Genomic DNA, 72,089 nt, shown 5'->3' on the forward strand with positions numbered 1-72,089 from the left:
AAAGGAAGACAAGAAAGGAAAAATATAAATTTTTATCTTAGCTTTGGTGATGTTAATAAAGTAATTATGAATAAGAAATCATTGCTAACCATGAATTTTAAAGATACTTATTTAAAGATGTCTTTACTGCATAGAAGTTTATCTGCATTGTTGAGAGCTTTACTTAGTGGTAATTTGAAAATTTGGGAAATATTGTTTGCTAACTTTAAAAAGTGTAATATTTATCATAATGAGTATGTATTTCTAGATTTTGTTGTAATAGTGTATGACCCAGGAGATTAAAAAAAATATGAATACAACTTTGATTTGATTAAAAAAATACTTGTGAGATTAATTATCTCTTTGTTCTTTGAGAACACCTAAAACACCATTAGAGAATTGGTTGTTTTAGCTTGACTTATCAATAGATTTTCCATCCCCTATTGTGGCGTCTACAATATACCAAGGTTTCTAACCACAGGTTGGTTAGGGGTTGAGGTCCATTCCATTAGAACTTGAACTTAATTAAGATCCAGGCTAATATAATACGGGTTTAGGAGCAGGTCTTCCTAGGTTCGTATCAAGCAATCCCACCTTTGATTCAAGATAAAAACCGAAACTTGGGGAAGCAAGTTCAAATAGGCTAAAACGGGGAGTCAAAATCGAATCTGTCCAAGCACCTAAGATTGAAGGTAAAACTGATCCTAAACCTTCTAGAACTCATGAAATTGTGTGTTTTAAGTGCCAGGGATGAGGACACATTGCTAGTCAATGCCTGAGTAGGAGGATCATGGTGTTGAAAAGTAATGGAGACTTGGAATCCGAAATTGAAGAAAATGAGGCTGAAACTGAATTTGATGTTGAAGAAGTTGGAGATGAAGAACATGAGGAATTTGAAACCCTCAAGACTTCAAGGGATGAATTAAGTTTGGTGGTAAGAAGGGTACTACATGTGTACAAAGATGAGGTTCAAATTCAAAGAGAGAACATCTTCCACACTCGATGTGAAATTCAAAGTGACATATATAGTATGATAGTTGATAGTGGAAGTTGTGCTAATATATTTAGTAATTTGGTAGTTGATATATTAGGATTAGCAACCATTAAACATTCAGAAACCATATAGATTACAGTGGCTTAATGATAGTGGTGAGATGAAAGTAAACAAACAAGCCAAAGTAAAATTCAGCATTGATAAATATGCGGATGTTGTTTTGTGTGATGTTGTTCCCATGCATGCTGGTCATATTTTATTGGGAAGGCCATGTCAATTTGATAAGAATTCCATTGTTTTTAAATTTAAGGGTAAAAAAGGTTAAGTTGAAGCCGTGAACTCCAAAGGAGATATTTAGAGACCAATTACAAATGTAACAAAGGAGGGACGCCAAACGTGATGCGAACCGGCCCGAGTTCACACCACCGAAAACTCGCTGGGGTACTGATCCGATACAGATGAACACTCGACCGATCACTAGGGCTCAAGCTAAGAAGTTTAAGGACAACCTTGCTCCAGAAAGTAATTCATTACCAAAAGGGCTTGTCCATACCTGAAGATAAAAGACCTGTTTTAAGTATTCAAGTGGTGGAGGCTGATACATCGGACATTTTATATTGGACACCCATGTATCAAACATCTGATCTCAGACTTCAAATATCAGAGCCTTGCCTCAGACATCTGATTTCGGACGAGTCTTGCCTCGTGCTGTGAACCCGCCCGAGCTTACACCACCGACAACTCACTGGGGTACTGATCCAATACAGATGAAGACTGGACCGATCACTAGGGCTCAAGCTAAGAGGTTTAAGGATAACCTTGCTGCCTTTATCCAGAGAGTAATTCATTCTCAAAAGGGCTTGTCCATACCTGAAGATAAAAGACCTGTTTTAAGTATCCAAGTGGTGGAGGCTAATACTTCGGATACTCATATATCGGACATTTTATATCGGACACCCTTGTCTTGGACATCGGAGCCTTACCTCAGACATCGAAGCCTTGCCTTGGACATCTGATCTTGGACTTCGGACATCGGATGTAATGATGTGATTCCGCCCGAGCCCGCTCAACCGATAACCCGCTGGGGTGCTGACTCGACACGGATGAAGACTAGGCTAATCACAAGAGCTCAAATTAAGAGATTTAAGGGCAACCTGGGAGTATTTATACAGGGGGTAATCAATATCAATAGAGCTTGTCCATACTTGAAGATACAAAGCCTATTCTAAGCATCCAAGTGGTGGAAGCCGATACGGACCCGGGTGATGGTTTTGGTACATTTTTGGAGTCCGGGAAGCATGAAATGGTTCCAATGCTTTATGGGTTCAATACATATGCCTAAGAGGTCATGGAATCAAGTTAAATCAGCCTCAAATGCAATCAAAAAGGGCTTGCAAGGACAACATCAACAATTTGGCCGAATTTGCTGTATTGCTTGCTGGCTTTACTGTATTTTACTGTATTAGCCTTTTCTTATTTTTCCAAGCATGGACAACGTGTGGGACTTCATATTCAGCTTATTTGTCATCCTAAAAAGCATCTAGAAGCTGATTTGGAGCTCAAAGAGGTCAAAGATTAATCAAAGTCAACTTGATCAAAAGGCTAGCATTTTTAGTTTCCTAATTTGTTTTTACTTTTTGTTTTAGGAAACTACCATTACTTTTTAGTTTTTATTTATTTATTTTCTGGACAAATAACTTTAGGAAGGTTTTTATTTTATTCTTTCCATTGTAAATTAATTAATTCCTAATTTAATATAAAGGAATTAATTAATCAAACTTAGATTAGGAAAGGAAGTATAGTTTCGGCCAACTAGGTTTCTTTATGTGTGGTGGCCGGTTTTTCTTTATTTTTAGGGTTTTATTTCGTGGCTTTGTAGCCTATTTAAAGGCTTATTTTTCAATATGAATACAACTTTGATTTGATTAAGAAAATACTTGTGAGATTAATTATCTCTTTGTTCTTTGAGAACACCTAAAACACCATTAGAGAATTGGTTGTTTTAGCTTGACTTATCAATAGGTTTTCCATCCCCTATTGTGGCGTCTACATTATACCAAGGTTTCTAACCACAGGTTGGTTAGGGGTTGAGGTCCATTCCATTAGAACTTAAACTTAATTAAGATCCGGGCTAATATAATACGGGTTTAGGAGCAGGTCGTCTTAGGTTCGTATCATTTGGTATCAGAGCTAAATTTTGTTCAGGTTTGATCTATCTTTATTTGCTTTATTTGTTTTTGTGTTATTCTACAATTTTAGCATTAGGTTAAGGTTGCATCTATCCCATACATGTTCAGCATCCCTTTATAAAAAAAAAAAAAAAGAAACAAAAACTCATTCCTAGTTGAATTAGGTTTCCTTGTTTTACTATAACTTTGTTTCCTTGTTTGTTGGTTGATTTTTCATATTTGTTCTTGGTAATTTTTGTTTTTGTGGATTTTTTTTCTTTGCTGTTTTAGTCTTAAATATTTGCATTCATACATTTAAGCAAAAAAAAAAAAAAAAAAAAAAAGAACAGAAGGTGACTTGCGGCAACAACTTTAAAAGAAAAAAAAACAAAAAAAAAACTGCACTTTTGTTCTTGTCACGGGTTTGGTGATTATTAGGAGTTGGAATTGCAAGTTTGTTGTTTCTTCTTGTTACTGCAGTTGTGTTGATATTCAGTGAGTATTTTTTTTAACAAAAAAAAAAAAAAAAAGAAAGAAGAAACCCGAATTAAAAAAAAAAAAAAAATTCGGTTGGGTTAAATTTGGTGTTGAAGTTTGTTGCTGGGAATTTCTTGTAGCTGCTGATTTGTTGGTCATATTTTCAATATTTGGAGTTGTTGGAGATTATTATTGTTGCAGAGAAAAAAAAATTGGATAAAAATTGCTAAAGGAATTGATACATAAAAGCTTGGATTACTAAGAACACAACCAACAATCAATCAATATTTTTGTTCTACTTGATTCTTGCTGAATTTGACTTTCCTTTGCTACAATTTTATTCTTGGACTCATAATCTACTACCATCTGGTGCAGTTTTCAAAAATTCCAACATTTTCCCACTATTTTGTGTTTTCTTGTCTAGAAAGCCGAAAAGTTAGGATTTGTTGGATTCTTTCGGTATTGCCTACTTTTTGCTACTGTTTTGTTGATAAGTTTAATTAAAACATACTAGTGATCTAATTGCTGTTTTGTGGGTGTTTTAATTGGAACTTTGAGATAATTCATTGAGTGGAAAAAGGCAAGAGTTTTGAGCTTAAAAGAGGGTAAAAGTCGAAACAAGTGTGCAAACACGAGTGTTGAGTCCTTATTTGAGTGAAACACGTAAGGGAGTGAAATTGGTAAGGTCCTATTTTATTTTTATTGCATTATTATACTAACATGACAGAATCAAGAATGATGAGAGGAGATCCATCTTTGAGGATCAATGAGGAGGAGTCCGTAGCATTCCATGGCAATGCCCGAGCTACCGGGAGTGGAGACCAAATGGACATGAGAGCTGTTTTGGAGTCAATACAGCGGGTTAGTGCTCAAGTTGAGCAAGTGAATCAAAGGATGGGAAGGCTAGAAGTTTCCCAAGGAATTCCGAACACAAGAAATAGGCAAGAATTCCATGGAGGACGAGGCCGAGGACGTGGAGGTCGCGAGAGACCGAGAGAGGAATTTGATGAGGAGCCATTTGGTGGAGACTTTGAGGAAGGTATGGATGAAACTTTTGCTGTCCAAGATAGAGCTGGTCGTGGAAGATATAGGAGGGAATAAACAGATGACAATCTTAGCAATTTCATGATCAACATCCCACCATTCATGGGAAAAAGTGACCCCGAAGCATATTTGGAGTGGGAAGAAAAAATGGAGATGATATTTGACCACCATAATTATTCGGAGGCTAAGAAGGTGAAATTGGCAGCAATGGAGTTTGGCCATTATGCACTCCAATGGTGGACCAATGAGCAAAACACCCGAAGGAGAGTTGGTGATGACTTGATTACTACATGGCGACAAATGAAAGGAGCCATGCGGAAGTGATTTGTACCATCACACTATCATAGGTTGCTGCATCAAAGACTTCAATCTTTATCTCAAGGACATGGATCCGTGGAGGATTATTACAAGGAGATGGAGATGCTTATGATGAGATTGAACTTGAATGAAGATAGGAAAGCAACCATGGCAAGGTTTCTTGGTGGTTTGAATCGTGAAATAGCCAATCAACTAGAATTGCAACAATATGTGGAATTGGAGGAGATGTTGCATGTGGCTATTAAATTAGAGCATCAATTCAAGAGGAGGGGTGTAAGATCATGGTTTGGAGGTGTTTCCAACAGTGGAAGGTCCAATTCAAGTGGCTGGAGGAACAATCCCATCTATGAAAGCAAGCCAAAGCCGAAAGTCAAAGAAGAAAGTTCAAACTAGCCAAGGAAGGAGACTAGAATCAAATCTGTCCAAGCACCAAAGAATGAGGTAAACTTAGATCCTAAACCTTTTAGAACTCATGATGTTGTGTGTTTTAAGTGCTAGGGAGGAGGACACATTGCTAGCCAATGCCCGAATAGAAGAATCATGGTGTTAAAGGGCAATGACGAGCTAGAATCGGAAAGTGAAGAAAGTGAGGATGAAGCCAAGCAAGAGGAGGAGGACTTGGAGGATGAACCCGAAACCTTGCAAGCATCCAATGCTGAATTAAACTTGCTTTCTAGGAGAGTACTTGCTGCATACAAAGATGAGGATGAAATTCAAAGAGAGAACATCTTCTACACCCGATGTGAAATTCAAGGTAAGATTTGTAGTATGATTATTGATAGTGGAAGTTGTACAAATGTAATTAGTAACATTGTAGTTGATAAATTAGGCTTAATTACTATTAAACATCCAGAACCATATAGATTACAATGGCTTAATGATGGTGGTGAAATAAAAGTAAATAAACAAGCCAAAGTAAAATTTAATATAGGTAGATATAAGGATGTAGTTTTATGTGATATTGTACCCATGATTGCTGGACATATACTATTAGGTAGGCCATGGCAATTTGATAAAGATGCTGCTCATTTTGGTCGAGAAAATAGTATTGTTTTCAGGTTTAAAGGGAAGAAGGTCAAGCTGGAACCATTATCTCCTAAAGAGGTTTACAAAGACCAATTACAAATGCAACAAAGGCGAGAAGCCGAAAAGCTTAAGGAAAAAGCAAGTATGGCACCAACGGCTTCACCATCCTTTCAAGAAGGTAAGAATGAGGTTGCTGATCAAGGTAAGGTTTCTAAGACTCATATTGAGTGGAAAGATCAAGGAAAAACCGAAATAGAGGGGAAAGAAAGTGGCAAACCCAAGAGCTTGGAGAAGGAAGGGAAATCCGAAGGTTTGCGCCAATCCGAGAGAGAAAAAGAAAAAGAAAGAAAAGAAAGGTCAAGTAGCAACTTTTATTTGAGTTTAGGGGATATTAATAAGGTTATTGAGTGTAAGAAACCTTTGCTGGTCATGATTTATAAAGAAAATATTTTAATGATCAAACTAACTTTGAAGAACTTGAATTGCCAAGTTCAATGATTTCTCTTTTGAAGGAATTTGGAGATGTCTTCCCAAATGAAATTCCAAGTGGACTACCATCCAATCAATAGGGAAAAGGTGAGCTTGCTGTCCAAGGTAAGTCTTCTCATACTCAAGTTGTGTCAGGACCCGTTCAGAATTCCTTCCCCTGAACCCTAGACAAGCCCTGATCCCAGGGAAATACCACCGAACCTTCCAACGGAAAATCTGGCAGCACCTCCCCTAAGGGTAGGACTAACCAAAAGTTTACCTGCACTGAAAACACACTTCTAAAAACATCCCCTTATTCCTCCCGCAAACTACAAATTGGTTCCACAAATTACAGCACTCCAAATAACAACAGCAGCAACCTAGTGCATAAATGAAACAACTACACGTCCAATACAGTATGCAGAGCATTATACAACAAATGTGGAATTTATAAAATGACAGATAAAGAAGCAATACAGGCAGAGAGGAAAAAGGGAAGAAAAACTTCTTGAACCTTCGGCAACGAACTGAGACGTTGGGCTCATCCCGGACAATCAACGTCTCCAACCTGGACCTAGGGGAACGGAATTTAAGAGTGTGAGATGCTAATCATCTCAGTGAGTGACCCTATCTACTGTACACATTTAATATTAATAATGTAAAAATAAAGGAATTTAATTAACCAGTACCGAACAATTAAATAAATAAATAAATAAACAATTGAAGTAATACTTTCTCTCAAAACCCTCACTATTCACTCCGTTGGAAATGTTCCCCTTTTAAAACATTTTCACAAAACCCGATATTCGTACTTCCCGAAAACCAATGAACCAAATAATTTAATAAACAACAAATAAATAAATAAATAAATAAATAAATACCCCAAATATAAATAAACTGCAATAAATTATAATAAATAATTTTGTACCATTTGGGGTTTGAAACTTTATTTGAAAATTACACCTGATAATTACACCTGACGCACCACACCATATACCGGTGATGTCCTCCGATACCCAGCGTCCTGAGCACCCACTGGCGGGGAGGTTAAAGAGAGAAACCTGCAACGGCACTTCGGCGTCCCGACAGTACCGCTGCTAAAACCATCTACCGGCTAAGGGAGGGGCGGCTGTGGCCAATATCAAACTTGCCTGCCCAGTCCAATGGCAACCACGGGAGAAATAATACCGCTCGCTAAACCACATAATAACCGCGCGCTACCACGTGTCCATACACCATACACCAGAACACCAATACTGTATGAGTGCATCTCAAAATAAACATTATTAACCAACCATACCGTTTTCCAAAATTTACCGTGGGAAATACATTAAATTCTCACACTTACCATCCCACACATTTTTATTAAATAAACCGGTACGAAACATATATAACACATAAACCACAATAAAACCATAACCAAATTGTACCACATGAGCATAATTTAAATACCAATTAAACATAATTAATTGCCCAAAAATGATATAAAATCCAGACACAATCAATTACTGAAAATACTTGCTCATGTGTAATAAATACCGTTTAATCACAATAAAATAATAATCGGGAATTTCTTAATGACCCCAAAATTTCATTTAGCACCAATGGGTAATTATATATAAAATAATATTTTTTCCCGATTATATTTAAAGTACACCACTTGAGCATAAATTCAGATACCAATTTAATACCACATAAATACAATTAATTACCCCAAAAACATTTTTTAAAGGTGGGTCACTCACCTGGAGCACGCAATTAACCTACGATCCACCATGGGATCAATTCCACGACTCACCGGTGTTCCTAGAACAAAATTCAAAGACAGTCAAATAAATTAATATTTTATTCAGGTAAATAATACCCGGTACCGGGGGGGTCAAAACACAAACGTTAACCAAAATAGGCGAATGATATACCGAATCGAACCTCGTGGGACGAGGATCACAAATTCGGTCTCCATCGACCCCAATTCCGCCGGAGGTGGCCGGAATTTGATCGGGAAGCTTCGGCCAGTTTTCAACTTGAGGGATCTTTCAAACGGTGGGGATTTTGGGCAATCTAACCCCGGAAATGGACTTAGAGTGGTCGAAAATAGTGGGATAGAGGTATGGGACGGGTTGGGTTGGTCTGAAACGGCGAGAATCGCCGGAAAAATTTCACCTCGCCGCCGCTACTTCGCCGGGCCGATCTGGGCGCGTCCGGCTGCGGCTGGCCGGGAGATTTGGTGGCTGAGGTCGCGAGGTGGTGGGCTTGGCGGAAAAGTTAAACACGGGAGAGAGAGAGACGGCCGGTGGGAGAAAAAAAAACTGTGCGTGTTCTGTGTTTTGATGCTCAGGGAAAAAGAAGGAAAGGAAGGGGAAAAGGAAAGGGAAGGGTGTTTTCCCACGTGGGGAAAAAAAGAAAAAGAAAAAAAAAAGAAAAGAAAATAAAATAAAATGTATAAAAATAATTAAATAATAATATTATTATTTAAAATAATAATAAAAATAATTTGATTTTACACATGGTTGACATGTGACTTCTCAACATGGTGACACATGGTCACCTTCATTAAGTCACACGTGGCACATCGTTACGCGTTTAAAAATAATAAAAAAATAATATTAAAATAATATTAAAATAATACGGTGTTTGAAAAACTCTACAGGTCCATAACTTTCAAACCACATGTCCAAATCGGACGTGCCGCTAGTCTACGGACTCGTATCGACGAGCACTTCACAACCATGCATGAGTCAAAGCTCAACCTTGCATGAATAAAAAGTCAACTCCGGCACCCCTTGGACAGTTTGGACCTCAACTTGTTTTGCTCGTAACTTTCAAACCGTAGCTCCGTTTTCAACGTGCTACCAGTCTACGAACTCGTGCCAACGTGTACTTCGTAACGGTACCTCAGTCAACCTAAAATTCCAACCGGGTCAAAAAGTCAACTTTTGACCCATTCGGTCAATGGTCAACGGTCAACGTACGAAAATTCCGACATGGTTCGGGACGGGGTGTTACAGGTTGTGTGGAAAAATTTTAATAAAACCAAGAGTGAGAAATTTGGTGCAAAAGCCGAGAGTGATGAAAGTGAGATGGCCGTGAGTGAGAAAGGAAAAGGAAGACAAGAAAGGAAAAATATAAATTTTTATCTTAGCTTTGGTGATGTTAATAAAGTAATTATGAATAAGAAATCATTGCTAACCATGAATTTTAAAGATACTTATTTAAAGATGTCTTTATTGCATAGAAGTTTATCTGCATTGTTGAGAGCTTTACTTAACGGTAATTTGAAAATTTGGGAAATGTTGTTTGCTAACTTTAAAAATTGTAATTTTTACCATAATGAGCATGTATTTCTAGATTTTGTTGTAATAGTGTTTGATCCAGGAGAATTGGTTTGGTTGCACTTACGAAAGGAAAGGTTTCCTAAACAAAGAAAGTCAAAGCTCATGCCGCCTATGGATGGACTTTTTCAAGTTTTGGAGCCAAATAAGAAGAATGCCTACAAGCTTGATTTACCGGGTGAGTGTAACATGAGTGTTGCATTTAATGTTGCTGATTTAACTCCTTTTTCTGCAGGTGATGATCTTGATTTGAGGACAAATCCTTTTCAAGAGGAGGGGAATGATGTGATTCCGCCCGAGCCCGCTCAACCGATAACCCGTTGGGGTGCTGACTCGACACGGATGAAGACTAGGCCAATCTCAAGAGCTCAAATTAAGAGATTTAAGGGCAACCTGGGAGTATTTATGCAGGGGGTAATCAATCTCAATAGAGCTTGTCCATACTTGAAGATACAAAGCCTATTCTAAGCATCCAAGTGGTGGAAGCCGATACGGACCCGGGTGACGGTTTTGGTACATTTTTGGAGTCCGGGAAGCATGAAATGGTTCCAATGCTTTATGGGTTCAATACATATGCCTAAGAGGTAATGGAATCAAGTTAAAGCAGCCTCAAATGCAATCCAAAAGGGCTTGTATGGACAGCATCAACAATTTGGCCGAATTTGCTGTATTTCTTGCTGGCTTTACTGTATTTTACTGTATTAGCCTTTTCTTATTTTTCCAAGCATGGGAAACATGTGGGACTTCATATTCAGCTTATTTTTCATCCTAAAAAGCATCTAGAAGCTGATTTGGAGCTCAAAGAGGTCAAAAATTAATCAAAGTCAACTTGATCAAAAGGCTAGCATTTTTAGTTTCCTAATTTGTTTTTACTTTTTGTTTTAGGAAACTACCATTACTTTTTAGTTTTTATTTATTTATTTTCTGGACAAATAACTTTAGGAAGGTTTTTATTTTATTCTTTCCATTGTAAATTAATTAATTCCTAATTTAATATAAAGGAATTAATTAATCAAACTTAGATTAGGAAAGGAAGTATAGTTTCGGCCAACTAGGTTTCTTTATGTGTGGTGGCCGGTTTTTCTTTATTTTTAGGGTTTTATTTCGTGGCTTTGTAGCCTATTTAAAGGCTTATTTTTCAATATGAATACAACTTTGATTTGATTAAGAAAATACTTGTGAGATTAATTATCTCTTTGTTCTTTGAGAACACTTAAAACACCATTAGAGAATTGGTTGTTTTAGCTTGACTTATCAATAGGTTTTCCATCCCCTATTGTGGCGTCTACATTATACCAAGGTTTCTAACCACAGGTTGGTTAGGGGTTGAGGTCCATTCCATTAGAACTTGAACTTAATTAAGATCCGGGCTAATATAATACGGGTTTAGGAGCAGGTCATCATAGGTTCGTATCATGTAACTTAGCTCGGACAGACATCAGTTAGCTCGGCCAGACACAACTTAGCTCGGATAGACATCAGTTAGCTCGACGAGACACAAGTTGGCTCGGACAGACATGAGTTAGTTCGGATAGACACAAGTTGGCTTGGACCGACATGAGTTAGTTCGGATAGACATAAGTTAGCTCGGACATCAGGCAGACATAAGTTAGACACAAGTTGCGATTGACTTTTATTTCTTTTTGGGTTTTTGTTTATTTATTATCTGGACAAATAACTTTAGGAAAGTTTTTATTTTATTGTAAATTAATTAATTCCTAATTTAATATAAAGGAATTAATTAATCAAACTTAGATTAGGAAAGGAAGTAAAGTTACGGCCAACTTGGCTTCTTTATGTGTGTGTGGCCGGTTTTTCCTAGGGTTTTTTTTAGGGTTTATTTTGTTTCTTTCAAAGCCTATTTAAAGGCTTATTTTTCAATAAGAATTCAACTTTGATTTGATTGAGAAAATACTTATGAGATTAATTATCTCTTCGTTCTTTGAGAACACCTAAAACACCATTAGAGAATTGGTTGTTTTAGCTTGACTTATCAATAGGTTTTCCATCCCCTATTGTGGCGTCTACATTATACAAAGGTTTCTAACCATAGGTTGGTTAGGGGTTGAGGTCAATTCCATTATAACTTGAACTTAATTAAGATCTGGGCTAATATAATACGGGTTTAGGAGCAGGTCGTTCTAGGTTTGTATCATTTGGTATCAGAGAAAAATTTTGTTCAGGTTTGATCTATCTTTTTTTACTTTATTTGTTTTTGTGTTATTCTGCAATTTTAGCATTAGGTTAAGGTTGCATCCATCCCATACACGTTCTGCATCTTTAAAAAAAAAAGAAAAAAGAAAAAGACAAAAACTCATTCCTAGTTGAATTAGATTTCCTTGTTTTACCATATCTTTGTTTCCTAGTTTGTTGGTTGTCTTTCATTATTGTTCTTGTTAATTTTGGTTTTTTTTTTGTTGATTTTTCTTTTCTGTTTTAGTCTTCAATATTAGCATTCATATATTCAATAAAAAAAAGAAAAGAAAAGAAAAGAAATTCGAACAGATTTAAAAAAAAAAAAACTGCATATTTGTGTTTATTTGGAGGTCACGGGTTTGGTGTTTGTTTTGGAGTTGGAATTGCAATTTTGGTAATTATTCTTGCTACTGAAGTTGTTTATGTTCTGTGAGTGAAAAAAAAAAGAGAGGTAAAGCCGAATATAAAAAAAATTATATATTTCGGTTTGTTGGAGTTTGATTTGTTGCTAGAAATTTCTTGTAACTACTGCTGGTTCTTTTGATTATTTATTCAATATCTGAGTTTCTGGAGAGTTATTTTTGCTTCTAGATATTTGAGTTTGAGTGCTAAATTATTTGGATTAAAATTAGCTAAAGGATTTGATACAAAAACTTGAATTACAAAGAAGAACAACCAACAACTATTCTATATTTTTGTTCTCTTTGATTCTTGTTCGTATTTGAATTTCTTTTTCTGGAATTTTATTCTTGAACTCATAATCTACTACCATCTGGTGCAGTTTTTAAAAATTCCAACATTTTCCCATTATTTTATGTGTCCTCTCGTCTAGAAAGCCGGAAAATTAGGATTTGTTAGATTCTTTCGGTATTGCCTACCTTTGCTTGCTGTTTGTTGATAAGTTTAATTAAAGCATACTAGTGATCTAATTGCTGTTTGTGGGTGTTTTAATGAGAACTTTGAGATAATTCATTGAGTGGAAAAAGGCAAGAGTGTGTGAGCTTAAAAGAGGGTAAAAAGCCGAAACAAGTGTACAAACACGAGTGTCGAGTCCTCATTTGAGTGAAACACGTAATGTCAGGACCCGTCCAGAATTCCTCCTCCGGAACCCTAGACAGCCCTGATCCCAGGAAAATACCACCGAACCTTCCAACGGAAAATCCGGCAGCACCTCCCCTAAGGGATTTACTTACCACAAATTTACCTGCACTGAAAACACACTTCAAAAATATCCCCTTATTCCTCCCACAAACTACAAATTGGTTCCACAAATTCCAGCACTTCAAAACAAAAATACAGTAATCCAGTGCAAAATAAATACAACAAGAATGAAAGAAATAGTACAACCGCAATAAAGAAGAACAGGGTACTTCACGAAGTAAAACAGCGAGGAAGATCAAGTCCGATCCGAATGAACACCGACAACCTGGAACCTAGAGGAACGGAATTTAAGAGTGTGAGATGCTAATCATCTCAGTGAGCGACCCTACTACTATACCATATAATATCACAGTAATAAGTATAAATAATAATTATTTGGAAATAATAATTTCTCTCAAAACCCTTACAATTCTCTCAGTTGGAAAGGTTCCCCTTTTAAAACATTTTCACAAAACCCTTTATTCATATTCCCCGAAAACCAAGACATCAAATAATTAAATATCGGAAGCAGTAATAATTAATTTTATTTTTCCAATACAGTTTCCAAACATTTTATTTTTAAAACACAGTTCTGAAAATCATTTGATGCACCCACTATATACCAGTGGCGCCAGAGTACCCAGCGTCCCGAGGTACTGCCAGACAGGAGGTTATAGAGAGAAACCGGCATACGGTCGCGTGGCGTCCCACTGCGCCGTTGCTAACCTGGTGTCCCGGCCAAAGGAGGGTGGCCGCCCTCTCCGATGGCATCCACAGGACACCCTCATAATATCAACCGCGCGCTACTCACACCCACCTGCGCGCTAATCACATCACCTGCGCGCTAATCACACCCACCTGCGCGCTAATCACAACCGTGTGCACACTAACCATATCACATATACCATATCACATAATCAGAACACCAGTACGTGCACGGTGCATCTAAAAATCATAAAATCCATAAATTTAAATCATAAAACAAATTTCACATTTTTCATAAGCATAGCGGGCATAATCCATCCGCTTGAACCGGGAAATTCTCCACAATTTCCTTATAATCCATACCATAAATTCCATGATTTTCAAATCCACCAACTTCCAAATCCATCAATTCAAATATCCACATTTTCCCAATAGCATAAATAATTTCTCGAAATATCATAATCAAATCTCATAATATTCCATGGGCATATTTTATAAAAATTGAAATCACCAATATAACCAAATATTTTCTTTGAAATATTTGAAAATCAAATCATGCCCAATTTACCATTAAAACCACACCAATTTCAAAATCCTCAAAACCATAAAATAATTCCACACGGCATAATTTTGTAGAATTCGCATTTTCTTAAATCCAATAAATTCATAAATAATTCTACAATAAATCCAATAAATATTTGGCACATAGAAATTAAATTCCAAATATTTAATTCACACATAATATATTCATCAATTAAATTCCCCAAAATTAATTTGAAGGTGGGTCACTCACCTGGAGCACGCAATTAACCCATGATCCACTACGGGATCAATTCTACGACTCACCAGTGCTCCTAGAACAAAATTCACAGACAGTCAAATAAATTAATATTTTAATCGGGTAAATAATACCCGGTACCCGGGGGTCAAAACACAAACTTTAACCAAAATGGTCGAATGATATACCGAATCGAAGCTCGTGGAACGAGGATCACCAATCCGGTCTCCGTCGACCCCAATTCCGCCGGGGGTGGCCGGAATTTGGCCGGAAAGGTTCGGCCGGTGTTCACTTCTCCATATCTCGCAAACCGCTTCGAATTTTTGAGATTGGAGGCCATTTTTGGATTCAGAGGACCCAAAATAGGGGGATAGGAGGCTCAATTGGGAGTGGGCTGGCCGGAAAACACAAGAAAAGAGGAGAGAGAAACTTGGCCGGCCGGCGGCTTCTCCGGCCCGATCGGCGCGCGTCCGGCGGCGGCTGGCCGTGAAACTTGGCGGCCAAGCTCGCGAGGTGGCGGGCTTCCTTGGTGGCTGGCGCGTGAGGGCTATGGGTGGCCGGAATTCAAAAACACGGGAGAGAGAGGGACGGTCGGGAGAGAAGAAAGAAAAGCTGCGTGTGTGTGTGTGTATTTCGGGGAAGAAGAAGGAAAAAAGAAAAAAAAAGAAAAAGAAAAAGAAAAAGAAAGGATTGGTGTTTTCCCACGTGGGGAAAAGAAAAGAAAAAGAAAAAGAAAAAGAAAAGAAAAAGGAAAAGAAAAAGAAAAAGGAAAAAGGAAAAATAATAATAATTAAATAAAAAAAAATATTATTATTTAAAATAATAATAAAAATAATTTGATTTTTAAACATGGTTGACATGTGGCTTTTCATCATGGTGACACATGGCCACCTTCATTGAGTCACACGTGCCACATCGTTATGTGTGTAAAAATAATATTAAAATAATACGGTATTTGAAAAACTTTACAGATCCATAACTTTCAAACCACATGTCCAAATCGGACGTACCGCTAGTCTACAGACTCGTATCGATGAGCACTTCACAACCATGCATGAGTCAACGCTCAACCTTGCATGAATAAAAAGTCAACTCCGGCACCCCTTGGACAATTTGGACCGCAACTTGTTTCGTCCATAACTTTCAAACCGTAGCTCCGTTTTCGACGTGCTACCAGTCTACGAACTCATGGCATCGTGCACTTCGCCACGGTACCTTAGTCAACTCAAAATTCTCACCGAGTCAAAAAGTCAACTTTTGACCCCTTCGGTCAACGGTCAACGGTCAACCTCGGTCAACGTGCACGGAATCCGGTGCGATTTGGGACGGGGTGTTACAGCCTTCCCCCCTTACAAAAATTTCGTCCTCGAAATTTCCGCGCGTCACTGGAACAAACAAGGGTTCTGATCACACACCTGCACTTCGGGATCCCATGTCGCTTCCTCGACTAAGTAGTTCCTTGCCAACCAATCCATGCCCAACACTACTTCAAGTCCGGATAGATCCAACAGGATCAGGTCTGCTTCCATCACTTGATCTGTGAAATCGTCGGGCGTAGTCCTGGCTCCCTGCTGCGTCATAGCAAACACCCGGCCTTGACTTGTCTGCTGGGGTCTCCTTCCTCTACCTCGACTCGATCCTGCAGACGGCTGGACTGATCCCGAAGAAACTCCTACTGGCTGACTCCCCTGGGAACTCTGTCCTGGAAATATCCCCGTATGCTGTGTCCGTCGACCTACTTCTAGCACACTGCCGCTACCATAAGGGCAATCCCTCCTTATGTGACCTGGCTGCCCACACCGAAAGCATAAACCATCCATCTGACACTGCCCAGAATGATTCCCCCTACAAAGTGGACAAATCCGCGGAGAACCAATGCGTGACTGCTGATACGAGCTTGCATCCACACTGATCGAATGGCGAGCTGGCTGGGGCATGCGATAACTATCTCTCCTCTGGAATCTGCCTCGTGGGCTTAACCCATCACTGTCTGAGCCTGAGCTATGGCTCTTCTTAGCTGCCCCTTGTCGAGGTACTCCGCTATACGAACCTTCGAATGATCTGCGCCTCGAGGGTCTGTGTATCTTCTCCTGTCTCTCTAGCTCGAGCGCTGCATCCCTGGCGGACTGATAGGTGGGATGTACTGATCCAGAAAGGGTGTAGCCGATACTCTCTTTCAATCCGTCTATGAACCTCACCTTCTTTGTGTGATCGTCGGGAATTAGGTGCATGTAGAATTCTGATAGTTCTCGGAATCTCCTCTCGTACTTTGTCACCGTCATGTTCCCCTGTCGTAGTTCCTCGAACTCTCTCCTTCTTGCTTCACGGTAGGCAGGAGGACAAAACTCAGTAGAGAAGGCCATCTTGAACTGATCTCACGTATGCCTTGCACGAACAACTGGGCTAACTTCTCGGGTGAAAAATGTTCTCGTACCGGTAGGAAGTGTGCCGACTTGGTGAGACGATCAATGATTACCCAAATGCCGCGTACCTTCTAGGTGTGGAAGGAAGCTTGAATACGAAGTCCATGTTGAGTTCTTCCCACTTCCACACGGGAATCGGTAAAGATTGGAGTAGTCCCAAAGGCTTCTGTCTTTCTGCTTTCACTTGTTGACAAATCAAACACTTTGATACGAAGTCTGCCACTTCTCTCTTCATACCAATCCACCAATAATACTTAACAAGCGTCCGGTACATCTTGGTACTCCCAGGATGCATCGCATACATCGAGCTGTGCGCCTCCTCTAAAATCTCCTTCTTGAGTCCTGGGGTATCCGGAACACAAAGTCGTCCTTTATACACGAGGGCTCCATCCTCCTTATGGAAAATTCCGGATCAAGACCTTCTTGTACCTTGCCCTTAATTGTCCTCAACTTAGAATCTTCCATTTGGGTCTCTACTATACGATCCACCAACACCGGTCGTACCTGGAAGCTAGCCATGAGAACTCCTGAAGGATGCATATGCACTAACACCCCCATCTTCTTCAACTCCACCATGAGAGGTAGTTGGATGACTTGGATGTGAGCAAGGGATCCAGTAGCCTTCCTACTCAAAGCATCTGCCACTACATTCGCCTAATAGTGACTTTAACTTCCCTCTTGTGCAACTTTCCTTCTCATGCCCACTAATTAAGGATAGTCAAATTGGTCCACGAGAACACGATCTGCAAGTCTTGGTCATAGTCGAACGCTAACCATAAGGTGCTTCTAAAGCATGCATCCTTAAACCAACAACCAACTCTCGTGACTCGATCAGCACTTTAAAAGGTAAGATTAGAACTTAAGTCTAATTTCCTCAAATACTGGTATCACCAAGTTAAGGTTGAGATTAATTCACTTGTCTTCGATTACCCTCCTAGTACTTACAATTATAAAACCCTTGCTCCTCATTGATTAACCAATAATCTTAACCTCGACAAACATCAATCTTTCTTTTAACTAAATTCATCAAGGTCATGAATAAAATTCTCAACATCTAAATACCATTCTTGAAAACCCTAAGTTTTCCCCATTTCAAATAAATTCCATGAATCCACACCTCAAGCAATAAGAAATTTAAATCTTAATTCTAGCATCACCACCAATACTATGAACAAATCACTAGATCCTTAACCCAATAAAGTATTCCACACTTCTTAAATTCTAACTACGTCCCAAAAATCATACTCCTTATCATTGTAAATTATCACCAACAATATCAACCACCTTGAATCGATAAAGCACCACCAATACGAACCTTAAATCTCCAAGGAAATAAGATATCAAGATCTTAGCTTCTAGAATGAAAATAACCATGCTTAAACATCCAACCATGCCTAAGGAATCATCCTCATCTCATTAACCTCATCAACCACCAAGTAGAACTTTAGTCGCTATCCGGAGCTTGCTTGATTCTCTAAACGCTGTCGTACCTTCTCTTTGTGAACGATAGTTTAAGCACGAAATCCATATTTACATCTCCCTACTTTACTTGTCGGTGACTTAAGTACCTTTATTCGGATCTTGCAACTTCCTTTATCGTGCCAAACCACCATGTCATCCAGTGAGCATTCCATACGTCTTTATACCCTTGGGGGGTATCGCATACTTTGAATCGCGTACTTCCTTTAAGATCTCCTTTTTGAACTCAACGATACCCTTCTTTGGATTCTCGACTGGCAATACTTAACCCTTAAGTCGCTCTTGAAAAAACCATAACATAAAACAAATAATAAAATATATTTTTCAAATATACCTAACTTGCATAGGCAGTTGTTAAAACTCCACATTGAAAATCATATCTTAAAATCCATAGCATAAAATAAAATATGCACGCTTGTAATGGAGGTACGTACGACACCTTCTACATGTTACGTAATCCATGATTCCAACTGTCGCCGACACTCTGCTACCAATACAAACCAGGGTGGTTGCCTATATTGGCCGTCCAATTCCCTGGGCTCGTAGGCAACATGATCATGGGGCTAGCTCTACATGGACCACATTGGTTCGCCGCCTCCATATGGTGCAGTATAATATCAACAATATAACATACAGATACATGTACGAGCACAAACCAAAAATACTTGAATAAAACACCTTTAATTTCAAATACCACTTTGAAAAGCATTTAAATTTTGATAATCGATCGGGAAAATATTTTGACGCCTTGAAATCGATCGACACACATCCTTAGGCAATCATCCTTCTTCTCCATGAACGAAACGGATACCATTCACGATGATAAGCTTGACCTTCAAAAAGAAAAGGCATCCTCGACCATCGACTAGGCCATAGGAATTTCCCGTTAGGCTAGATGATCCTAATTGACACCCTCGAAGATTAGAGTTATTCAAACTCGGGCAACGAATTTACTTCGAGACAAACAGAAAGAACGCTTCCACGCGGGTAAAACGAGAGACTAGACATGGATGGGACACACAACAATGCACAGTCCCTTCGGAATACTAGAACCTAGAGCTCTGATACCAACTGTCAGGACCCGTCCAGAATTCCTCCTCCGGAACCCTAGACAGCCCTGATCCCAGGAAAATACCACCGAACCTTCCAACGGAAAATCCGGCAGCACCTCCCCTAAGGGATTTACTTACCACAAATTTACCTGCACTGAAAACACACTTCAAAAATATCCCCTTATTCCTCCCACAAACTACAAATTGGTTCCACAAATTCCAGCACTTCAAAACAAAAATACAGTAATCCAGTGCAAAATAAATACAACAAGAATGAAAGAAATAGTACAACCGCAATAAAGAAGAACAGGGTACTTCACGAAGTAAAACAGCGAGGAAGATCAAGTCCGATCCGAATGAACACCGACAACCTGGAACCTAGAGGAACGGAATTTAAGAGTGTGAGATGCTAATCATCTCAGTGAGCGACCCTACTACTATACCATATAATATCACAGTAATAAGTATAAATAATAATTATTTGGAAATAATAATTTCTCTCAAAACCCTTACAATTCTCTCAGTTGGAAAGGTTCCCCTTTTAAAACATTTTCACAAAACCCTTTATTCATATTCCCCGAAAACCAAGACATCAAATAATTAAATATCGGAAGCAGTAATAATTAATTTTATTTTTCCAATACAGTTTCCAAACATTTTATTTTTAAAACACAGTTCTGAAAATCATTTGATGCACCCACTATATACCAGTGGCGCCAGAGTACCCAGCGTCCCGAGGTACTGCCAGACAGGAGGTTATAGAGAGAAACCGGCATACGGTCGCGTGGCGTCCCACTGCGCCGTTGCTAACCTGGTGTCCCGGCCAAAGGAGGGTGGCCGCCCTCTCCGATGGCATCCACAGGACACCCTCATAATATCAACCGCGCGCTACTCACACCCACCTGCGCGCTAATCACATCACCTGCGCGCTAATCACACCCACCTGCGCGCTAATCACAACCGTGTGCACACTAACCATATCACATATACCATATCACATAATCAGAACACCAGTACGTGCACGGTGCATCTAAAAATCATAAAATCCATAAATTTAAATCATAAAACAAATTTCACATTTTTCATAAGCATAGCGGGCATAATCCATCCGCTTGAACCGGGAAATTCTCCACAATTTCCTTATAATCCATACCATAAATTCCATGATTTTCAAATCCACCAACTTCCAAATCCATCAATTCAAATATCCACATTTTCCCAATAGCATAAATAATTTCTCGAAATATCATAATCAAATCTCATAATATTCCATGGGCATATTTTATAAAAATTGAAATCACCAATATAACCAAATATTTTCTTTGAAATATTTGAAAATCAAATCATGCCCAATTTACCATTAAAACCACACCAATTTCAAAATCCTCAAAACCATAAAATAATTCCACACGGCATAATTTTGTAGAATTCGCATTTTCTTAAATCCAATAAATTCATAAATAATTCTACAATAAATCCAATAAATATTTGGCACATAGAAATTAAATTCCAAATATTTAATTCACACATAATATATTCATCAATTAAATTCCCCAAAATTAATTTGAAGGTGGGTCACTCACCTGGAGCACGCAATTAACCCATGATCCACTACGGGATCAATTCTACGACTCACCAGTGCTCCTAGAACAAAATTCACAGACAGTCAAATAAATTAATATTTTAATCGGGTAAATAATACCCGGTACCCGGGGGTCAAAACACAAACTTTAACCAAAATGGTCGAATGATATACCGAATCGAAGCTCGTGGAACGAGGATCACCAATCCGGTCTCCGTCGACCCCAATTCCGCCGGGGGTGGCCGGAATTTTGCCGGAAAGGTTCGGCCGGTGTTCACTTCTCCATATCTCGCAAACCGCTTCGAATTTTTGAGATTGGAGGCCATTTTTGGATTCAGAGGACCCAAAATAGGGGGATAGGAGGCTCAATTGGGAGTGGGCTGGCCGGAAAACACAAGAAAAGAGGAGAGAGAAACTTGGCCGGCCGGCGGCTTCTCCGGCCCGATCGGCGCGCGTCCGGCGGCGGCTGGCCGTGAAACTTGGCGGCCAAGCTCGCGAGGTGGCGGGCTTCCTTGGTGGCTGGCGCGTGAGGGCTATGGGTGGCCGGAATTCAAAAACACGGGAGAGAGAGGGACGGTCGGGAGAGAAGAAAGAAAAGCTGCGTGTGTGTGTGTGTATTTCGGGGAAGAAGAAGGAAAAAAGAAAAAAAAAGAAAAAGAAAAAGAAAAAGAAAGGATTGGTGTTTTCCCACGTGGGGAAAAGAAAAGAAAAAGAAAAAGAAAAAGAAAAGAAAAAGGAAAAGAAAAAGAAAAAGGAAAAAGGAAAAATAATAATAATTAAATAAAAAAAAATATTATTATTTAAAATAATAATAAAAATAATTTGATTTTTAAACATGGTTGACATGTGGCTTTTCATCATGGTGACACATGGCCACCTTCATTGAGTCACACGTGCCACATCGTTATGTGTGTAAAAATAATATTAAAATAATACGGTATTTGAAAAACTTTACAGATCCATAACTTTCAAACCACATGTCCAAATCGGACGTACCGCTAGTCTACAGACTCGTATCGATGAGCACTTCACAACCATGCATGAGTCAACGCTCAACCTTGCATGAATAAAAAGTCAACTCCGGCACCCCTTGGACAATTTGGACCGCAACTTGTTTCGTCCATAACTTTCAAACCGTAGCTCCGTTTTCGACGTGCTACCAGTCTACGAACTCATGGCATCGTGCACTTCGCCACGGTACCTTAGTCAACTCAAAATTCTCACCGAGTCAAAAAGTCAACTTTTGACCCCTTCGGTCAACGGTCAACGGTCAACCTCGGTCAACGTGCACGGAATCCGGTGCGATTTGGGACGGGGTGTTACACGTAAGGGAGTGAAATTGTAAGGTCCTATTTTTTTTTCTACTGCATTATTATACTAACATGACAGAATCAAGAATGAGGAGAGGAGAGCCACCCTTGAGGATCAATGAGAAGGAGTCCGTAGCACTCCATGGCGATGCCCGAGCTACCAGGAGTGGAGATCAAGTGGACATGAGAGCTGTTTTGGAGTCAATACAGCGGGTTAGTGCTCAAGTTGAGCATATGAGCCAAAGAATGGGAAGGCTAGAAGCTCACAAAGAATGCCGAATACAAGATATAGGCAAGAATTCCATGGAGGGCGAGGCCGAGGACGAGGAGGTCGCGAGAGACCGAGAGAGGAATTTGATGAGGAGCCATTCGGTGGAGACTTTGAAGAAGGTATGGACGAAACTTTTGCAGTCCAAGATAGAGCTGGCCGTGGAAGATATAGGAGGGAAGATACAGATGATGATTTGGGAAATATTAAGATCAACATCCCACCATTCATGGGAAAAAGTGATCCCGAGGCGTATTTGGAGTGGGAAGAAAAGATGGAGATGATATTCGACCGCCATAATTATTTGGAGGGTTAGAAGGTGAAGTTGGCAGCAATGGAGTTTGGACATTATGCTCTCCAATGGTGGACCAATGAGCAAAATACCGAAGGAGAGTTGGTGATGACTTGATTACAACATGGCGTCAAATGAAAGGAGCCATGAGGAAGCGGTTTGTGCAACCCTATTACCATAGGTTGCTGCATCAACGGCTTCAATCTTTGTCTCAAGGAAGTAGGTCCATGGAGGATTATTACAAAGAGATGGAGATGTTAATGATGAGGCTGAATATGAATGAGGATAGGGAGGCAACAATGGCACGATTTCTTGGAAGGTTAAACCGTGACATTGCCAACCAACTTGAATTACAACAATACTTGGAATTTGAGGAGATGTTGCATGTAGCAATGAAGCTTGAGAACCAATTTAAGAGGAAGGGTGTTAGCACACGGTTTGGAGGAGTTTCTAGTAGTGGAAGGACAAGTTCAAGTGGCTGGAAAAACAATTCCACTTATGAAAGCAAGCTGAAGCCGAAACTTGGTGAAGAAACTACCAACCACCCAAGAAGGAAATTAAAGTCGAATCTACCCAAGCCATTAAAGGAGAGGTAAAATCTGAACCTAAACCTCAAAAATCAAGAGAAATTATTTGTTTCAAGTGCCAAGGAAGAGGACATATAGCCAGCCAATGCCCGAATAGAAGGATAATGGTAATTAGGGGTAATGGATTGGTGGAATCCAAAAGTGAGATTAGTGAGGCTGAAATTGAACAAGAAGATGAAGGACTTGATGATGAGGTTGAACCATTAAACACATCAAATGTTGAGCTAAATTTGGTCTCAAGGAGGGTACTTGCTGTCTACAAAGATGAAGAGCAGATATAAAGAGAAAACATCTTCCACACTCGCTGCGAAATACAAGGTAAAATTTGTAGCATGATTATAGATAGTGGGAGTTGAACTAATGTAATAAGTAACCTTGTCGTTGATAAATTAGGTTTAAAAACAATAAAACATCCTGAACCATATAGATTACAATGGCTTAATGATAGTGGTGAGATGAAAGTAAACAAACAAGCCAAAGTAAAATTTAATATAGTTAGATATGAGGATGTAGTTTTATGTGATATTGTACCCATGATTGCTGGACATATACTATTAGGTAGGCCATGGCAATTTGATAAAGATGCTACTCATTTTGGTTGAAAAAATAGTATTGTTTTCAGGTTTAAAGGGAAGAAGGTCAAGCTGGAACCATTATCTCCTAAAGAGGTTTACAAAGACCAATTACAAATACAACAAAGGAGAGAAGCCGAAAAGCTCAAGGAAAAAGCAAGTATGGCACCAACGGCTTCACCACCCTTTCAAGGAGGTAAGATTGAGGTTGCTGACCAAATTAAGGTTTATAAGATTCATATTGAGTGGAAAGATCAAGGAAAAGTCGAAAGAGAGGGGAAAGAAAGTGGCAAACCCGAGAGCTTGGAGAAGGAAGGGAAATCCGAAGGTTTGCGCCAATACAAGTGGGAAAAAGAAAAAGAAAGAAAAGAAAGGTTAAGTAGCAATTTTTATTTGTGTTTAGGGGATATTAATAAGGTTATTGAGTGTAAGAAACCTTTGCTGGTCCTGATTTATAAAGAAAATTATTTTAATGATCAAACTAACTTTGAAGAACTTGAATTGCCAAGTTCAATGATTTCTCTTTTTAAGGAATTTGGAGATGTCTTCCCAAATGAAATTCCAAGTGGACTACCACCTATTCGAGGGATAAAACATCAAATTGACTTTGTTCCAGGGGCTGCCATACCAAATAAACCAGCTTATAGGAGTAATCCCGAAGAAACAAAGGAGCTGCAAAAACAGGTAAGTGATTTGCTTGATAAAGGATACATTCATGAGAGTTTAAGTCCATGTGCTGTTCTTGTTTTGTTGGTACTTAAAAAGGATGGTTCTTGGAGAATGTGTGTTGATTTTAGGGCTATAAATAACATTACCATCAAATATAGACATCCCATTCCTAGATTAGATGATATGATTGATGAGTTGTATGGTGCTTGCATGTTTACAAAAATTGATCTTAGGAGTGGTTATCATCAAATTAGGATGAAAGAAGGTGATGAATGGAAAACCGCATTCAAAACTAAATATGGGCTGTATGAATGGTTAGTTATGCCTTTTGGATTATCCAATGCACCTAGTACTTTCATGAGGCTTATGAATCATGTAATGCGTCCATTTATTGGTAAATTTGTGGTTGTTTATTTTGATGACATTCTAATATATAGCCGAAATTTGGATGACCATGTGGATCAACTTAGGCAAGTTTTGCAAGTTCTTAGAAAGGAAAGATTGTTTGCTAACATTAAAAAATGTGAATTTTGCAAAGATGAGCTTGTGTTTCTAGGATTTGTAGTAAGTGCTGCAGGAATCAAAGTTGACCAAGCTAAGGTGAAAGCAATTCAAGAGTGGCCGGTTCCTACTTCTATCACCCAAGTGAGGAGTTTTCATGGCTTGGCAACCTTTTATAGAAGATTTGTCAAGGATTTTAGTACCATAGCAGCACCATTAAATGAAGTTGTCAAGAAAAATTTCGGCTTTAAATGGGGGGAAGTACAAGAAAAATCTTTTAATTTGTTAAAAGAAAAATTGTGTAATGCACCTTTATTAGTTTTGCCAAATTTTTCTAAGACTTTTGAAATTGAGTGTGATGCTTCGAGTGTAGGTATTGGAGCTGTCTTAATGCAAGAAGGAAGACCCATAGCCTACTTTAATGAAAAATTAAATGGAGCTGCCCTAAACTGCTCGACTTATGACAAGGAGATGTATGCTTTGGTGAGGGCTTTGGAGACATGGCAGCATTATCTCATGCCAAAGGAGTTTGTGATTCATACAGATCATGAGTCTTTGAAGCATCTCAAGGGTCAAGGAAAGCTCAACCGAAGGCATGCCAAGTGGATTGAATTTATTGAAACCTTTCCCTATGTGATCCGCTACAAAAAAGGTAAAGAAAATGTGGTTGCCGATGCATTATCCCGAAGGTATGTACTCTTTTCTACCTTAGATGCTAGATCGCTTGGATTTGAACAATTGAAAGAACTTTATGAGCATGATAGTGACTTTGGAGAAATTTTTAAAACCTGTTTGAAACATGGATTTAATAAATTTTACATATTTGAGGGATATTTGTTTAAGGAAAACAAACTTTGTGTGCCAAATTGTAGTATTAGGGAATTATTGGTTCGGGAAGGACATGGGGGTGGTTTGATGGGTCATTTTGGTGTTTTAAAAACTTTATCCTTGTTGCAAGAACATTTTTATTGGCCTAACATGAGGAGAGATGTTGAGAGAATTTGTGAAAGATGTTTGAAGTGCCGAAAAACAAAATCAACATTGAAGCCGCATGGATTGTATAAGCCTTTGCCGATTCCTACCTATCATTGGGTAGATTTGTCTATGGATTTTATTCTTGGGTTGCCTAGGTCAAGGACAGGTAAGGATTCAATTTTTGTTGTAGTAGATAGGTTTTCTAAGATGGCACATTTTATTGCATGTAACAAAACTGATGATGCATCCAATATTGCTAATTTATTTTTCAAGGAAATTGTGAGATTGCATGGAATGCCAAGAACTATTGTTTCGGATAGGGATGCTAAGTTCTTAAGCTATTTTTGGAAAACTTTATGGGCTAAATTAGGTACTAAGCTTTTATTTTCAACTACTTGTCATCCACAAACCGATGGACAAACCGAAGTTGTAAATATAACTTTGTCTGCATTGTTGAGAGCATTAATTAGTAGAAATTTAAGAACTTGGGAAGAATGTTTGCCACATGTTGAATTTGCATATAATAGGTCTTTACATTCAGCAACTAAATTTACTCCATTTGAAATTGTTTATGGTTTTAATCCTTTGACTCCATTAGATTTAACACCTTTACCTTTAAGTGAGCGTGCTAATCTAGATGGAAAACAAAAAGCTGATTTTGTAAAGCAGATTCATGAGAAGACACGAGCAAATATTGAGAGGAGGACCGAACAATATGCAAAGGTGGCTAATCAAGGCCGAAAATCAATGGTGTTTGAACCTGGAGATTGGGTGTGGCTGCATTTAAGGAAAGAAAGGTTTCCTGAACAAAGGAGATCCAAACTCATGCCAAGGGGCGATGGACCTTTTCAGGTTTTGGAGAGGATAAACGACAATGCCTACAAACTTGATTTACCGGGTGAGTATAGAGTTAGTGCCACCTTTAATGTTACTGATTTATCTCCTTTTGCTGCAGGTGATGACTTTGATTTGAGGACAAATCCTTTTCAAAAGGAGGGGAATGATGCGAACCGGCCCGAGTTCACACCACCGACAACTCGCTGGGGTACTGATCCGATACGGATGAACACTGGACCGATCACTAGGGCTCAAGCTAAGAGGTTTAAGGACAACCTTGCTACCTTTATCTAGAAAGTAATTCATTCTCAAAAGGGCTTGTCCATACCTGAAGATAAAAGACCTGTTTTAAGTATTCAAGTGGTGGAGGTTGATACATCGGACACCCATACATCGGACATTTTATATCGGACACCCATGTCTCGGACATCTGATCTCGGACTTCGGATATCGGAGCCTTGCCTCGGACATCTGATCTCGGACGAGTCTTGCCTCGGGCATCTGATCTCGGACTTCGGACATCGGATGTAACTTAGCTCGGCCAGACACAACTTAGCTAGGACAGACATCAGTTAGCTCGGCCAGACACAACTTAGCTCGGACAGACATCAGTTTGCTCGGATAGGCCATAAGTTGGCTCGGACATCAGGCAGACATAAGTTAGCTCGGTTGAAGACATAATTCAGCCTAGATGTCAAAGTCAACTCGTTACCTAATTTGCGATTGACTTTATTTCTTTTTGGGTTTTTGTTTATTTATTTTCTGGACAAATAACTTTAGGAAGGTTTTTATTTTATTGTAAATTAATTAATTCCTAATTTAATATAAAGGAATTAATTAATCAAACTTAGATTAGGAAAGGAAGTATAGTTGCGGCCAACTAGGTTTCTTTATGTGTTTTGCCGGTTTTTCCTAGGGTTTTTAGGGTTTATTTTGTTTCTTTCAAAGCCTATTTAAAGGCTTATTTTTCAATAAGAAGACATGTCAGGACCCGTCCAGAATTCCTTACCCGGAACCCTAGACAAGCCCTGATCCCAGGGAAACCCTACCGGACCCTCCAACGGAAAATCCGACAGAGCCTCCCCTAAGGGATTTACTTACCACAAACTACCTGCACTGAAAACACACTTCAAAAATATCCCCTTATTCCTCCCACAAACTACAAACTGGTTCCACAAATTGCAGCACTTCAAAAATAAAACAACAGCAGCAACCCAGTGCATAAAGAACAACCACACGTCCAATACAGTATACAGAGCATTTTACAGTTACATGCGGAATTTATAAAATGACAGATACGGAAATAATACAAGATAGAGAGGAAAAAGGGAAGAAAAACTTCTTGAACCTTCGGCAACGAACTGAGACGTCGGGCTCGCCCCGGACAATCAACGTCTCCAACCTGGACCTAGGGGAACGGAATTTAAGAGTGTGAGATGCTAATCATCTCAGTGAGTGACCCTATCTACTATACAATATAATACCACGGTAATACAGTAGATAGATAATAATTAAATGGGAAAATAATAATTTCTCTTAAAACCCTTACAATTCTCTCAGTTGGAAAAGTTCCCCTTTTAAAACATTTTCACAAAACCCTTGTACGTACTTCCCAAAAACCAAGGAACCAAACAAATTAATAAACAACAAATAAACAAATAAATACATAAATACCCCAAATATAAATAACTGCAATAAATTATAATAAATAATTTTTTGAACACCTTTGGGGTTTTAAACTTTAATTGCAATTTACACCGACAATTACACCTGACGCACCACACCATATACCGGTGATGCCCTCCGATACCCAGCGTCCCGAGCACCGACTGGCGGGAGGTTAAAGAGAGAAACCTGCAGTGGTCACTTCGGCGTCCCGACAGTACCGACTGCTAAAAACCATCACCCGGCCAAGGAGGGGGGCGGCTGTGCGCAACAATAACCTTGCCTGCCCACGGTCCAATGGCAACTCACGGGTGAAGTAATAACCGCACGCTAAACCATATAATAACCGCGTGCTAAACCACGTGTCCATATACCATACACCAGAACACCAATACTGTATGAGTGCGTCTAAAAATAAACATAAACAACCAACCGTACCGTTTTTCCAAAAACCACCGTGGGAAGTATACCAAAATTTCACAAAACACCATCCCACATATTTTATCCAATCACCCGGTACGAAACAGCGATAACAACAAACCACAATTTTCTCGAAATACAAAATGCAACCATAAAAATACCGCGGGCATAATTTATAAAATTTAACCAAATATTTTCACAAAATATTTAACCTCATTATGTCCGAAAAATTAAATTTAAAACCACGTACAAATACCACCAAAATTCACTTTGCTCATGCATAATAAATTAAACAACAATATAATTCATAATTAAATCACCATAAAATAATAATCGGGAATTTCTTAATGATCCCAAAATTTCCATTTATTACCAATGGTAAATATATATATAAAATAATATTTTTCCCGATTATATTTAAAATACACCACATGAGCACAATTTTACAGATACCAAATTAATACCACATAAATACAATTAATTACCCCGAAAATATTTTTAAAGGTGGGTCACTCACCTGGAGCACGTAATTAACCCACGATCTACTACGGGATCAATTCTACGACTCACCGGTGCTCCTAGAACAAAATTCACAGACAGTCAAATAAATTAATATTTTATTCGGGTAAATAATACCCGGTACCCGGGGGCTCAAACACAAACTTTAACCAAAATGGTCGAATGATATACCGAATCGAAGCTCGTGGAACGAGGATCACCAATTCGGTCTCCGTCGACCCCAATTCCGCCGGAGGTGGCCGGAATTTGGTCGGAAAGTTTCGGCCGGTGTTCACTTCCCCATATCTCACAAACTGCTTCAAATTTCTGGGATTGGAGGCCATTTTTGGATTCAGAGGACCCAAAATAGGGGGATAGGAGGCTCAATTGGGAGTGGGCTGGCCGGAAAACACAAGAAAAGAGGAGAGAGAAACTTGGCCGGCCGGCGGCTTCTCCGGCCCGATCGGCGCGCGTCCGGCGGTGGCTGGCCGTGAAACTTGGCGGCCAAGCTCGCGAGGTGGCGGGCTTCCTTGGTGGCTGGCGCGTGAGGGCTATGGGTGGCCGGAATTTGAAACACAGGAGAGAGAGGGACGGTCGGGAGAGAAGAAAGAAAAGCTGCGTGTGTGTGTGTATTTCGGGGAAGAAGAAGGAAAAAAAGAAAAAAAAGAAAAAGAAAAAGAAAAAGAAAAAGAAAGAAGTGGTGGTGTTTTCCCACGTGGGGAAAAGAAAAGAAAAAGAAAAAGAAAAAGAAAAAGAAAAGAAAAAGGAAAAGAAAAAGAAAAAGGAAAAAGGAAAAATAATAATAATTAAAAAAAAAAAATATTATTATTTAAAATAATAATAAAAATAATTTGATTTTTCACATGGTTGACATGTGGCATTTCACCATGGTGACACATGGCCACCTTTATTGAGTCACACGTGGCACATCATTATGCGTGTAAAAATAATAATAAAATAATACAGTATTTGAAAAACTTTACAGGTCCATAACTTTCAAACCACATGTCCAAATCGGACGTGCCGCTAGTCTATGGACTCGTATCGACGAGCACTTCACAACCATGCATGAGTTAACGCTCAACCTTGCATGACTAAAAAGTCAACTCCGGCACCCCTTGGACAGTTTGGACCTCAACTTGTTTTGCTCAAAACTTTCAAACCGTAGCTCCGTTTTCAACGTGCTACCAGTCTACGAACTCGTGCCAATGTGTACTTCGTAACGGTACCTCAGTCAACCTAGAATTCCAACCGGATCAAAAAGTCAACTTTTGACCCCTTCGGTCAACGGTCAACCTCGGTCAACGTGCAAAAATTTCCGACATGGTTCGGGACGGGGTGTTACAAGACAACTTTGATTTGATTGAGAAAATACTTGTGAGATTAATGATCTCTTTGTTCTTTGAGAGCACCTAAAACACCATTAGAGAATTGGTTGTTTTAGCTTGATTTATCAATAGGTTTTCCATCCCCTATTGTGGCGTCTACATTATACTAAGGTTTCTAACCACAGGTTGGTTAGGGGTTGAGGTCCATTCCATTAGAACTTGAACTTAATTGAGATCCGGGCTAATATAATACGGGGTTTAGGAGCAGGTCGTCCTAGGTTCGTATCAAAACGGCTCAAGGAGAAAGCAAGCATGGCACCCACGGTTTCTCCATCCATTCAAGAGGGTAGGTTTGAACTTGCTGTCTAATGTAAGTCTTCTAAAACTCAAATTTAGTTGAAAGAGCAAGACAAACCCGAGAGTGAGAGAAATCAAGCAAAAGCTGAGACTGGTGAGAGAAAAGGGGAATCCGTGAGTGAGAGGGAAAAATAAAGGAAAGAGAAGAAAAAGAAATTTTTTTATCTTATTCTTGGGGGAGTTAAAAAGGAATTTTTGAGTGATAAACCTTTGCTTGTCATGATTTATAAAGATGTTTATTTAAATGATCAAATTAACCTCGAAGAACTTGAATCGCTAAGTTCTATCTCTTCTCTTTTATAGGATATTGAAGATGTCTCTCTAGAGGAGATATGGTTTACCACCTATCCGAGGGATTGAAAATCAAATTGATTTTGTGTGAGGAGCTGAAATTCCTAATACGTTTGCATATAGGAGTACTCCTAAAGAGACAAACGAGCTACAAAGGCAGGTAAGTAAGTTGCTTGACAAAGGATATATTCATGAGAGTATGAGTCCATATGCTGTTCATATTTTGTTAGTACCTAAAAAGATGGTTCATGGCGTATGTATGTGGATTGTAAGGTTATAAATAATATTATCATTAAATATAGACATCCAATTCCTAGGTTAGATGATATGTTAGATGAGTTACACGGTGCATGCATGTTTACTAAAATTGATCTTACGAGTGAGTGTTATCAAATTAGGATGAAAGGGGGTGAAGAGTGGAGAACCAAATTTAAAACTAAGTATGGTCTTTAAGAGTGGTTAGTACTGCCTTTTGGTTTAACCAATGCACCTAGCACTTTCATAAGATTATTGAACCATGTCATGCATCCATTCATTGGAAAATTTATGGTTGTTTATTTTGATGATACTCTTGTACATAGTAGGAATTTAGATGATCATGTAGGACATCTTATGTTAGTTTTAGGAGTACTTAGGAAGGAAATATTGTATGCTAACATTAAAAAGTGTTATTTTTGTTGAAATGAGCTTGTATTTCTAGGATTTGTTGTGATAATGTTTGACCCAAAAGATTGGGTTTGGTTGTGATACGAACCTAGGACGACCTGCTCCTAAACCCGTATTATATTAGCCCGGATCTTAATTAAGTTCAAGTTCTAATGGAATTGACCTCAACCCCTAACCAACCTGTGGTTAGAAACCTTGGTATAATGTAGACGCCACAATAGGGGATGGAAAACCTATTGATAAGTCAAGCTAAAACAACCAATTCTCTAATGGTGTTTTAGGTGTTCTCAAAGAACAAAGAGATAATTAATCTCACAAGTAATTTCTTAATCAAATCAAAGTTGTATTATTATTGAAAAATAAGCCTTTAAATAGGCTACAGAGCCATGAAATAAAACCCTAAAAACAAAGGGAAAATCGGCCATACAAAGTAGTTTCCTATGGTGGCCGAAATTCTCACTCCTTTCCTAATCTAATTTGGATTAATTAATTCCTTTATTTTTAATTAGGAATTAATTAATTTACAATGAAAACAATAAAATTATAACTTTCCTAAACTTATTCTTCCAGAAAAAAAAATAAATAAAAACTAAAAAGTAATGGTAGTTTCCTAAAACAAAAAGTAAAAACAAATTAGGAAACTAAAAATGCTAGCCTTTTGATCAAGTTGACTTTGATGAATCTTTGACCTCTTTGAGCTCCAAATCAGCTTCTAGATGCTTTGTAGGATGCCAAATAAGCTAAATATGAAGTCCCACACACAATGCATGGAAATATAAGAAAAGGCTAATACAGTAAAATATAGTAAAGCCAACAAGCAATACAGCAAATTCGGCCAAATTGTTGATGCTGTCCGTACAAGCCCTTTTTGATTGCATTTGAGGCTGCTTTAACTTGATTCCATGACCTCTTAGGCATATGTATTGAACCCATAAAGCATTTGAACAATTTCATACTTCCCGGACTCCAAAAATGTACCAAAACCATCACCCGGGTCCATATCGGCTTCCACCACTTGGATGCTTAGAATAGGCTTTGTATCTTCAAGTATGGACAAGCTCTGTTGAGATTGATTATCCCTTGTATGAATACTCCCAGGTTGTCCTTAAATCTCTTAATTTGAGCTCTTGTGATTGGCCTAGTCTTCATCCGTGTCGAGTCAGCACCCCAGCGGGTTATCGGTTGAGCGGCCTCGGGCGGAATCACATCATTCCCCTCATCTTGAAAAAGATTTATCCTCAAATCAAGATCATCACCTGCAGAAAAAGGAGTTAAATCAGCAACATTAAATGCAGCACTCATGTTATACTCACCCGGTAAATCAAGCTTGTAGGCATTCTTGTTATTCGGCTCCAAAACTTGAAAAAGTCCATCCATAGGCGGCATGAGCTTTGACTTTCTTTGTTTAGGAAACCTTTCCTTTCGTAAGTGCAACCAAACCAATTCTCCTGGGTCAAACACTATTACAACAAAATCTAGAAATACATGCTCATTATGGTAAAAATTACACTTTTTAAAGTTAGCAAACAATATTTCCCAAATTTTCAAATTGCCACTAAGTAAAGCTCTCAACAATGCAGATAAAGTTCTATGCAATAAAGACATCTTTAAAAAAGTATCTTTAAAATTCATCGTCAGCAATGATTTCTTATTCATAATTACTTTATTAACATCACCAAAGCTAAGATAAAAATTTATATTCTTCCTTTCTTGCCTTCCTTTTCCTTTCTCACTCAATGCCATCTTACCTTCCTCACTCTCGGCTTTTGCACCAAATTTCTCACTCTTGGTTCTATTAAAATTTTTCCACACAACCTGAGTATTAGAAGACTTACCTTGGACAGCAAGCTCACCTTTTCCCTCTTGATTGGATGGTAGTCCACTTGGAATTTCATTTGGGAAGACATCTCCAAATTCCTTCAAAAGAGAAATCATTGAACTTGGCAATTCAAGTTCTTCAAAGTTAGTTTGATCATTAAAATAATTTTCTTTATAAATCATGACCAGCAAAGGTTTTGTACATTCAATAGCCTTATTAATATTCCTAAAACTCAAATAAAAATTCTGGTTTTTCCTCTCTTTTCTTTCTTTTCTTTTTCTTTCCTCGGTTTGGCTCTCATTGGCGAAAATTTCCAGATTTTTTGTGCTCTCGGGTTTGCTCTCTTTTGTCACCCCTCTCTCAGCTTTTTCTTGGTTCTTCGACTCAATTTGGGTTTTAGAAAGCTTACCTTGATCAGCAACCTCAATCTCACCTTCTTGAAAGGATGGTGAAGTCGTTGGTGCCATACTTGCTTTTTCCTTGAGCTTTTCGGCTTCTCTCCTTTGTTGCATTTTTAATTGGTCTTTGTAAACCTCCTTAGGAGATAATGGCTCCAGCTTGATTTTCTTCCCTTTAAACCTGAAAACAATACTATTTTCTTGACCAAAATAAGTAGCATCTTTATCAAACTGCTATGGTCTACCTAATAGTATATGTCCAGCAATCATGGGTACAATATCACATAAAACTACATCCTCATATCTACCTATATTAAATTTTACTTTGGCTTGTTTGTTTACTTTCATCTCACCACTATCATTAAGCCATTGTAATCTATATGGTTCAGGATGTTTTATTGTTTTTAAGCCCAATCTAATTACATTTGTACAACTTCCACTATCAATAATCATACTACAAATCTTACCTTGAATTTCACATCGGGTGTGGAAGATGTTCTCTCTTTGAATTTCATCCTCATCTTTGTATGCAGCAAGTACTCTCCTAGAAAGCAAGTTTAATTCAGAATTGGATGCTTGCAAGGTTTCGGGTTCATCCTCCAAGTCCTCCTCCTCTTGCTTGGCTTCATCCTCACTTTCTTCACTTTCCGATTCTAGCTCGTCATTGCCCTTTAACACCATGATTCTTCTATTCGGGCATTGGCTAGGAATGTGTCCTCCTCCCTGGCACTTAAAACACACAACATCATGAGTTCTAGAAGGTTTAGGATCTAATTTTACCTCATTCTTTGGTGCTTGGACAGATTTGGTTCTAGTCTCCTTCCTTGGCCAATTTGAACTTTCTGCTTTGACTTTCGGCTTTGGCTTGCTTTCATAGATGGGATTGTTCCTCCAGCCACTTGAATTGGACCTTCCACTGTTGGAAACACCTCCAAACCATGATCTTACACCCCTCCTCTTGAATTGATGCTCTAATTTAATAGCCACATGCAACATCTCCTCCAATTCCACATATTGTTGCAATTCTAGTTGATTGGCTATTTCACGATTCAAACCACCAAGAAACCTTGCCATGGTTGCTTCCCTATCTTCATTCAAGTTCAATCTCATCATAAGCATCTCCATCTCCTTGTAATAATCCTCCACGGATCCATGTCCTTGAGATAAAGATTGAAGTCTTTGATGCAGCAACCTATGATAGTGTGATGGTACAAATCGCTTCCGCATGGCTCCTTTCATTTGTCGCCATGTAGTAATCAAGTCATCACCAACTCTCCTTCGGGTGTTTTGCTCATTGGTCCACCATTGGAGTGCATAATGGCCAAACTCCATTGCTGCCAATTTCACCTTTTTAGCCTCCGAATAATTATGGCGGTCAAATATCATCTCCATTTTTTCTTCCCACTCCAAATATGCTTCGGGGTCATTTTTTCCCATGAATGGTGGGATGTTGATCTTGATATTGCCAAGATTGTCATCTGTTTCTTCCCTCCTATATCTTCCACGGCCAGCTCTATCTTGAACAGCAAAATTTTCATCCATACCTTCCTCAAAGTCTCCATCGAATGGCTCCTCATCAAATTCCTCTCTCGGTCTCTCGCGACCTCCTCGTCCTCGGCCTCGTCCTCCATGGAATTCTTGCCTATTTTTTGTGTTCGGAATTCCTTGGGAAACTTCTAGCCTTCCCATCCTTTTATTCACATGCTCAACTTGAGAACTAACCCGCTGTATTGACTCCAAAACAGCTCTCATGTCCACTTGGTCTCCACTCCCGGTAGCTCGGGCATCGCCATGGAATGCTACGGAATCCGCCTCATTGATCCTCAAAGGTGGATCTCCTCTCCTCATTCTTGATTCTGTCATGTTAGTATAATAATGCAATAAAAATAAAATAGGACCTTACAATTTCACTCCCTTACGTGTTTCACTCAAATGAGGACTCGACACTCGTGTTTGCACACTAGTTTCGGCTTTTACCCTCTTTTAAGGTCACACACTCTTGCCTTTTTCCACTCAATGAATTATCTCTAAGTTCTAATTAAAACACCCACAAAATAGCAATTAGATCACTAGTATGTTTTAATTAAACTTATCAACAAAACAGTAAGCAAAATAAACAAATACCGAACGGAATGAAAATACCTATTTTCGGTTTTTCTAGACAAAATAAAGCAAATTAATGAGGAAATTTTGGAATTTTGAAGAACTGGACCAGATGGTAATATATTATGAGTTCAAGAATAAAATTCTAGAAAAAGAAATTCAAATACGAACAAGAATCAAAGATAACAAAATTATAGAAAAGTGTTGGTTGTTGTTCTTGTAATTCAGGTTTTGTATCAATTCCTTTAACTAATTTTAATCCAAATAATTTAAACACCCAAAATCCAAATATCCAGCAGCAGAAATAATTTCCCAGCAATTCAAATATTGAATAAATAATCAAAAACCAGCAGCTCCAACAAATTTCCAGCAAACAAATCAAACTCCAACAAACCGAAATATTTTTCTGTTTTTTTTTTTTTTTTTTAGGCTTTACCTCCTTTTTTTTTTTTTTCACTCATAGAACATAAACAACTGCAGTAGCAAGAATAATTACCAAAATTGCAATTCCAACTCCAAAACAAACACCAAACCCGTGACCTCCAAATAAACACAAATGTGCAATTTTTTTTTTTTTAATGTTGCCGCAAACTCTTTTTTTTTTTTTTTTGAATATATGAATGCAAATTTCTAATACTAAAACAGCAAAGGAAAATAAAAAAAAACCAAAATTATCAAGAACAATGATAAAAGACAACCAACAAATTAGGAAACAAAGATATGGTAAAACAAGGAAACCTAATTCAACTAGGAATGAGTTTTTGTTTTTTTTTTTTTTTTTTTTAAAGAGATGCTGAACGTGTATGGGATAGATGCAACCTTAACCTAATGCTAAAATTGTAGAATAACACAAAAACAAATAAAGAAAATAAAGATAGATCAAACCTGAACAAAATTTAGCTCTGATACCAAATGATACGAACCTAGGACGACCTGCTCCTAAACCCGTATTATATTAGCCCGGATCTTAATTAAGTTCAAGTTCTAATGGAATTGACCTCAACCCCTAACCAACCTGTGGTTAGAAACCTTGGTATAATGTAGACACCACAATAGGGGATGGAAAACCTATTGATAAGTCAAGCTAAAACAACCAATTCTCTAATGGTGTTTTAGGTGTTCTCAAAGAACAAAGAGATAATTAATCTCACAAGTATTTTCTTAATCAAATCAAAGTTGTATTATTATTGAAAAATAAGCCTTTAAATAGGCTACAAAGCCATGAAATAAAACCCTAAAAACAAAGGGAAAACCGGCCATACAAAGTAGTTTCCTATGGTGGCCGAAATTCTCACTCGTTTCCTAATCTAATTTGGATGAATTAATTCCTTTATTTTTAATTAGGAATTAATTAATTTACAATGAAAATAATAAAATAATAACTTTCCTAAACTTATTCTTCCAGAAAAAAAAAATAAATAAAAACTAAAAAGTAATGGTAGTTTCCTAAAACAAAAAGTAAAAACAAATTAGGAAACTAAAAATGCTAGCCTTTTGATCAAGTTGACTTTGATTAATCTTTGACCTCTTTGAGCTCCAAATCAGCTTCTAGATGCTTTTTAGCATGCCAAATAAGCTGAATATGAAGTCCCACACGTTGCCCATGCATGGAAAAATAAGAAAAGGCTAATACAGTAAAATACAGTAAAGCCAGCAAGCAATACGGCAAATTCGGCCAAATTGTTGATGCTGTCCGTACAAGCCCTTTTTGATTGCATTTGAGGCTGCTTTAACTTGATTCCATGACCTCTTAGGCATATGTATTGAACCCATAAAGCATTGGAACCATTTCATACTTCCCGGACTCCAAAAATGTACCAAAACCATCACCCGGGTCCGTATCGGCTTCCACCACTTGGATGCTTAGAATAGGCTTTGTATCTTCAAGTATGGACAAGCTCTGTTGAGATTGATTACCCCCTGTATGAATACTCCCAGGTTGTCCTTAAATCTCTTAATTTGAGCTCTTGTGATTGGCCTAGTCTTCATCCGTGTCGAGTCAGTACCCCAGTGGGTTATCGGTTGAGCGGCCTCAGGCGGAATCACATCAGGTTGCATCTAAGAAAGTAGAGGTTTTCGGAACAACAAAAGTCAAAGCTTATGCCATAAGGGAACGAACCTTTTCAAGTTTTAGAGAGGTGATGCAAATTCACCTGTGCCTGCACAACCAACAACCCGTTAGGGTGCCGCCGACCCGATACAGATGAACACTGGGCTGATCACTAGGGACCAAGCTAAGCGGTTTAGGAATAACCTTGCTGCCTTTATCCAGGAAGTAATTCATTCTCAAGAGGGCTTGTCCATACTCGAAGAACTAAGACCTGTTTTGGGCATACAAGTGGTAGAAGCCGGTACAGACCTGGTAACGGTTTTGGTGCATCTATGGAGTCTACGCAGCATGAAATGATTCAAATGCTTCATGGATTCAATACATATGTCTAAGAGGTCATGAAAAAACTCATTCCTAGTTAAATTAGGATTTCCTAGTTTTACCATATATTTTTTAGTTCCTAGTTTGTTGGTTGTTTTCATCATTGTTCTTGTTAATTTTTTTTTTGTTGATTTTTCTTTGCTGTTTTAGTCTTATTAGAATAAAAAAGAAAAAAAAGAAAAGCCGAACAGATATAAAAAAAAAAAAAAACTGCACAATTTGTATTTTCTTTGGGAGGTCACGGGTTTGGTGATTGTTTGGTCTTGGAATTGCAATTTTGGTGTTGATTCTTGCTATTGTAGTTGTCTTATGTGAGTTAAAAAAAAAAAAAAGAAGGAAGAAAAAAAGACGAATAAATTTTTTTTTCGATTTGTTGGAGTTTGATTTGTTTGCTGGAAATTATTGGAGCTGCCGTTTTGCTAATTATTTATTCAATATTTTGAGTTACTGGAGAATTATTTTTGTTGCTAGATATTTGAATTATTGGGTGTTTAAATTATTTGGATTCAAATCAGTTGAAGGATTTGATATAAAACTTGAATTACAAGGATAACAACCAACACTATTCTATATTTTTGTTTGATTTGATTCTTGTTTGTGTTGAAATTATTTTTCCTAAATTTTATTCTTGAACTCTTAATCTCTTACCATCTGGTCCAGTTCTTGCTAGTTTCAAAATTTTCCTTATTATTTTGCTTTATTTTGCCTAGAGAGTCGAAAACTAGGTTTTGTTAATTCATTCGGTATTGCTCATTTTTTATATTGTTTTATTGATAAGTTTAATTAAAACATACTTATGATCTAATTGCTGTTTTTGGGATGTTTTAATTAGAACTTTTAGATAATTCATTGAGTGGAAAAAGGCAAGAATGTGTGAGGGTAAAAGCCAAAACTAGTGTGAAAACACGAGTGCCGAGACCTTGATTGAGTGAAACACGTGAGGGAGTGATTTTTGGTGAGAATATATTTTATTTTGCATTATTTATACTAATATGGTAGATTCAAGGATGAGGAGAGGAGATCCACAACTAAGAATTAATGAAGAGTCCGTAGGATTCCAAGGTGGTTCTCGAGCTACGGGGAGTGGTGAGCAAACGGACATGAGGGCTATATTGGAGCAATTGCAGTGGATGAATGCTTGATTTGATAACACAGATCAAAGGATGGGCAGGATAGAAACATCACAAGGAGGGTCGAATATAAGGTTAGATGCTCATGGAGGCCGAGGGCGACCAAGAGAGGAATTCGGGGGAAGAAACTTTGGAGATGACTTGGATGAGTGGTTTGATGAAATTTTTGAACCTTAAGAAAGGCCAATCGATGGGAGACCAGTAAGGAATGAAGATGATGATCTAGGAAATATCAAGGTAAATATTCCATCTTTCATGGGAAAAAGTGATTCGGAGGCATATTTGGAATGGGAGGAGAGAATGGAGATGATTTTTGATTGTCATAATTATTTAGAGGTCAAGAAGGTGAAGTTGGTAGCAATGGAGGTTGGTCATTATGCACTCCAATGGTGGACCAATGAGCAAAACACCCGAAGAAGAGTTGGTGATGACTTGATCACTACAGGGTGACAAATGAAAGGAGCGATGAGGAAGCGATTCGTACCATCACACTATCATAGGTTGCTGCATTAAAGACTTCAATCTTTATCTCAAGGAACTAGGTCTGTGGAGGATTATTACAAGGAGATGGAGATGCTCATGATGAGGTAAAGCATGAATGAAGATAGAGAAGCAACCATGGCAAGGTTTCTTGGTTGTTTGAATCGTGAGATAACCAATCAATTAGAATTGCAACAATATGTGGAATTGGAGGAGATGTTGCATGTGGCTATTAAATTAGAGCATCAATTCAAGAGGAGGGGTGCATGCTCACAGTTTTGAGGTGTTTCCAACAGTAGAAGATCAAATCCAAGTGGTTGAGAAACAATCCTACCTTTGAAAACAAGGCAAAGCCGAAAGTTGGAGAAGAAAGTTCAAATAAGCCAAAGAGAGAGTCCAAAATCGATTTTGTCCAAGCACCAAAGAATGAGGTAAAATCTGATCCTAAACCTTCAAGATCAAGAGAAATTATTTGTTTTAAGTGCCAGGGACGAGGACACATCGCTATCCAATGCCCAAATAGAAGGATCATGGTGTTGAAGGGTAATGATGAGCTAGAATCGGAAAGTGAGAAATGTGGTGATGAAACGAGCAAAAGGAGGAGGAAGAGCTTGAAGGTGAGGCTGAAACTTTGAATGCTTCCCATACTGAATTAAGCTTGGTTTCTAGGAGAGTACTTGCTGCATACAGGGATGAGGATCAAGTTTAAAGACAAAACATCTTCCACACCCGATGTGAAATCTGAGGTAAGATTTGTAGTATGATTATTGATAGTGGAAGTTATACCAATGTAATTAGTAACATTGTGGTTGATAAATTAGGCTTAACAACTATTAAACATCCTGAACCTTATAGATTACAATGGCTTAATGATAGTGGTGAGATGAAAGTGAATAAAAAAGCCAAAGTAAAATTTAACATAGATAAATATAAGGATGTTGTTTTGTGTGATGTTGTGCCTATGCATGTTGGACATATACTATTAGGTGTCATGAGAAAGCCAAAAGTGGAGTAAAAAAAATAGAGAAAGCTGAGAGGCTTAGTGAGGAACCTTAGAGGGAGGAAGAATGTGAGGTGGCCGAGAGAGAGAAAGGAAAAGAAAGAAAAGAAAGGAAAAGTAAAAATTTTTATTTGAGTTTTGGGGATGTTAGTAAGGTTATCTTGAGTAAGAAACCATTGCTGATCATGAATCATAAAGATGTTTATTTAATGATGCTTTTGTTGTTTAGAACTTTATCTGCATTGTTGAGAGCTTTAATTTGTGGCAATTTGAAAATTAGGAAGAGATTTGTTGTTAACTTTAAAAGGTGTAATTTTTTCCATAATGAGTATATATTTTTAGAATTTTTTATGATAGTATTTGACCCAAGAGATTTGGGTTGGTTGCACTTACGAAAAGAGAGGTTTCTAAAACAAAGAAAGTCAAAGCTTATGCCTCGCGTGGATGGACCTTTACAAGTTTTGGAGCGTAGTTACGAGAATACCTACAAACTTGATTTAATAGGTGAGTACAAAGTTAGGGCCACATTTAATGTTGTTGATTTATCTCATTTTGCTGCAGGTGATTACTTTGACTTGAGGGCAAATCCTTTTCAATAGGAGGGGAAAAATGCGAATCCGCCCTTACCCGCACAACCGACAACCCATTGGGGTGCAGACCCAATACGAATGAAGCCTAGGTTCATCACTAGGGCCCAAGCTATGCGGTTTAGGGAGAAACTTGCTGCCTTTATCCAGGAAGTAATTCATTCTCAAGAGGGCTTGTCCATATCCAAAGAACCAAGACTTGTTTTGTGCATACAAGTGGTGGAAGCTAGTATGGACCTGGATAACAGTTTTGGTGCATTTGTGGAGTCCGGGCAGCATGAATGATTCCAATGCTTCATGGATTCAATAAATATGTCTAAGAGATCATGGAATCAAGTCGAGGCAGCTTCAAAGGCATACAAAAAGGGGCTGTATGCATGGCATGAAGTTTGGCCAGTTTTTACTGTATTTTATGTTGTCTTTACTATATTTTGCTGAGTTAGCTTTTTGTCTTTCCTCCAAGCAAGGGCAACGTGTGGGAATCCATAATAATCTTATTTGGCATCCTAAAAATCATATTGAAGCTGATTTGGAGCTTAAATTGGTCAAAGTCAACTTAGTTAAAAAGCTAGTATTTCAGTTTCCTAATTTGATTCTACTTTTTGTTTGAGGAAATTACCATTACTTTTGGGTTTTATTTATTATTTGTTGGACAAATAAGTTTAGTAAAGTTATTATTTTATTATTTTTATTGTAAATTAATTAATTCCTAATTCAAAATAAAGGAATTAATTAATCCAAATTAGTTTAGGAAATGATGCACATTTCGGCCACCTTTAGGAAACAACAAGTATGGTTTTAGCTTAGTTTTTTTTAGGGTTTTATTTGTGAATTTGTAGCCTATTTAAAGGCTTGTTTTTCAATGAGAAAAGAAGCTTGAATTTTATATAGAAAATTATTTGTGAGATTGAATTCTCTTTGTTCTTTTGAACACCTAAAACACCATTAGTGAATGAGTGTTTTAGTTTGACTTATCAATAGGCCTTCCACACCTATTGTAGCATCTTCATTATATAACAAAGTTTCTAATCACAGATTGGTTAGGAGTTAAGGTGACCATTAGAACTTGAACATAATTAGATCTGGGCTAATATAATATGGGTTGAGGTGCAGGTCGTCCTAGGTTCGTACCAAGAGGGTTAATGAAAACACCTACAAGCTTGACTTACCAAGTGAGTATAATATGAGTGTTACATTTAATGTTACTGACTGATATCCATTTTCTGTAGATGATGAATTTGATTTGGGGGCAAATCCTTTTCAAGTGGAGGGAAATGATGAGAATCCATTCGTACTCGTACAACCGACAACCTACTGGGGTGTTGATCCTATACAGTTGAAGAGTGGGCCAATCACTAGAGCTCAAGCCAAGAGAATTAAGGACAAAATGGCTGACTTTATAAAAGGAGTTATCAATTCTCAAAAGGGCTTGTCAATACCCGAAGATTCAAAGCTTATTTTAAGCATCCAAGTGGTGGAGCCTGATATGGACCCAGGTAGCTGTTTTAGTGTTATTATGGTCTTCGGGCAGCAAGGAATGGGTTTGAAACTTCTTGAAATCAATTGATATCACTAAGAGGTCTTAGAATCAAGTCAACACAGAAGAAAAAGAAACCAAAGAAGCCATTTGCACATGGAAGGGATTGTTGGCTGAATTTGCTGCATTTGCCACTAGCTTTGCTGTATTTTTGTGATTAAGCATTTTCTCTTTGTTCCAATCAAGGGAAATATATGGAAATCATTAATAATCCAATTTGGTATCCTACATGGCATATGAGAGCTGATTTGGAGCCTTTACAAGATGGAAATTGGTAAAAGATAGTTTAGTGGTCAAACTAGTCAACTAGTTTCCTAATTTGAATTTGACTTTTTGTTTTAGGAAACTATCTTTTATTTTGGTTTTTATTTCTTTATTTTCTGGAAAAATCAACTTAGAAAAGTTAGAATTTTATTATTTTGATTGTAAATTAATTAATTCCTAATTCAAAATAAAGGAATTAATTAATACAAATTAGTTTAGGAAAGGAAGGTGACAATCGGCCAAGCTTGGTTTCCTAATCTCTATGGCCGGTTTTGACTATTCGTTTAGGGTTTTATTTTTCAAAGCCCATTTAAAGGATTATTTTTCAATGAGAAGGCAGCTTACATATTATATAGAATATTATTTATGAGAAAGAATTCATTGTTCTCTTTGAACACCTAAAACACCATTAGAGAGTGAGTGTTTTAGTTTGACTTATCAATAGGACATCCATCACCTATTGTGGCGTCTTCATCATATACCAAGGTTTCTAATCTCAAGTTGATTAGGGGTTAAGGTGGCCTTTAAAATCTAAACTTAATTGTGATCAGGCTAATATAATACGGGTTTAGGAGCAAGTCGAGCTATTCCTCACCTTGAAGTAAGCTTTTTTGTTTCCTTTGATCTTTGATTTTGTCTATAACATAGGGGACAATTATGATTTAAGTTTGGGAAAAAGGAATTGGTTCATTGGATTTTGTTTTGTAATGTCTACTTTCATTGTTTTCTTCCTATTAACATACTTCTAGTTTGATTTCCTTTGACTTTTTTTTGTTATTCCTTTGCATACTTATGGACTTTGGCTTTGGATTCAGTGATTGTTGATTATTGGTTCTTGGTTTTACAATAATGTTGGATTTTGATTTTGTTATGACATTGAAGTTGGTTCCAAGTGGGGTTTCCATTGATTTAAGTTTGTTTTTGTTATTTTTGATTTCAAATTTTTCGATTTTTAAAGCCGTTGCTTCTAGTTTTTGAAAATTTTGAAAATTAAAAAGATTTTTTTGCTTTGGAATAAATGCTAAGAAAAAATCAAAAAATTAAGAAAATCAAGAAAATTATTTTAGTTTTTTATTAGTTTCTAAAGTTTGAAAATCTGAAAATAGTTTCTATTTTTATTAGTGTTTGAAAATCCAAAAATATTTTAGTTTTTTGTTAGTTTCTAAAGTTTGAAAATTTGAAAATAGTTTCTATTTTTACTAGTGTTTGAAAATCCAAAAATATTTTGATTTTTTAATGTTGATTTTAGATTTGTATTTGGTTTTCATAGGTTGTTTGGTAGGTTGATGATGAGATTTGAATAATGTTGCTAGTTTAGGTGATAATAAATTGGTTGTAAGTTGATTTAATAACCTTAATTGCACTCTTTTGTCATTGTTTCCACTCATCCCTATTGAGCACATTATGAAGTTTAGCATGATTTAGATTGCTTTCTAGGGAAGATTTGCATAAATTATTTGTATCACTCCAGAATGGTGAGAATTAGCTCGAACCCACACAACCGACCACCCACTGGGGTGCTGACCAAATATGGATGAAGACCGAACCATTCACTAGAGCTCAAGCCAAGAGATTTAACGACAACGGGGCTGCTTTTATATAGGGAGTAATTACTTCTCAAAAGGGCTTGTCAATACTCGAAGATACAAGACTCGTTTTAAGCATCCAAGTGGTGGAGGCCGATACAGATCTGGGTAGCACTTTACATGCAAATATGGACTCCGAGCAGCAAGAAATGGTTCCCACACTTCATGGATTCAATGACTATCACTAAGAGGTCATGGAATCAAGCCAAGGTAGATGAAAAGGCTAACAAAATGGGCTTGTACGCATAGGAGGAGTTTTGGCCAAAAATTGCTGTATTGTTTGCTGGCTTTACTGTATTTTGCTGAGTTGACATTTTCTCTTTGTTCCAATCAAAGGCAACATGTGGGACTCAATGATCATCCTATTTGGCATCCTACAAGGCATATGGAAGTTGATTTGGAGCTTAACTTAGTTTCTATTTATTTATTTGTTGGACAAATCAACTTAGGAAAGTTATTACTTTATTATTTTCATTGTAAATTAATTAATTCGCAATTCAAAGTAAAGGGATTAATTAATCAAAATTAGATTAGGAAAGGAGAGAGAAAATTCGGCCAATCTTGGTTTCCTAATCCTTTTGGCTGATTTTGTCCAAGATTTTTCAGGGTTTTATTGTTTTGTGACTTAGTCTATTTAAGGGCTTATTTTTGAGGAAGAACATACCTTTAATAATATTCTGAATTTAGTTTGTGAGATAGAATTCTCTTTGTTCTCTTTGGACACCTAAAACACTATTAGAGAGTGTGTGTTTTAGTTTTGACTTATCAATAGGGCATCCATAACTTATTGTGGTATCTTCATTATACCAAGGTTTCTAATCACAGATTGGTTAGGGTTGAGGTGACCATTAGAACTTGGACATAATTAGATTCGGGCTAATATAATATGGGTTTAGGCGTAGGTCGTCCTAGGTTTGTATCATTTGGTATCAGAGCCAAATTTTGTTAAGGTTTGTCTATCTTTATTTTTTTTATTTTGTTTTGTGTTAATATGCAATTTTAGCATTAGGTAAAGGTTGCTTCTATCATCATACACGTTCTGCATATTAAGAAAAAAATAAAAATCTCATTCATAGTTGAATTAGGTTTCCTAGATTTACTGTAATTTGTATTTCCTAGTTTGTTGGTTATTTTTTCATCATTGTTCTTGTTAATTTGGTTTTTTTATTTATTTGTATTTGCTGTTTTAGTCTTAAATACGTGCATTCATATATTCAAAAAAAAAAAAAAAGCCGAATAGATACAAAAAAAAAAAAAAAAAAAACTGCATAATTTGTATTTTTTTTGGGAGGTCACATGTTTGGTGATTGTGTGGTCCTGGAATTGCAATTTTGAAGTTGATTCTTACTACTTCAGTTTTTTTTTATATTCTATGAGTTTAAAAAAAAAAAAAGAAGAAGAAGAAAAGCTTAATTAAAAACAAATTCGGTTTGTTGAATTTGGTGTTGAAATTTGTTCCTAAAAAATTTCTTAGAGCTGCTGGTTTGTTGATTATTTATTCAATATTTGGAGTTTCTGTAGAATTATTTTTCATTCTGGATATTTGAATTTTGGGTGCTTAAATTATTTGGATTAAAATTAATTAAAGGATTTGATACAAAACTTTAATTACAAGAACAACAACCAACATTATTCCTTAATTTTGTTCGAATTTATTTTATTTTGCATTATTTATACTAACATGGCAGATTCAAGGATGAGGAGAGGAGAGGAGATCCACCACTAAGAATTAATGAAGAAGAATCCATAGGATTCCATGGTGATTCCTGAGCTATGGGGAGTGGTGATCAAACAGACATGAGGGTTGTCTTAGAACCATTGCAGCAGATGAATGCTCAATTTGACCATATAAATCAAAGGATGGATAGAATAGAAGCATCTCATGGTGGACCCAATTTGAGGCAAGAGTTCCATGGAGGTCGAGGTCGAGGTTGAGGACGCCGTGGATGATCTAGAGAGGAGTTTGAAAAGGAAAATTTTGGAGATGATTTCGAGGAAGGAATGGATGAAACACTTGTTGTCCAAGAGAGGCTAGGCCATGGGAGGCATAGGAGAGAGGAGGTAGATGATGATCTTGGCAACATCAAGGTAAACATACCACATTTCATGGAGAAAAGTGACCCGGAGGTTTACTTGGAATGGGAGGAGCGTATGGACATGATCTTCGATTGTCACAACTATTCGGAGGCTAAGAAGGTGAAATTGTCAGCAATGGAATTTGGTCCTTATGCACTCCAATGGTGGACTAATGAGCAAAACATCTGAAGGAGAGTAGGTGATGAATTGATCACTATATGGCGACAAATGAAAGGAGCCATGAGGAAGCGATTTGTACCATCGCACTATCATAGGTTGCTGCATTAAAGACTTCAATCTTTATCTCAAGAAACTAGGTTAGTGGAGGATTATTACAAGGAGATGGAGATGCTTATAATGAGGTTTAGTGTGAACGAAGATAGAGAAGCAACCATGGCAAGGTTTCTTGGTGGTTTGAATCGTGAAATAGCTAGTCAAGTAGAAATGCAACAATATGTGGAATTGGAGGAGATGTTGTATGTGGCTATTAAATTAGAGCATCAATTCAAGAGGAGCAGTGTAGGCTCACGTTTTTTAGGTGTTCCCAATAGTGGAAGATCAAATCTAAGTGGCTGGAGAAACAATCCTACATTTGAAAGCAAGCCAAAGCCGAAAATTGGAGAACAAAGTTCAAATAAGCCAAAGAGAGAAGCTAGAACCGAATTTGTCCAAGCACAAAAGAATGAGGAAAAATTTGATCCTAAACCTTCAAGATCTAGAGAAATTATTTGTTTTAAGTGCCATGGATGAGGACATATCGCTAGCCAATGCCCAAATAGAAGAATCATGGTATTAAAGGATAATGATGAGATAGAACTGGAAAGTGAGGAAAGTGGAGATGAAACCGAGCAAGAGGAGGAAGACTTTGAGGATGAAGCCAAAACTTGCATGCATCCAATCCTGAATTAAATTTGGTTTCTAGCAGAGTACTTGCTATATACAAGGATGAGGATCACGTTCAAAGGGAAAACATCTGACACACCCGATGTGAAATCCAATATAAGATTTGTACTATGATTATTGATAATGGAATTTGTACAAATGTAATTAGTAACATTGTGGTTGATAAAATAGGCTTAACAACTATTAAACATCCTGAACCTTATAGATTTCAATGGCTTAATGATAGTGGTGAAATAAAAGTAAATAAACAAGCCAAGGTAAAATTTAGCATAGATAAATATGTGGATGTTGTTTTGTATGATGTTGTGCCTATGCATGCCAGACATATTCTATTAGGTAGACCATGGCAATTTGATAAAGATGCTACTCATTATGGTCGAGAGAATTGTTTTTTTTTTAGATTTAAAGGTAAAAAGGTCAATCTAGAGCCATTGACTTCCAAGGAGGTGTATAGAGGCCAATTACAAATACAACAAAGGAGGGAGGCCGAAAAACTCAAGGAGAAAGCTAGTATGGCACCAACGGCTTCACCATCCATCCAAGAATGTAAATCTGAGTTTGCTGTCCAAGGTAAGCAATCTAAAACACAAATTGAGTGGAAACATAATGTGAAAGCCAAAAGTGGAGTGAGAAAAAGAGAGGATGCAGAGAGACAAGGTGAGAAACCCAAGAGGGAAGAAAAACCTACAAAAGCCCAGAATGAAGGTAGTAAGGTGGAATCCATGAGTGGGAAAGAAAAAGAAAGAAAAGAAAAGAAAAATAAATTTTTTTTATCTTAGTTTAGGGATGTTAATAAAGCGATCTTGAGTGAGAAACTATTTCTAGTCATGAATTATAAAGATGCTTATTTAAAATGCTTTTGTTGTATAGAACTTTATCTACCTTGTTGAGAGCTTTACTTTATGGAAATTTAAAAATTTGGAAAAGATTATTTGCTAACTTTAAAAAGTGTAATTTTTGCCATAATGAGCATGTCTTTCTAGATTTTGTTGTGATAATGTCTAACCCAAGAGATTTGGTATTGTTGCACTTATAAAAGGAGGGGGTTCCAAAACAAAGAAAGTCAAAGCTTATGCCACGTGTGGATGGACCTTTTCAAGTTTTGGAGCGGATTAATGACAATGCTTACAAACTTGATTTTTCGGGCGAGTATAATGTTAGTGCCACATTTAATGTTGGTGATTTATCTCCTTTTTCTACAGGTAATGATCTTGATTTGAGGACAAATCCTTTTCAAGAGGAGGGGAATGATGAGAATCCACCCGAGCCCACACAACCGACAACCCGCTGGGGTGCTGACCCAATATGGATGAAGACCGGACTGATCACTAGGGCTCAAGCCAAGAGGTTTAAGGACAAGTTGGGAGTAATTCTCAAAGGATCTGGTCCATACCTGAAGATTCAAGACCTGTTTTGAGCATACAAGTTGTGGAAGCCAATATGGACCCGGGTAGCAATTTTAGTGCATTTATGGAGTCCGAGCAGCATGAAATAGTTCCAATGCTTCATGGATTTAATACATGTATAAGAGGTCATGGAATCAAGTCAAGGCAGCTTCAAATGCATCCAAAAAGGGGCTATGTTCACAACATGACCATTTGGCTGGTTTTACTGTATTTCCCGCTGACTTTACTGTATTTTGCTGAGTTGGCTTTTTCTCTTTCCTCCAAGCAAGGGAAATGTGTGGGACTTCATGATCAGCCTATTTGGCATCCTAAAAAGCATATGGAATCTGATTTGGAGCCTAAATTGGTCAAAGTCAACTTAGTCAAAAAGATAGTATTTTAGTTTCCTAATTGGGTTTCTACTTTTTATTTTAGGAAATTACCTTTACTTTTTGGTTTTTATTTATTTATTTGCTGGAAAAATAAGTTTAGAAAATTTATTATTTTATTATTTGTATTGTAAATTAATTAATTCCTATTTCAAATAAAGGAATTAATTAACCCAAATTAGTTTTGGAAAGGAGAAAGAAAATTCGGCTAGCCTAGTTTCCTAATCCTATTGGCCGGCTTTTCCTTTAGCTGTCAAGGTTTTATTTTGTTTTATTTTAGCCTATAAAAGTGTTTTGTTTTTGGAAGAACACACCATAAATAATATTCAGAATTTGTTTTGTGAGATTGAATTTCTCTTTGTTCTTTTGAACACCTAAAACACCATTAGTGAATGAGTGTTTTAGTTTGACTTATCAATAGGATATCCATCACCTATTGTGGCATCTTTATTAAACCAAGTTTTCTAATTACAGGTTGGATAGAGGTTGAGGTGACCATTAGAACTTGGACATAATTAGATTCGGGCTAATATAATATGAGTTTAGGCGCAGGTCGTCCTTGGTTCATATCAATAACCAAATTAAGGAATTAGATATTTGGTCCAAGTAAAATTAAGGTCCTAGAGCTTTTATTTATAGAATTCAATCACAATTTGTGTGGTGTTTGTTTTTATTGTCATTTTAGTTTATAGTTTACTTTGAATTGTCCATTTTTTTAATTTCCTAGATAAAGTTGATTAGTGAATATGTATAATATTTTGTTGAAATAGAGAATCTCTTCAGTTTACCAATTCTTGCATTCTCTTTATTACTTGTATGACTCATGCACTTGGGGAATAAATTCAAGTTGTAGGCATTTGTCAAAAACTTGTATTATGGTCTCAATCAAACTCCAATCTTATACTTAAAAAAGGGTTTCTAAATTCACTCACTCTCTCTTTCAAGGTAAGTAAATATGGATGGAAATTTTGCTCAAATAAGAATATCTTCCTAATTTTCCTTTTTAAACATGCAATTATGTCCCATTTTTAACTACCCTAGCTATATTGGTTGTCTCAATCTCAATTCAAGCCTACATTTAGGTTACTAAATTGATACGAACCTAGGTCGACTCGCGCCTAAACTAGTATTATATTAGTTGAATCTCAATTAAGTTCAAGTTCTTATGGAAAAACCTTAACCCCTAACCAACCTGTGATTAGAAACCTTGGTATAATAAAGATGCCACAATAGGTTATGGAAGTCCTATTGATAAGTCAAAACTAAAACACTTACTCTCTAATGGTGTTTTAGGCATTCAAAGAGAATGAAGAGAATTTTATCTCACAATTAATTTTTTGAATAATATTAAAGGTGTACTCTTCCTAAAAAATAAGCCCTTAAATAGGCTAAAGTCACAAAGCAATAAACCCTAGAAACTTAGGTTAAAACCGGCCACCAAAGAGAAAAGGAAACATATTGGCCGATTCTCACAGTACTTTCCAAAAGTAATTTGTATTAATTAATTTTTTTATTTTGAATTAGGAATTAATTAATTTACAATGAAAATAATAAAATAATAACTTTCCTAAGTTGATTTTTCTAGAAAATAAATAAATAAAAACCAAATAAAAGACTAATTTCCTAAAAACAAAAAGTCAAAATCAAATTGGGAAACTATTTGACTATCTTTCTAACTAAGCTAGCTTTGACCAATCTTTGACCAATGTAAGCTCCAAACCACCTTCCATATGCCTTTTAGGATGCCAAATAGGATTATTGTTGAGTCCCATACATTGCCCTTGATTGGAGCAAAGAGAAAATGTCAACTCAACAAAATACAATAAAGCCTGCAAACAGTACAGTAAAATCGGCCATGTCTTCCCCCTATGCGCACAACCCCTTGTTGTTTGCCTTTGGTTCTACCTGGAATTGATTCCGTGACTTCTTAAATATATTCATTGATTCCATGAAGTGTTGGAACCATTTCTTGCTGTCCAGAGTCCATATTTGCACGAAAACAACTACCTGGGTCTATATCGGCGTCCATCACTTGGATGGTTAAAATGGGCTTTGTATCTTCGGGTATTAACAAGCCCTTTTGAGAATCGATTACTCCCTGTATAATGCAGCCAGGTTGTCCGTGAATCTCTTGGCTGGAGCTCTAGTGATTGGTCCAGTCTTCATTTGTATTGGATCAGCACCCCAGCGGGTTGTCGGTTGTGCAAGTTCAGGTGGATTCTCATCATTCCCCTCCTCTTGAAAAGGATTCATCACCTTCAGCAAAAGGAGATAAGTCAGCAATATTAAATGTAGCACTAACATTATACTCACCTAGTAAATCAAGTTTAGCATTATCATTAATCCGCTCCAAAACTTAAAACAATCCATTCCCATGCGGCATAAGCTTGGATTTCCTTTGTTCGGGAAACTTCTCTTTTCTTAAATGAAAACAAACCCATTCTCCAGGTTCAATGACAACATGTTTTCACCTTTGATTAGCACTGCTTGCATATTGCTCGGTCCTCCTCTCAATATTTGCCTTTGTCTTTTCATGAATCTACTTCACAAAATCAACTTTTTGTTTTCCATCTAGATTAGCATGCTCACTTAAAGGTAAAGGTGTTAAATCTAATAGAGTCAAGGGATTAAAACCATAAACAATCTCAAATGGTTTATATTTAGCAGCTAAATGTAATGACCTATTATAAGCAAATTCAACATGTGGCAAACATTCCTCGCATGTCCTTAAATTACTACTAATTAAAGCCCGTAACAATGCAGACAAAGTTCTATTTACTTCTTCGGTTTGTCCATCAGTTTGTGGATGATAATTAATTGAAAATAAAAGTTTAGTTTCTAACTTAGCCCATAAATTTTTCCAAAAATAACTTAAGAACTTAGCATCCCTATCCGAAACAATTGTTCTAGGCATACCATGTAACTTTATAGTTTCCTTAAAATATAAATTAGCAACATTAGATGCATCACCAGTTTTATTACATGGAATAAAATGTGCCATCTTAGAAAATCTATCAACAATAACAAAAATTGAATCCTTCTGATGTGATTCTGCCTGAGCCCGCTCAACCAATAACCCGTTGGGGTGCTGACCCGACACGGATAAAGACTGGACCAATAACAAAAGCTCAAATTAAGAGATTTAAGGACAACCTGGGAGCATTTATACAGGGGGTAATCAATTCTCAACAGAGCTTGTCTATCCTAGAAGATACAAAACCTATTCTAAGTATCCAAGTGGTGGATCCTCCCCCCTAAATTGGTTATTACCAATAGTAAAAACAGACAAACGTAAATGTTTTAAAGAGAATTTCTATATATCATAGTTATCCATATCAAAGGTTCCAACATAAGACTCAAGAGATGTGAAAATAGAAATAAAGCATACATCTTAAGTTAATCCACTAGAGCATACTGGAGGATAAAAATAAATTCGAAAAAAAAAAAACCCCAAATTGTAGTAACAAAAACAACACAAATATATATATATATATATATATATATTTATATTATATTGTATCATTAATGCACCCAACAATATTCGTGTGTAACATAACGATTATTATAACCTGTCACATGGCCACAACTAGAGTCTTAGTGTGTCATCTACCGGGGGAAGGGGAAACTTTCAATGTGACCATCAACATTTGAGAGGCGCCACATATGAGACCTCCCATCCAACATCAAGAATCAAGTGATCAAGTAATGGATGGTCAAATATGTGCGTGAAATCATAATCCAATAAATCTATATCCATAGTACAATATGGTATACAATAATCCACAATTTAGTATTCAACTCTTAACCCAAATAATATCCATAATTATCATATCAAAATATTCTCACAAATACCAACATAAAAAAATATATATTTGTATAGCCATATCAAAATTAATTTATGCTAAACCATTCCTTTTAATATACCATAAAATGATAAAATGAATAATTCTTTCTTAGTATGTAATAAAGCATACAACTTAAATACTTTAAAAAATAATAATAATAATAAAACAATATATAATCAAGCATATAATTCCTATAACCATTTAAAAAATCAAGGTCAACTTATAAATCACTGCTCAAAGTAGTTCCTCGTCGGATCGCCTTCAGTATTAGTCTTGAGTCTAAAATAATAATAAAACATTTCTAAGGTTTCAAAATTTAAATCAAAGACACTAGTTCTTATTAGTGTCTTAAAATAACTTTTATAACTTAAAAATTTCTAGAATTGGATACTAAATAGTCTCATTATATTATGAGCCCTAAATAGTTGATACCCAAAACTATTAATTCAAAGGCCAATTTTATGAATTGCACCTTCTAATTGATCTTACTAACACCTAATTACACAAATTCAACTTTAATTTTGCCCAATTTTTCCAAACAGAGTCCAATTTTAATTGGTATTGAACTAATTGATCCAAGAATGAAAAAATTATCAAATGGCAATAAAAAATTTATAAATTTCATATTGACTGAGAGCCCATGAGACGAGAAATGTATTGGTGTACTCATCTTGGTTTAAAGATCATGCCAATACTCAGAAAAACTCTTATAAGTTTCAGCCAAATTTGATGTCTCTGAATCTTGCCAACGATGGGAATCTTGAAAAATGATGGATGAGAATGAGTTCCAAGGGTCCAATATAGGGGGATGATGACATAGGATGGCCTAAAATGGTCAGAAAACTGCCAAACTCTAATGACTAGATCGGAGCGCAATCATCAGCTTTGCCAGTGAATCAGGGTGCATCCATGGTGGCTTCAACTGGCACTTTGGTTTTTGGTCGTTGGCGAGTTGGCTTACCAGGTAGCAGGTGCGTGTAGGCAGACAATGGCTGAAAAAGGGTCATATAGCCTATGGGTCGGGTTATGGGTCTATCAAGTTTGGAGAGGGTTTTTGGGACTTTTTTTGGTAATTTTTAAATTGTTTAATGAGGGCACAATATTCAAGGTATATATAGAGCTTGGGTCTATTAAAAGACAAAAATCTAGATTGGTTTGGATACAAATAAATTATTGATACCTAAAATTTTTTGAACCATAATTTTTTATTCATAACTCATTATTAAGCTTGCTGCTAGTCTTCAAACATATATTGATGAAGCTTTGCGCTATGGTGTACCAATCAAGCCAAAATTATTGACAAAAAAAGTCAAACTTAGAGGCCACTCACAATCTAACTAGTCAGTCCTGGTCAAACCATTTAAAAGTTAAATTCTAATTTATAACCTTCGAACGGTTCATCACAACCAAACTTCTCAAAGAAAATTTTCCCATAAAATTCATACCTTTGTACTAGAAAATGTAAGGATGTTGACTCTGTATCTAATCCTTTGGCTTTTATGTAGCCTCCTCTACCATATGGTTCTTCCACAAGACTTTCACCAAATTTATGGTCTTGATAAGAAGCTTTTAATCTTTATGGTCAAAGATATGTACCAATTGCTCCTCACACTACAAAAAAAAAGAAAAAAAAAAAAGAAAGGGAATTAGCTAAGTTTTTAGTGACCAAAATTTAGTAGTCACTAAAAGAACGCATGAGCGACCAAATTTTGGTTGCTAAATATTTGGTAGCTGATGTAGGGAAAACATTGGTCAACTACTTTTAGTGATCAGATAATTGGTCACTCATGAACATCTTTTATGATCAATAAATATTTGGTCACTAAGGGCAAGGGTCGGAAGCTGTTCCCGCTTTTTTCTTTTTTGGCGGGAAGAAGATCTTTCAATGACCAAAATACATTTGATCGCTGATAGTTGTCATTAATGACCAATGGGTTGGTTAATGATAGTCTAAAATAATATAAATATTTGACTTATAGCAACTAATGATTGTTGGTCATTGAAACTACATATCAGTGACTAGTTGGATGGTTTCTAATATTTTAAATAATAGAAAAATTGAAAAGAAAACATACATGTAAAAACCTTTAACGACTATTTAAATTTGGTCACTAAAAGACTATATCAATGACCAGACATTGGTGGTTGAACATTCAAACTACTAAAATAATAAATAGGTAAAAAAAAAATTAAACGATAGAAAAATTAGAAAAAAATTAGAAATAGATATTATAATATTCAATAACTTTTAATTTTTTACTAGTTGTATTTAAAATTATAATTGTGATTAAATATAAAACAGAATCAAATAAGGTATTATAATAGTAAATATTTATAAATAAATAGTTTTGGTTCTATTAAACCATTATAATTGTAGAAAAGTTACAGATGAAATAAAGTAGATAAGTGAAAAGTATTTAAAAGTAGAAAAAGAAAAGAAAATTGAAAAAGCTAATGGGAGAGAGAGAGAAATTAAGGAGCACAATTAATCTTTCATGAGTAAAATAATAAAGAGGTTAAACAAAAATTGAAAGTTAAATTGCATTTTGCATATTCCCAATAAAATACTTAGCAAGGCATGCTAGTCGTTCACATGCCTTTAAGTGTTTTTTGGTCAAAAGATTAAGAAAAAATGATAAAAGTCCATACGATATAAAATAAATAATTATCTAAGCGGAATATCCTAATTTTATAAAATCAATATAAAGTGCAAAAAAGTAAGGCTGAGGTGAAAATAACTTATTTGTCTTAATTAATTTGAGTTGTATCTAACTGAATCATAACTGATATAAAGTATATTGATGTCAATGGTTTACCTAGTAAATTGATTAGGTGACACTTTTCTCGCATACATGCATCTATAATTCATTCATGTATCATGTACGTTTCAATTTAACTCGATCACTAGTCAAACTTTAGTCAACTTATACATTTTTATTTGAAACTACAATATACTCAGTTATAAAAGCCACGATTTCCTCTGATAATATTCCAAGTTCAAAATCCCAACTCCAAATATTTAAAAAAAAAAAAAAACTATTTTTAAAAAATTCATAAATAAGAAGCATATATCCTGTTAAGATACAATTAAAAAAATCAAATTGAAGTAAAAATAATCAATTTATCATAATTAATTTGTGTTATAAAGTTAAGATATCTGAATTGGATCAATATTGTACATATATATATATATATATATTAAAAAAACACATCTATAAAGACCAATCATATTTATAATTTATTGATTATTCATTCAATTTTACAATATTTATGACTACAACAATTGAAAAATATAATTATATATGTCATTTTGAAAACAAATATATAAAATTATAAAATTAAAATAAGATATGAACTATTGGTATATATAAATAAACTAAAATAAAGTTAAAAATGTCATTTTAAGTCAAACACAGAAGTAAACTGTATATATATATAATTTGTCTATAATGTGGATGTTTGCACATTTTTATCATGCAGATCTTAGTATTGATGATGGTTTTTGAGGAAATCATCGTCAATACTCACCGTCCACATCGTAAAATTTCTATATATATATATATATATTTATGTATATAAACATTTATACATGTATATACATATGTATATACTATATAAATATACATACCATTTATACATGTATATGTATATACTATATAAATATACATACCAATATATATATATAATAGAAACTAAATAATATAATAGGTTTTAGGATTTTAAATTAAAAGTACAAAGATTTAAATGTAGCATTATCTAAGAAAACCTTAATGGTTCATCAAAATTTTATGCGTACTCATCTTATAATATATGACCATATAATTTTACAAATTTTCCAAAAAAATAATTTTTTAGGTTAATTTTAAATTGATTAATTATATTATGCAACATCCACAGAATATAGTAAAAATTAAAATTTCCATATTGTATACATTAATGATGAAATTATTGTGTAAAATTATTATATTAAATTATTTGTCATATAAAATATTGAATTTCTATCTTTTAATATAACTCTTTTTCTTATAATCCCTTTTGCCCAGTAAGAAAAACTCTTCTTTTAATCATTTTTACCCAATACAAAAATATATATATATATATATTCATCTTTGCGAAAATGAAAACTTTAATTTGGCCTGGGTGGGAAGTTTTGCCGCTTTATTTTTGTTTCCCCTAACTGAGAGCTCCAAAAAGCTCTTCCTCTACAAGTCCAACAAAATGGGGTTGGGATTGCTTACCTCCAAGGCCCTTAAGCTTATAGCCTTAAGACTTCTCAGCTCCCAAAACCCAAGAAGCCTCCTCTTCCTTTCTAGAACGGTAACGTACGCCTGAGCTATAAAAGCCTGAATAAGCTGCTCAGGCCTAGCCTAAACCTATGCCAGATTTTCCACCTCGGACGCCATTGGTCAAAGCCATAGTCTATTTCCCCAATCTTGATGATGCCATCGAAGTCTTCGTCGATGGATACTCAATGAAGATCCCCAAGGGTATGATGGTATTATAGGCCTACAGGGTCGCCGGCGTTGACGTCCCTCGATTCTACTACCATAGCCGGCTATCCATCACTGGAAATAGTTGTATGTGCCTCGTCGAGGTCGAGAAGTCACCAAAGCCTTTTGGCTTCCTGCGCCATGCCTTCTCTACCTAATTAGGGTTTTTCCTTTCTCTTTTTCTTTTTTTTTTTTTTTGGTTTAACCGTTTTTGATTATTAGTATTGTTTAGGATTCAGTGCTTTTTCTGTTTTTCATTGTCTATCTAGATTTTATTAGATTCTCTGTTCATTTTTGGTTTTAAAGTTTTGAATTTTTTTTTTTATGTTTTGGGGGGGTGGGCATCATTTGAATTTAATCACATTTTAGTAGTCTTTTTGTTTCAATATTGAAGTAATATTTTGGACGAAGAAAAAGAGTTGGCTAAAATAGTTTTTTGGTGCTTGATTTGCCAACAAGCAAGGTTAATGGACTTGAACTTCATCAATATAAGTAAACTTTTCTCAACGGGGGGAAAAAAATACACATTTTGATAGTGCCAATTTCTTAGGATATTTCTACAGTTTTATTTATTTTTTGTCTTATTTTTGTATTTTGGTTCCTTGTGTTTGTCCATCTTCTTTTATGTTGGAATTAATTAATTTACAATGAAAATAATAAAATAATAACTTTTCTTAGTTGATTTGTTCAGTAAATAAATAAATAGAAACCAAATAAAATATTAATTTCCTAAAACAAAAATTCAAAATCAAATTAGGAAACTAGTACTAGTTTGAGTACTAAGGTATCTTTGACCAATGTCCAGCTTGTTTGAGCTCCAAATCAGCTTCTATATGCCATGTAGGATACCAAATATGATTAATAATGATTCTCACACGTTGCCCATTGATTCGAATAAGGCAAACTTGCTTGAACAAGAAGAAAAGTCAAAGTTAGCGATTAAACAACATATTTTTGGCCAAATTGAGATGTTGTCTATACAAGCTGGTTTTTAATGCTTTTGATTCTATATTGACATGATTCCATGGCCTCTTTGTGATATCCATTTGATGCGAATCCACCTAAACCCGCACAATCGACAACTCGCTAGGGTATCAACCTGATACGGATGAAGACCGGGCCAATCACTAGAGCTCATGCTAAGAGGTTTAAGGATCACCTTGCTGCCTTTATCCAGGGCATAATCCATTCTTAATAGGGTGTCTCTATTCCTAAAGAACCAAGACTTGTTGTGACCATACAAGTGGTGGAAGTCGATACGGGCCCGTATAGCGGTTTTGGTACTTTTAAGGAGTCCGAGCAACATGAAATGGGTCCAATGCTTCATGGATTCAATTCATATGTCTAAGAGCGATATGAACCTAGGACGACCTGCTCCTAAACCCGTATTATATTAGCCAGGATCTTAATTAAGTTCAAGTTCTAATGGAATGGACCTCAACCCCTAACCAACCTGTGGTTAGAAACCTTGGTATAATGTAGACGCCACAATAGGGGATGGAAAACCTATTGATAAGTCAAGCTAAAACAACCAATTCTCTAATGGTGTTTTAGGTGTTCTCAAAGAACAAAGGGATAATTAATCTCACAAGTATTTTCTTAATCAAATCAAAGTTGTATTATTATTGAAAAATAAGCCTTTAAATAGGCTTGAAAGAAACAAAATAAACCCTAAAAAATAATTCAAAACCGGACTCCTATAGGAATTAGGAAACTTGACCGAATTCTAATATGTCCTAAACTAAGTTTCCTAAACTAAATTTGATTAATTAATTCCTTTATTCTGAATTAGGAATTAATTAATTTACAATGAAAATAATAAAATAATAACTTTCCTAAACTTATTTGTCCAGAAAATAAATAAACAAAAACTAAAAAGTAATGGTAGTTTCCTAAAACAAAAAGTAGAATAAAATTAGGAAACTATAATACTAGCTTTTTTGACTAATTTGACTTTGACCAATCTTTGACCTCTTTGAGCTCCAAATCAACTTCTAGATGCTTTTTAGGATGCCAAATAAGCTGAATATGAAGTCCCACACGTTGCCCATGCTTGGAAAAATAAGAAAAGGCTAATACAGTAAAATACAGTAAAGCCAGCAAGCAATACAGCAAATTCGGCCAAATTGTTGATGCTGTCCGTACAAGCCCTTTTTGATTGCATTTGAGGCTGCTTTAACTTGATTCCATGACATCTTAGGCATATGTATTGAACCCTTAAATCATTGGAACCATTTCATGCTTCCCGGACTCCAACAATGTAGCAAAACCGTCACCCGGGTCCGTATCGGCTTCTACTGCTTGTATGAGTAAAACAGGCCTTGGTTCTTTAGATATGGCCAATCCCTCCTGACTATGACTTATTCCTTGTATGAAGACAGCAAGATTTTCCTTGAACTTCTTGGCTTGGGCCCTAGTGATCGGTCCCACCTTCATTTGTATTGGGTCAGCACCCCAGCGGGTTGTCGGTCGAACAGTCTCGGGTGGATTCGCATCATTCCCCTCCTCTTGAAAAGGATTTGTCCTCAAATCGAAGTCATCACCTGCAGCAAAAGGAGATAAATCAGCAACATTAAAGGTGGCACTAACATTATACTCACCCGGTAGATCAAGTTTGTAGGCATTGTCGTTTATCCTCTCCAAAACTTGAAAAGGTCCATCACCCCTCGGCATGAGTTTTGATTTCCTTTGTTCGGGAAATCTTTCTTTCCTTAAATGCAGCCACACCCAATCTCCAGGTTCAAACACCATTGATTTTCGGCCTTGATTAGCCACCCTTGCATATTGCTCGGTCCTCCTCTCAATGTTTGCGCGGGTCTTTTCATGAATCTGCTTTACAAAATCAGCTTTTTGTTTTCCATCTAGATTAGCACGCTCACTTAAAGGCAAAGGTGTTAAATCTAATGGAGTTAAAGGATTAAAACCATAAACAATTTCAAATGGAGTAAATTTAGTTGCTGAATGTAAAGACCTATTATATGCAAATTCAACATGTGGCAAACATTCTTCCCAAGTCCTTAAATTTCTACTAATTAATGCTCTCAACAATGCAGATAAAGTTCTATTTACTACTTCGGTTTGTCCATCAGTTTGTGGATGACAAGTAGTTGAAAATAAACGCTTAGTACCTAATTTAGCCCACAATGTTTTCCAAAAATAGCTTAAGAACTTAGCATCCTTATCCGACACAATAGTTCTTGGCATTCCATGCAATCTCATAATTTCCTTGAAAAATAAATTAGCAATATTGGATGCATCATCAGTTTTGTTACATGCAATAAAATGTGCCATCTTAGAAAACCTATCTACTACAACAAATATTGAATCCTTACCTGTCCTTGACCTAGGCAACCCAAGAATAAAATCTATAGACAAATCTACCCAAGGATAGGTAGGGATCGGCAAAGGCTTATACAATCCATGCGGTTTCAATGTTGATTTTGTTTTTCGGCACTTCAAACATCTTTCACAAATTCTCTCAACATCTCTCCTCATGTTAGGCCAATAAAAATGTTCTTGCAGCAAGGATAAAGTTTTTAAAACACCAAAATGGCCCATTAAACCACCCCCATGTCCTTCCCGAACCAATAATTCCCTAATACTACAATTAGGCACACAAAGTTTGTTTTCCTTAAACAAATATCCCTCAAATATGTAAAATTTATTAAATCCATGTTTCAAACAGGTTCTAAAAATTTCTCCAAAGTCACTATCATGCTCATAAAGTTCTTTCAATTGTTCAAATCCAAGCAATCTAGCATCTAAGGTAGAAAAGAGCACATACCTTCGGGATAATGCATCGGCAACCACATTTTCCTTACCTTTTTTGTAGCGGATCACATATGGAAATGATTCAATAAATTCAATCCACTTAGCATGCCTTCGGTTGAGCTTTCCTTGACCCTTGATATGCTTCAAAGACTCATGATCCGTATGAATCACAAACTCCTTTGGCATGAGATAATGCTGCCACGTCTCCAAAGCCCTCACCAAAGCATACATCTCCTTGTCATAAGTCTGATAGTTTAGGGCAGCTCCACTTAATTTTTCACTAAAGTAGGCTATGGGTCTTCCTTCTTGCATTAAGACAGCTCCAATACCTACACCCGAAGCATCACACTCAATTTCAAAAGTCTTAGAAAAATTTGGCAAAACTAACAAAGGTGCATTACACAATTTTTCTTTCAACAAATTAAAAGCTTTTTCTTGTACTTCCCCCCATTTGAAACCAACATTCTTCTTGACAACTTCATTCAATGGTGCTGCTATGGTACTAAAATCCTTGACAAATCTTCTGTAAAAGCTTGCCAAGCCATGAAAGCTCCTCACTTGGGTGATAGAAGTAGGAACCGGCCACTCTTGAATTGCTTTCACCTTAGCTTGGTCAACTTTGATTCCTGCAGCACTTATTACAAAACCTAGAAACACAAGCTCTTCTTTGCAAAATTCACATTTTTTAATGTTAGCAAACAATTTTTCCTTTCTAAGAACTTGCAAAACTTGCCTAAGTTGATCCACATGGTCATCCAAATTTCGGCTATATATTAGAATGTCATCAAAATAAACAACCACAAATTTTCCAATAAATGGGTGCATTACATGATTCATAAGCCTCATGAAGGTACTAGGTGCATTGGATAATCCAAAAGGCATAACTAACCATTCATACAGCCCATATTTAGTTTTGAATGCCGTTTTCCATTCATCACCTTCTTTCATCCTAATTTGGTGATAACCACTCCTAAGATCAATTTTTGTAAACATGCAAGCACCATGCAACTCATCAAGCATATCATCTAATCTAGGAATGGGATGTCTATATTTGATGGTAATATTATTTATAGCCCTACAATCAACACACATTCTCCAAGAACCATCCTTTTTAGGTACCAACAAAACAGGAACAGCACATGGGCTTAAACTCTCACGAATGTATCCTTTATCAAGCAAATCACTTACCTGTTTTTGCAGCTCCTTTGTTTCTTCGGGATTGCTCCTATAAGCTGGTCTATTTGGTATGGCAGCCCCTGGAACAAAGTCAATTTGATGTTCTATCCCTCGAATAGGTGGTAGTCCACTTGGAATCTCATTTGGGAAGACATCTCCAAATTCCTTCAAAAGAGAAATCATTGAACTTGGCAATTCAAGTTCTTCAAAGTTAGTTTGATCATTAAAATAATTTTCTTTGTAAAGCATGACCAGCAAAGGTTTCTTACACTCAATAACCTTATTAATATCCCCTAAACTCAAATAAAAATTGCTACTTAACCTTTCCTTTCTTTCTTTTGTTTTTTTTCCCTTGGATTGGCGCAAACTGTCGGATTTCTCTTCCTTCTCCAAGCTCGCGGGTTTGCCACTTCCTTTTCCCTCTCTTTCAGCTTTCCCTTGATCTTTCCATTCAATATGAACCTTAGAAACCTTACCTTGGTCAGCAACCTCAATCTTACCTTCTTGAAAAGATGGTGAAGCCGTTGGTGCCATACTTGCTTTTTCCTTGAGCTTTTCGGCTTCTCTCCTTTGTTGCATTTGTAATTGGTCTTTGTAAACCTCTTTAGGAGATAATGGTTCCAGCTTGACCTTCTTCCCTTTAAACCTGAAAACAATACTATTTTCTCGACCAAAATGAGTAGCATCTTTATCAAATTGCCATGGTCTACCTAATAGTATATGTCCAGCAATCATGGGTACAATATTACATAAAACTACATCCTCATATCTACCTATATTAAATTTTACTTTGGCTTGTTTGTTTACTTTCATCTCACCACTATCATTAAGCCATTGTAATCTATAAGGTTCTGGATGTTTAATTGTTTTCAAGCCTAATTTATCAACTACAAGATTACTTATCACATTAGTACAACTCCCACTATCTATAATCATGCTACAAATTTTACCTTGTATTTCGCAGCGAGTGTGGAAGATGTTTTCTCTTTGTATCTGCTCTTCATCTTTGCAGACAGCAAGTACTCTCCTTGAAACCAAGCTCAACTTGGCATTAGATGTATCTACAGGTTCGGCTTCATCTTCATTGCAATCCTCCTCTTGCTCGGTTTCAGCCCCACTTTCTTCACTCGCAGATTCCAGCTCACCATCACCCTTTAATACCATGATTCTTCTATTTGGGCATTGGCTGGCTATGTGTCCTCTTCCTTGGCACTTAAAACAAATTATTTCTCTGGATTTTTGAGGTTTAGGATCAGATTTTATCTCACCTCTAAGTGCTTGGACAGATTCGGTCTTGATCTCCCTTCTTGGCCGGTTGGTAGTTTCTTCTCCTAATTTCGGCTTCAACTTGTTTTCATAAGTGGAATTGCTTTTCCAGCCACTTGAACTTGTCCTTCCACTGCTAGAAACTCCTCCAAACTGTGTACTAACACCTCTCCTCTTGAATTGGTTCTCAAGCTTAATGGCTACATGCAACATCTCTTCCAATTCCAAGTATTGTTGTAATTCAAGTTGGTTGGCAATGTCTCGGTTTAACCCTCCAAGAAATCTTGCCATGGTTGCCTCCCTATCCTCATTCATATTCAACCTCATCATTAACATCTCCATCTCTTTGTAATAATCCTCCACGGACCTACTTCCTTGAGACAAAGATTGAAGCCTTTGATGCAGCAACCTATGGTAATGGGATGGCACAAACCGCTTCCTCATGGCTCCTTTCATTTGTCGCCATGTTGTAATTAAGTCATCACCAACTCTCCTTCGGGTGCTTTGCTCATTTGTCCACCATTGGAGTGCATAATGGCCAAACTCCATTGCTGCCAACTTCACCTTCTTACCTTCCGAATAGTTGTGGCAGTCAAAGATCATCTCCATTTTTTCTTCCCACTCCAAATAAGCTTCGGGATCACTTTTACCCATAAAAGGTGGGATATTAACCTTGATATTTCCCAAATCATCATCTGTATCTTCCCTCCTATATCTCCCATGGCCAGCTCTATCTTGGACAGCAAAGGTTTCGTCCATACCTTCCTCAAAGTCGAAGTCGAATGGCTCCTCATCAAATTCCTCTCTCGGCCTCTCACGACCTCCTCGTCCTAGGCCTCGTCCTCCATGGAATTCTTGCCTATTTCTTGTATTCGGCCTTCCTTGTGAGGCTTCTAGTCTTCCCACTCTTTGATTCACATGCTCAACTTGAGCACTAACCCGCTGTATTGATTCCAAGACAGCTCTCATATCCACTAGGTCTCCACTCCCAGTAGCTCGGTCATCGCCATGGAATGCTACGGACTCTTCCTCATTGATCCTCAAGGGTGGATCCCCTCCTCTTATTCTAGAATCTACCATGTTAGTAAAATACTGCAAAAATAAAATAAATCCTCACAATAGTCACTCCCTCACGTGTTTCACTCAAACAAGGTCTCGACACTCGTGTTTGCACACTAGTTTCGGCTTTTACCCTCTTTTAAGCTCTCACACTCTTGCCTTTTTCCACTCAATGAATTATCTCAAAGTTCTAATTAAAACACCCACAAAACAGCAATTAGATCGCTAGTATGTTTTAATTAAACTTATCAACAAAGCAGTAGCAAAAAGTAGGCAATACCGAAAGAATCCAACAAATCCTAAGTTTTCGGCTTTCTAGACAAGAAAACACAAAATAATGGGAAAACGTTGGAATTTTTGAAAACTGCACCAGATGGTAGTAGATTATGAGTTCAAGAATAAAATTCCAGAAAAAGAAATTCAAATACGAACAAGCATCAAAGAGAACAAAATTATAGAAAAGTGTTGGTTGTTGTTCTTGTAATTCAAGTTTTGTATCAATTCCTTTATCTAATTTTAATCCAAATAATTTAAGCACCCAAAATCCAAATATCCAGCAGCAAAAATAATTCTCCAGAAACTCAAATATTGAATAAATAATAAAAAACCAGCAGCTCCAACAAATTTCCAGCAAACAACTCAAACTCCAACAAACCGAAATATTTTTTTTTCTTCTTTTTTTTTATTTTTTTTTATTCGGCTTTACCTTCTTTTTTTTTTTTTATTTTCACTCACAGAACATAAACAACTGCAGTAGCAAGAATAATTACCAAAATTGCAATTCCAACTCCAAAACAAACACCAAACCCGTGACCTCCAAATAAACAAAATGTGCAGTTTTTTTTTTTTTTTTAAATGTTGCCGCAAACTTCTTTTTTTTTTTTTTCCTTGTTTTCTTTTTTTTTTTTTTGGAATATATGAATGCAAATATTTAAGACTAAAACAGAAAAGAAAAATCAACAGAAACCAAATTAACAAGAACAATGATAAAAGACAACCAACAAACTAGGAAACAAAAATACGATAAAACTAGGAAATCCTAATTCAACTAGGAATGAATTTTTTTTTTTTTTTTAAGATGCTGAACGTGTATAGGATGGATGCAACCTTAACCTAATACTAAAATTGCAGAATAACACAAAAACAAATAAAGCAAATAAAGATAGATCAAACCTGAACAAAATTTAGCTCTGATACCAAATGATACGAACCTAGGACGACCTGCTCCTAAACCCGTATTATATTAGCCAGGATCTTAATTAAGTTCAAGTTCTACTGGAATGGACCTCAACCCCTAACCAACCTGTGGTTAGAAACCTTGGCATAATGTAGACGCCACAATAGGGGATGGAAAACCTATTGATAAGTCAAGCTAAAACAACCAATTCTCTAATGGTGTTTTAGGTGTTCTCAAAGAACAAAGAGATAATTAATCTCACAAGTATTTTCTTAATCAAATCAAAGTTGTATTATTATTGAAAAATAAGCCTTTAAATAGGCTTGAAAGAAACAAAATAAACCCTAAAAAATAATTCAAAACCGGACTCCTATAGGAATTAGGAAACTTGACCGAATTCTAATATGTCCTAAACTAAGTTTCCTAAACTAAATTTGATTAATTAATTCCTTTATTCTGAATTAGGAATTAATTAATTTACAATGAAAATAATAAAATAATAACTTTCCTAAACTTATTTTTCCAGAAAATAAATAAATAAAAACTAAAAAGTAATGGTAGTTTTCTAAAACAAAAAGTAGAATAAAATTAGGAAACTATAATACTAGCTTTTTTGACTAATTTGACTTTGACCAATCTTTGACCTCTTTGAGCTCCAAATCAGCTTTTAGATGCTTTTTAGGATGCCAAATAAGCTGAATATGAAGTCCCACACGTTGCCCATGCTTGGAAAAATAAGAAAAGGCTAATACAGTAAAATACAGTAAAGCCAGCAAGCAATACAGCAAATTCGGTTAAATTGTTGATGCTGTCCGTACAAGCCCTTTTTGATTGCATTTGAGGCTGCTTTAACTTGATTCCATGACCTCTTAGGCATATGTATTGAACCCATAAATCATTGGAACCATTTCATGCTTCCCGGACTCCAAACAGGCCTTGGTTGTATGAGTAAAACAGGCCTTGGTTCTTTAGATATGGCCAATCCCTCCTGACTATGACTTATTCCTTGTATGAAGACAGCAAGATTTTCCTTGAACTTCTTGGCTTGGGCCCTAGTGATCGGTCCCACCTTCATTTGTATTGGGTCAGCACCCCAGCGGGTTGTCGGTCGAACAGTCTCAGGTGGATTCGCATCAAAGAGGATATGGAATCAAGTAAAGGTAGCTTCAAAACCATTCAAAAGAGGGGTGTGCACATAAGGAGAAGTTTGGCCGGAGTTTTGCTGTTTTCTTGCTGGCTTTATTGTATTTTACTGAGTTGGTTTTTTCTCTTTCTTCCAAGCAAGGGCAACGTGTGGGACTTCATGGTCAGCTTATTTGGCATCATACAAAGCATATTGAAGCTGATTTGGAGCTTAAATTTGTCAAATAATGGTCAAATTCAACTTAGTCAAAAAGTTAGTATTTTAGTTTCCTAATTTGATTCTACTTTTTGTTTTGGGAAATTCAATTACTTTTTGGTTTTTATTTATTTATTTTCTAGAAAAATAAGTTTAGAAAAGTTATTAATTTATTATTTTCATTGTAAATTAATTAATTCCGAATTCAAAATAAAGAAATTAATTAATCCAAATTAGATTAGGAAAGGAGTGAGAATTTCGGCCACCATAGGAAACCACTTTGTATGGCCGGTTTTCCCTTTTAATTTTAGGGTTTTATTTTGTAACTTTGTAGCATATTTAAAGGCTTATGTTTCAATAAGAATTAAGCTTGAATTTCATATAGAAAATTATTTGTGAGATTGAATTCTCTTTATTCTTTTGAACACCTAAAACACTATTAGAGAGTGAGTGTTTTAGTTTGACTTATCAATAGGACTTCCATCACCTACTATGGCATCTTCACTATATACCAAGGTTTCTAATCACAGGTTGGTTAGGGGTCAAGGTGACCATTAGAACTTGAACATAATTGGATTCGGGCTAATATTATACGGGTTTAGGAGTAGGTCGTCCTAGGTTCGTATCACCATTGAATCCAAGAAGTGTTGGATCCATTCGTTGCTGCACAGAGTTCATATTTACACTAAAACAGCTAATCAGGTCTGTAATGGCTTCCACCACTTAGATGCTTCAAATAGGCTTTGTATCTTCGGGTATTGACAAGCCCTTTTGAGAATTAATGATATGAACTTAGGATCTAATTATGTTCAATTTCTAATGGTCACCTTAACCCCTAACCAACCTGTGATTAGAAATCTTGGTATATTGAAGACGCCATAGTAGGTGATGGATATCCTATTGATAAGTCAAAACTAAAACAGTCATTCACTAATGATGTTTTAGGTGTTCAAAGAGAATAAAGAAAATTCAATCTCACAAATAATTTTTTGTATGAATGATGTACTGATTATTATTGATAAAGAAAGCCCTTAAACAGGCTAAAAAGTTAAAAAAATAAAACCCTAATTAAATAGGTAAAACCGGCCACCCAAGAATAGGAAACCTTGCTTGGCCGAAATTCACCCATTTCCTAATCTAATTTGGATTAATTAATTCCTTTATTTTTGAATTAGAAATTAATTAATTTAAAATTAAAATAATAAAATAATAACTTTCCTAAGTTGATTTGTCCAGCAAATAAATAAATAGAAACCAAATAAAAGATTAATTTCCTAAAACAAAAAGTCAAACTCAAATTACAAAACTAGTTGACTAGTTTGACTACTAAGGTATCTTTGACCAATGTCTAGCTTATTTGAGCTCCAAATCACCTTCCATATGCCATGCAGGATGCCAAATATGATTAATAATGCTTCCCCTTGATTGGAATAAGCCAAACAAGAAGAGAAGTTATGAAAATTGTAATGAAAAACGTTGAGAAAGAAAATATTCAAAAAATAGATTTTGAACAACAACATTTTTGGCTCTCTTTCTCTCAACTACTACATTTTTGGTTTCTTCTTCTTCCCAAAAGCTAACAACCTTCTCAAGAACCCTAAACCTCCATTAAAACCAGAAACAAAACCTAAACAAACCTAAAAAAAACAAAAACAAAATCAAGAACCAAGAACCAAGAACCAATAACAATCATTCTTGACTAACACCTTGAATGATTGTGCTCTAGGGTACAACAACATAAACCTACACCAAATTCCATCACATATTTACCTTCACTTTTGTGTGCCTGGGAAGATTCGGTTTCGGACTCCCTTTTTAGTCATGTGGTGCTTTCTTCTTCAAGTTTCGACTTTTATCTTGCTTGAAAGGTGGGATTGTTTCTCTAAGCATTTGGATTTGATCTCCCACTATTTGAAACTCTCAAAGGTGGGATTTCTTCTCCAAGTAGTTGCCACATATTGTTGCAATTCCAATTGGTTAGATATCTTACAATTCAATCCACCTAGAAACCATGCCATGGTTGCTTCCCTTTCTTCATTCATACTCAATCTCATCATGAGCATATCTAGCTCCTTGTAATAATCCTCCATGGACTTACGACCTTATGATAATAATTGGAGTCTTTGATCTAGCAACCTATGGTAATGAGTTGGTACAAATCACTTCCTCATGGCTCCTTTCATTTGTTGCCAAGTAGTAATCAATTTATAACCTACTCTCCTTCGGGTATTTTGTTCATTTGTCCACCATGGGAGTCCATAATGTCCAAGTTCCATTGCTGCCACTTTTTCCTTCTTAGTCTCTGAATAATTGTGACAATCAAAGATCATCTCCATACGCTCCTCCCACTCTAAGTATGCCTCGAATCACTTTTTCCCATGAAAGGTGGTATGTTGACCTTATGATGTGATTCCGCCCGAGCCCGCTCCACGGATAACCCGCTGGGGTGCTGACTCGACACGGATGAAGACTAGGCCAATTACAAGAGCTTAAATTAAGAGATTTAAGGACAACCTGGGAGTATTTATATAGGGGATAGTCAATATCAATAGAGCTTGTCCATACTTGAAGATACAAAGCCTATTCTAAGCATCCAAGTGGTGGAAGCAGATATGGACCCGGGTGACGGTTTTGGTACATTTTTGGAGTCCGGGAAGCATGAAATGGTTCCAATGCTTTATGGTTTCAATACATATGCCTAAGAGGTCATGGAATCAAGTTAAATCAGCCTCAAATGCAATAAAAAAAGGCTTGTACGGACAGCATCAACAATTTGGCCAAATTTGCTGTATTGCTTGCTGACTTTATTGTATTTTACTGTGTTAGCCTTTTCTTATTTTTCCAAGCATGGGTAACGTGTGGGACTTCATATTCAGTTTATTTGGCATCCTAAAAAGCATCTAGAAGCTGATTTGAAGGTCAAAGTGGTCAAAGATTGATCAAAGTCAACTTGATCAAAAGGCTAGCATTTTTAGTTTCCTAATTTATTTTTACTTTTTGTTTTAGGAAACTACCATTACTTTTTGGCTTTTATTTATTTATTTTCTGGACAAATAACTTTAGGAAGGTTTTTATTTTATTCTTTCCATTGTAAATTAATTAATTCCTAATTTAATATAAAGGAATTAATTAATCAAACTTAGATTAGGAAAGGAAGTATAGTTTCGGCCAACTAGGTTTCTTTATGTGTGGTGGCCGGTTTTCTTGATGTTCTAGGGTTTTATTTCGTGGCTTTGTAGCCTATTTAAAGGTTTAGTTATCAATAAGAATACAACTTTGATTTGATTAAAAAAAATACTTGTGAGATTAATTATCTCTTTGTTCTTTGAGAACACCTAAAACACCATTAGAGAATTGGTTGTTTTAGCTGGACTTATCAATAGGTTTTCCATCCCCTATTGTGGCGTCTACATTATACCAAGGTTTCTAACCACAGGTTGGTTAGGGGTTGAGGTCGATTCCATTAGAACTTGAACTTAAT

General features: G+C 36.5%; 1 protein-coding gene and 1 long non-coding RNA gene across 2 annotated transcripts; both read right to left on the reverse strand.

Annotated features, from left to right (window-relative positions):
* Window positions 1–13,085: 13,085 nt before the first annotated feature.
* LOC132803711 (uncharacterized) lies at window positions 13,086–22,456 on the reverse strand. Its single transcript, XM_060817074.1, has 5 exons — window positions 21,336–22,456; window positions 21,163–21,223; window positions 14,814–19,957; window positions 14,641–14,701; window positions 13,086–13,435 (listed from the first exon to the last, which is right to left on the reverse strand). Exon 3 carries the CDS (start codon window positions 16,986–16,988, stop codon window positions 16,008–16,010), a length of 981 nt encoding a protein of 326 aa, XP_060673057.1. The 5' UTR covers window positions 16,989–19,957; window positions 21,163–21,223; window positions 21,336–22,456; the 3' UTR covers window positions 13,086–13,435; window positions 14,641–14,701; window positions 14,814–16,007.
* Window positions 22,457–28,215: 5,759 nt separating this feature from the next.
* Window positions 28,216–30,423, reverse strand: LOC132803849 (uncharacterized). The gene is made up of 3 exons (XR_009639089.1): window positions 29,948–30,423; window positions 29,775–29,835; window positions 28,216–28,580 (listed from the first exon to the last, which is right to left on the reverse strand). It is a non-coding gene; the product is annotated as an uncharacterized LOC132803849 (long non-coding RNA).
* Between the last annotated feature and the right edge of the window lie 41,666 nt (window positions 30,424–72,089).

This window comes from Ziziphus jujuba, chromosome 5 (genome assembly GCF_031755915.1).
Source record: "Ziziphus jujuba cultivar Dongzao chromosome 5, ASM3175591v1".
NCBI classification, from domain to species: domain Eukaryota; kingdom Viridiplantae; phylum Streptophyta; class Magnoliopsida; order Rosales; family Rhamnaceae; genus Ziziphus; species Ziziphus jujuba.

Coding starts and splice junctions, on each gene's coding strand:
- LOC132803711 (XM_060817074.1), bottom strand. CDS start 16,988: ATGGCCTTCTCTACTGAGTTTTGTCCTCCTGCCTACCGTGAAGCAAGA.